Source organism: Marmota monax, unplaced genomic scaffold, assembly GCF_021218885.2.
Source record: "Marmota monax isolate L192 unplaced genomic scaffold, Marmota_monax_Labrador192_F-V1.1 WCK01_AAM20220418_F8-fsc00038, whole genome shotgun sequence".
Classification (NCBI taxonomy): domain Eukaryota; kingdom Metazoa; phylum Chordata; class Mammalia; order Rodentia; family Sciuridae; genus Marmota; species Marmota monax.
The window spans coordinates 189,050-251,136 of NW_026692498.1; the positions used below are offsets into that span (position 1 = coordinate 189,050).

At 53.9% G+C, this 62,087-nt stretch overlaps 5 protein-coding genes across 8 annotated transcripts; 3 read left to right on the forward strand and 2 right to left on the reverse strand.

Moving 5' to 3' along the window:
* The first annotated feature begins 9,204 nt into the window (after window positions 1–9,204).
* On the forward strand, window positions 9,205–15,503 carry Nlrp6 (NLR family pyrin domain containing 6). 2 transcript variants are annotated; one of them, XM_046444672.2, is made up of 8 exons: window positions 9,205–9,430; window positions 10,052–10,332; window positions 10,544–10,582; window positions 10,773–12,483; window positions 13,229–13,321; window positions 14,018–14,188; window positions 14,262–14,429; window positions 14,844–15,503. In XM_046444672.2, exons 1-8 carry the CDS (start codon window positions 9,402–9,404, stop codon window positions 14,980–14,982), a joined length of 2,631 nt encoding a protein of 876 aa, XP_046300628.1. In that variant the 5' UTR covers window positions 9,205–9,401; the 3' UTR covers window positions 14,983–15,503. The 2 variants fall into 2 exon arrangements, with proteins under 2 accessions (XP_046300628.1, XP_046300629.1); XM_046444673.2 differs by lacking the exon at window positions 10,544–10,582.
* A 1,151-nt stretch (window positions 15,504–16,654) lies between these two features.
* On the forward strand, window positions 16,655–22,458 carry Pgghg (protein-glucosylgalactosylhydroxylysine glucosidase). Of its 3 annotated transcripts, none has more exons than XR_009226809.1 (14): window positions 16,655–16,780; window positions 17,175–17,456; window positions 17,824–18,034; window positions 18,115–18,550; window positions 19,291–19,410; window positions 19,605–19,736; window positions 19,867–19,978; window positions 20,070–20,142; window positions 20,230–20,366; window positions 20,462–20,595; window positions 20,691–20,786; window positions 20,964–21,061; window positions 21,209–21,338; window positions 21,410–22,458. XR_009226809.1 is itself a non-coding variant. In XM_046444669.2 (14 exons), exons 2-14 carry the CDS (start codon window positions 17,198–17,200, stop codon window positions 21,508–21,510), a joined length of 2,121 nt encoding a protein of 706 aa, XP_046300625.1. In that variant the 5' UTR covers window positions 16,656–16,780; window positions 17,175–17,197; the 3' UTR covers window positions 21,511–22,458. The 3 variants fall into 3 exon arrangements, 2 of the variants coding, with proteins under 2 accessions (XP_046300625.1, XP_046300627.1); XM_046444669.2 differs by having other exon boundaries at window positions 16,656–16,780; window positions 21,127–21,338; XM_046444671.2 differs by lacking the exon at window positions 16,655–16,780 and adding an exon at window positions 16,839–16,974 and having other exon boundaries at window positions 21,127–21,338.
* Window positions 22,459–24,291: 1,833 nt separating this feature from the next.
* Window positions 24,292–30,421, reverse strand: Ifitm5 (interferon induced transmembrane protein 5). The gene is made up of 2 exons (XM_046444677.2): window positions 25,657–30,421; window positions 24,292–24,955 (listed from the first exon to the last, which is right to left on the reverse strand). Exons 1-2 carry the CDS (start codon window positions 25,846–25,848, stop codon window positions 24,743–24,745), a joined length of 405 nt encoding a protein of 134 aa, XP_046300633.1. The 5' UTR covers window positions 25,849–30,421; the 3' UTR covers window positions 24,292–24,742.
* Window positions 30,367–31,558, forward strand: LOC124092860 (interferon-induced transmembrane protein 1). Its single transcript, XM_046444676.2, has 2 exons — window positions 30,367–30,757; window positions 31,232–31,558. Exons 1-2 carry the CDS (start codon window positions 30,509–30,511, stop codon window positions 31,391–31,393), a joined length of 411 nt encoding a protein of 136 aa, XP_046300632.1. The 5' UTR covers window positions 30,367–30,508; the 3' UTR covers window positions 31,394–31,558.
* Window positions 31,559–34,473: 2,915 nt separating this feature from the next.
* Window positions 34,474–35,651, reverse strand: LOC124092859 (interferon-induced transmembrane protein 1). Its single transcript, XM_046444675.2, has 2 exons — window positions 35,273–35,651; window positions 34,474–34,800 (listed from the first exon to the last, which is right to left on the reverse strand). The coding sequence occupies exons 1-2, from the start codon at window positions 35,519–35,521 to the stop codon at window positions 34,609–34,611; spliced, it is 441 nt and encodes a 146-aa protein (XP_046300631.1). The 5' UTR covers window positions 35,522–35,651; the 3' UTR covers window positions 34,474–34,608.
* Between the last annotated feature and the right edge of the window lie 26,436 nt (window positions 35,652–62,087).

The following is a 62,087-nucleotide window of genomic DNA, read 5'->3' on the forward strand; positions in this document are numbered from 1 at the left end:
GAATCAATGCAGAACTGTCCATATACAAACAAAACAGACAACCAGAGAGAACTCCCAAACCATGGCCAATAAAACCTTTAAAACAGAACAGAACAGATAGGGGGAAATCCCAAGTTCCCAACTTCTGCTTAACCATGACTCATACACCAATAGCACCATAGATGTCCCCACTAAAAGGGACTAGATGTTCCCACAAAGGGGAACCAGATGTGTAGAATCTAGTGTGCACACCAGGGGAGCTTACCAAATGGCCAGAGTTGTGACTTTCCTGAGTTTGATTCTCTTTTTCTCAAAGTAGAGCAATTGATGGAGCAACATGTGCAGTTCAAGGAGAGAAGACAGGAGTTCCCTGAAGCAAAAGGGGCTTCAGCATTTGCTGGGACAGTCCCTTGGTCCCTCCCTTTACTCACAGAAACAGCTCCTCTGGTTGGACCCAAGACACACACGCTCATCTCCTAACACTCCTGCAGTTGGCTCTAGAAAAGTTTGCCAGAAACATGAATCCTCAGCATGAAAGTGGGGTTCCTTGGAAAGCCAGGCCTGCCCCAGAAAGTTGAAGAAGATGCTGCTGTCAGGTTTCATCTGGGTCACCAAATTTGTTCCCAAAAGCTTGGTCCTGTGTGGGGAGCCACATTGAGTTACCATGCCTTTCAGTCCTGATGCACCATGGCAACATGAAAGGTCACTGTAGTCTGTCAGGTAGTGCCATGAATTGTGACTCAGTCTTTTCCCCAACTCAGATAGCAAGGCCAGCCTTCTGAGTAGGCACACCCCTGGGGTTGAGCTACACTCACCTCTTCTTTTGTAATCTCACCCCTTTGCCCTGTTTGGGATAGAATGTTCCATGGAAACTCCCTTTGTGTGTCCCCTTCTCTTGTTCTGCCTTGGGGCGTGACCTTCATAGATGTCAGTCAACCTGGTGACAGCAGACATCACAAAGCTAAACTCAACCCTCCCCCGAAACCTGACCCCTTGTCTCATTTGAATGGCTTCTCCCCAATAAAAGGGTTCGGCACGTGCACTCTTCTTTCCCTCTTTCCACAGACCCCTAAGGTCAGAGAAGCCATCACAGGACCCAAAGAAAAAGGTGTCTCTGTCTCTGGTGTGATTGTTTCTTGCAGCCCAGTTCCCCTGGAGTGACCTTGAGTGTCAAAGAACATGACAGTCCTTGTCCCCAGTACCAATCCAATAGCGAGGACATGTTTTTGAGAAAAAGGAAAAAGAAGGCTTATGCTTTGCTAGCAAAGGAGAAACAAAGGGGACTCCTGTCCCAAAGGCTGTGATTCTGCCAATCAGCAGGAAGGGGTGGGGGCTTTTAAAGTGGTGATTCATAGAAAATGAGATTAGGGAGGAGAGAACAGAAGGAGAAATTCATGTAAAAAATCAGGGAGGAGAAGGTTAGGGAAAAGAAGATCAGAGAAAAAGATGAAGGAAAAGAAGATCAAGGAAGAGAAGGCCAGGGAGAAGAAGTTTGGAAAAAAGAAAAAAACATGTAAGTTTCAAAGCCACAAGGGATATAGTCAAAGCATCAAATGAACACCTGTTACATCACTATGAATATCATATTTAAGAATTCACTGCAAAATCCAGGGTTCTGAAGATCTTTGCTTATGTATTTTACTAAGAGCTTTACAATTCTGGTATTGGTGAAGGGAAAGCGAGGAACGTGAGACCGACAAGTGAGAAATGAAAGGCAGAGACCAGGCAGAGATACACATGAGAGTTTATTTGTCGGAGCTCTGATAGGCCATCTCTCTATAGGAGAGAGAGGAAAAACAGGCTCGAGTTCTGGGACTTGTGTGGGGGAGGCTCAGGGATCAGCAGAGCAGGTCCTGATGCAGGCCATTAAGGGATGCTGTGAGGGAGTGGTGAGCCTCTCTCAGAAATGCCCTGGACAGGAGAGTGAGACTTTTCCCTTAAATTGGTGGCTGCCACTTAAGATGGCCATCCAGATGATAACCAAGGACCTTATACTTGGTCCACTTCAAGTTGATTTATGTGGTGTGCAGTAGGGGGTCCAAGTTCATTCAGGCACAGCCTTAAGTATCCCAGTATTACATCCTCCAAGCTCACAGCCACTGGGGGAAACATGAGCTATCCACACACAGATGAAGAGACTCAGGCTCAGGGAGGCCATAAGCCTGTCCTGGTCAAAGTGGTCAGTGAGTGGCAGAGCCAGGACCCAGACCCCAGCACCCATTCAGCAGCTGCTAAGAGGAGGGTCACAGGTCGTGGGCAGGTGCCAGAGACCTCTGAAGAGGTCAAGTGTGAACAGAGGAGGGGGCACTGCAGCTGGGGACTGGCCACCCATGCCTGCCCAGAGCTGGAGGACCTACAGGTGGGTGCACTGAGTGTGGAGTGCCCACAGGCAAGGGCAGCTGCTCTCCACTGCTGGATGGGGGCTGCTGGGCCCAGGGGGAGGTGGGTCTGAGGAGGGAGCAGCAAGGGCCTGGCCTCAGGCTTTTGTGGGCAAAGAAGGCTGGAGCCAGGCCCAGGCAGGGCCCTGAGCACGGCACGAATGTCCCAGCCTCTAGCATCTAGCACTCTCCCCACAGTCTCAGCAGCAGGCAGAGCTCCCACCTGCAGGACAACAGGGAGGGCTGCATGTGCCCCAAAGGCCACTCTGCCTCAGGTGCCACCTGGCTCTTTACTCCTACTTTGTCCTGGGCTGTGAAGGGGACCAATCTGGGCTTCTTCAGGGGGATCCATTCCCTGAGGCTTCAGGTCAGACCCTCTCAGGAAATCCCTACTCATAACCCTCCACTGAGCCCCACCCAGGAGGCCACACAGGGTCCAGGGCAGGAGGCCAAGGGCTGGCAGATGGTGCCCCACTGGGGGAATGACTAATTCACCCTTGAGCAGGTTTCAGGGTTCTGGCCACCTAGCTCTGAGAGCAAGATGGGCGTGGGGCAGGCCCTTGCTCTCTGAGGGTAGCAAGGGTTAGTGGTATCGTGATCCTGATAACACTTTATGGGTCCTGATCTCCTAGGAGAGCCAGGTGATTGCTGCCTGCAAGGTCCTGCCAAGGCCTTCCTGGAGAAGTGGGCAGAGGCTTTGGGGAGGAACTAGGGCTAATGATTAATCAGACCATGGACACATTGCTTCCTTTGTCTAACTCATTCCCATGCTGGGAATCAGACTCGGTGCTGTGCCTTGTGGAGTAGCCCACTCTCCACCCCTAGGCCTGACCCTTTCTGTTTCTCAGTTGTGATATAATGCATATGACATAAGATGTCCCATCTCAACCATGCTCAGGGCACAGGGACATGGGGCAGGTTCCCCTGCTCTGTAGCCTCACCACCTCCATACCCAGGACCACACTAGGCAAGGTTCCACTGCTGAGCTGACCCCCAGCTCTAGGTGCCTGACTGTCAAGACCAGTCTGGACTTTTCTCTCTGTAGCACTCACCCAGAGTTTGGGAGAGCAGGCGCCCATCCAGCCGAGCATGAGTGGCTGGCTTCGATGTGGAGGCACTTCCTTCTGGACACACAGGGGATGGGAGAGGAACTCCCTAAGGCTGATGGATCCAGGGCACTGAGTGAGGGTCAGCAGGTTTTAGAGGGGCTGTGGCAGCAGACAGGCTTCATGGGGAGGGTTTCAGACTAGGCCTTTTGCAGATAGCCTCCGAGACCATTGGTGGTAGTTGTTGGGACTGTCCTAGCCCAGGCGACAGACCAGCCCAGTAGTTCTCAGATAATCAGGACTGAGAAAGGCTCCTCTCCTGCCCTGGCCACAATTCCCAGCCTCTTGGCATTGTTCCTGAGCCCCAGGCCTGTGTCCACGTTCAAGCAGGACAGAGACCAGAAAAGCAGATAGCAAGGGGCTGTGCCTGCCTTCTCTGTCAGGCCTACACCCCAGCTTCCTCTCCCTCTCCTTTCCCAGACTGAACAAATATACTTTCTTGTCAGCAGCACATGGCTCCTTCTCTAAAATAGACCATATCTTATGCCACAGAGAAATTATTAGATAATACCTTGCATTTCTATCAGACCTCAATGGAATAAAATTAGAAATCAATGATAAAATAAAAAATGGAAGCTACAGTATCAAATGGAGACTAAATAATACACAATTTAATGATGAATGAATAGTAGATGAAATTTAAAAATTCTTAGACATAAATGAGAACACTGACATAACATATCAAAATTTCTGGGACACTATGAAGGCATTACAAATAGGAAAGTTTACTGCACTTAGCATATTCATTAAAAAAATAAAAAGTCATCAAGTAAATGACCTAACACTCATCTCAAAGCCCTAGAAAAAGAAGAAGAAATCGACACCAAAAGCAGAAGACAGGAAATAATTAAAATCAGAGCTGAAATTAATGAAATTGAAACAAAAGAAACTACTGAAAATATTGACAAAACAAAAATTTGGTTTTTAAAAAATAAATAAATAAAAAAGATAAACCCCTGGCCATGCTAATGAAGAGAAAGAGAGAAAACTCAAATTACTAAAATACAAGATGAAGAATGAAATATCACAATGGATATATCTGAAATACAGAAGATATTTAGAAGCTATTTTGAAAACTTATACTCTAATAAAATAGAAAATCTTGAAGACATCAACAAATTTCTAGAGGTATATGACCTACCCAAACTGAATGAGGAAGTCATACATGACTTAAACACATCAATTTCCAGTAATGAAATAGAAAATGCGGTTGAAAGCCTACCAACCAAGAAAAGCCCAGGACCAGATGGATTCTCAGCCGAGTTCTACAAGACCTTCAAAGAAGAATTAAAAAAATACTCCTCAAAGTATTCCATGAAATAGAAAAGGAGGGAACCCCTCCAAACTCATTCTATGAGGCTAATATCACCCTGATTCCAAAACCAGACAAAGACACATCAAGGAAAGAAAACTTCAGATCAATATCCCTGATGAACATAGATCAAAAATCCTCAATAATATTCTGGCAAATCACATACAAAAACACATTAAAAATGTAGTGCACTACAATCGAGTGGGATTCATCCCAGGGATGCAAAGTTTGTTCAACATGTGGAAATCAATAAACATAATTCATCATATTAATAGACTTAAAGATAAGAATCATATGATCATCTCAATAGACACAGAAAAAGCATTTGACAAAATACAGCAGCACCCCTTCATGTTCAACACACTAGAAAAGCTGCAGAAAGTCGGAACATACCTCAACATTGTAAAAGCTGTATATGCTAAACCCAAGCCCAGCATCATTCTAAATGGAGAAAAAATGAGAACATTCCCTCTAAAAACTGGAACAAGGCAAGGATGTCCTCTTTCAACACTTCTATTCAACTTCATCCTTGAAACTCTAGCTAGAACAATTAGAAGAAAGAAATTAAAGAAATACAAATAGGTAAAAAAGAATTCAAACTATCACCATTTGCTGAGGACGTGATTCTATATCTAGAAGACCTAAAAAATTCCACCAGAAAACTTCTAGAACTAATAGATAAATTCTATATTTCCTCTTTGGAAAGGTGTCTGTTCAGGTCTGTGACCCAGGTCTTGACTGAGTCATTCGCTATCATACTGTTGAGTCCTGCATGTTTCTATTTTGGACAACAGTCTTTCTATCAGGGGGGTGTTTTGCAGATGTTCCCTCCCAGTGTTCAACTCACCTTTGTATCCTCTTGACAGTGTCTCTGCAGAGCACAAGCCTTGGATCTTAACAAGCATTAAACATACTTTTTCTTTCATGCACCATGATTTTGTGCTGCATGAAAAAGTCATTGCCCTACCTAAGGTCTTCTCGATTTTCTAACATTACCTTCTAACAGTTTACCCCTTCACATTTAATATCAGTTCTTTGACCAACATTGATCTGACTGTGTGCGTGTGAGGTCCGTGTCCAGCAGTGTTTGCTGGGAAGTCCTTTCCCATGGAGCCGCTCTGCTCCTCATCAAGTGTGCCTGTTCCTGGGCTCTCTATTCTGTCCCCGGGTCTTCTGTCCAGACTCTTCCCAGCCACACCGCATGCTGCAGGCCCTTTGCCCTAGGTACAAAGAACACCAGGCAGCATCTATTCCCCTTCAGGGTCATGTTGTTCTGAGTGTTCAGATTTCCATAAACTTGAGAATCAGTGGTTTTATACCCACAAATAACTTGTTGGTATTTTTATTTTGATTTCATTAAAGAATCCATAGATCAATTTGGGAAGAACTGACATCGTAATAATGTTGAGTCTTCCTACCCACTACACAGTGTCTCTTTATTTGGACCTCAGATTTCTCTGTCAGGTTTTAGCTTATCTCATACAGATCTTGTGCCTATTTTGTTAGACTTATGCCTATGTATTTCTCTTTTGGGTGCTAACATATATGATGTCATGTTTGAAAGTTCAGATCCAGGGGTTGCTAGTGCCTAGGAGAGCAAGTGGCTTGCACATTAATCTATGTCCTGCTTTTTGTTCTTTGAAATTTTCCACAGAGAAAATCGTGTCATATGCAAACTGAAACAGTTTATTTCTTCCTTCCCAGTGTCCGCTTTATTTCCTGTCTGGTCCTCCTGCATAGGCTGCAACCTCCCGCACAATGCAGCAGGGTGGAGGGCACATCCCTGTCCTGTTCCCAGTCTTCTCACCCCTCCTGCATCCAATCTCAGCTGGAGGTGTTCCTAAGGAAGTTCCACTCTGATCCAGCTCACCAAGCATTTTCTCAAATCACAAATGGCTGTAGGGTTTTGTGGAAGCTTTTCCTGCCTCTCCTGGTGTGACCTTGTCTCCTGGACCTCAGCCTTCTGGTGTGATGGACTCTATTAATTGATTTTTTGATGTCTCCAGATGCCTGGAGCAAATTTCCCCTGGTTCTGATGTGGGATGCATTTCTCACAGGCTGGATCTGACTTGCCCATGTTTTGTTGAGGGTTTTTGCATCTGTATTTGGGAGATACTGGTCTGAATGGATTTATGATAGCTCTGCCTGATTTTGGTGTTCGGTCATTGCTGGCTTCATGGAATAAATTAGGAAGTGTCTCCCCTGCTCCTACTTCAAAGTTATTATGGACAATGTTATCTCTTTAACTGTTTAGAAAAATTCACCACCGCAACCACCTGAGCCTAATGCTATGAGATCTGGAAGGTCTTTAGTCCTGGATCCAGTTTCTTCAACAGACACAAGCCTGTTCAGGGTGTCTAGTGTAAAGACTGTGTCTTTCCCTCAGGGAGTCAGGCCTTTTTTACAACTTCAACCACCCAAGGTTGCTGCTGTTGGGCGTACATCCAGGACCAGATCCCAGGTTTGGTTCTGCACTTTGTCTTAGACAATGAAGGGAAAGAAGCCATTAAGGATAACTGACTTTCCAGAACTGACACAGAAAACTGAATGTGCATGAAGAGCTGCACAGCCGTGCTTATGTGGGCCGGGTCGGCCTCTGGAGGAGGGTGAGGGTCCTGGACTCAGAGTCAGCTCCACGAGGGGCCAGCAAGGGCACAGGGGTATCCAGGAGTAGGCCACTCCCTAGGGGCCCTGTGCTGCCTGCCATGCTGTGTGGGGCCCCAGACTCTCCCCAGTCAGGCCAGGAGGCTGTTGCTTTGTCTTGTGATGTTCCCTCTGCAAAATCCCAGGCTGTCAGAGGAGCTAGTCAGGGCTCAGCCTACCAAGGGGGCTGGAATCCCAAATGGACAGCACCTCCCTGAGCCCAAGTACTCATGGAGGTCGCTCCCTCTGCCAAGGCCAGGACACAGATCCTAAGGCAAGCCTGGCATCTCACACCATGTCTGCCGAGGGCTCATACCAAACCCTGGCACAAAGGAGACCTTCTTCTTCCTTGCTGCCTGCTGCCCAGCTGGCTCCTGAAATGAGGGCTTGCCTGCCATGTACCTGAACACACCAGCCCACGGGGACTCAGGGCCCTGTGACAAGTGATTGGTTCGTGCTCATGAAAGACCTTCACAAAGCACAGCCCACCCCAGAATGTGTGCTGTCAGCTCCCTCTCTGTCCCTCCAGGCCACGTCCTCTGAACCTGTGGACATCCTGTGAGTATTCTACCACCAGGGACCCTCCCAGACACAGGGAAGCCCCTGGGATTGAAAAAACGGGCAGGGCCTTAGGGAAGAAGTCCAAGGGGCAGGTGGGGTGGGACCTCGGGCAGTGCTGGGGCAAACTGTCCACTCCCAGGCTCTGGCTCTCCTTCCCCAAGGGTAGCTAGCAGGGCTCCAGAGGGAAGCAAGGTTGAGCACGACCTGTGGCCAGGTGCGTGGCCACAGCAGAAGGCTCTCCTCACACAGGGCCATGCAGAGTCTGAATTCACTTCCTGCAGCTGCGGTAACAAACCATGAAACTTAGTGCTCAAAATGACACGCACTTCTTCTCTTCGTTCTACAGGTCAAAGTCCAAAATCAGTTTCACTGGGCTGAGAGCCAGGTGTTGGCTCTACAGTGCTCCATCTGAGGCTCCAGAGAGGAGACCCATGGACGTCTCCAGCTTCCAGAGTGGTGCTCCCGGAACCCTTGGTTCCTGGCCCCTTCCTCCATCTTCAGAGCTAGCTCCTGTTCTCTGTCCCAAAGCACCTCTGTGCCAAATCCTATGACACTGAGATGATACCCTCTGCATACATCTTATGACACTAAGATGACATTTGGAGCCCATTTGGATAACCAAAGATATACTCCCCTCTCAGATCCTGAATTTAGTCCCATCTACAAGGTCCCTTTAGGATATAAGGGGACACTCATATGTCCCAGGGATTGTTTGAGGAGCATTGTGTAACCCACCACAGACACATTAACACAAACATGCACTCACTTCTTACACCCCCCACACACCCATTCCACGCAGGCAGTGGGGTCGCTGGTGGTCCCAGAGGTCACAAGGACTACTCATGTCCAAACCTCTCATCAGCCCACTCAGGACAGTGGGAAGCTGCAGAGCCCACCCCGTGGCACGCTGCCTCATGCCCAGGAGAGAATGGGCCCTTCCCCAAGGTCCCCCAGCACAGCCCTCCCTCACTATCATGTTCCCTCTGCCTGGATGCCCCTCTTCACCCCGCCTGCAGAATTCACCATCTCCAGCCTGAGCTGGAGGACTGGTTCTGAGCTGGCCACCTCTTCCATGCAGATGGTCTGCTTCTGTAAGCAGCAGCTCACTGCTATGGCTGGATGCCACACCCCATGTAAGGAATGCTAAAAGAACAGAAGAGCAGTGGGAATCAAAGGTCACCAAGAACAGCACTTAAAGGGTGACAGTACAGCCTGTGCCACAGAGCCTACATGTAGGAGCTTTGCTGCAGATCAGATGGACACCTCAGTGCCTACTGAGCACCGGAGATGCCCAGACCTGGGGAATGGACAGCGCAGAACAGCTTCCCACCCCCAGGACTTGGCTTGAGCTCTCCCTGGGTAGGGGTCATCTCTCTGGTCCTTGACTCCGCCTCTGAGTGCTAGATCCAGAGACAAGCCGCCATGGATGAGGCAGGGACCTCCTGCTCCAGGTGAGTGCTGGATCCCAGAAGGGTCTCCAGAGAGAGGTCCCTCTAGGGCCTCACTATGCTGACTCCCTTGTCCCAGCCCTTTCTCCACCAGGCCAGGCTCAGAGTTCTAGAGCCTACATTGCCACAGAGGGCTACAAGGTCTGCTCCCCACCCAGGAATCAGGCTAGCCCTGCTGTAAGAGCCCAGAGTGTGTGTGTGCAGTGAGCCAAGTAGAAATGCAGGGACACAATCTGAGAACAGGTGACAGCTGCTGCTGAGGCCAGTCCTCCCCTGGCTCTGCAGAGAGGGCGAGAAAGGACAGAGGACAGCCCAGGTACACACCTCATTTGGCCTTTCACCCGGCCTGGCAGGGTGTGTGGAAGGGAGACAACAAGAAGTGGGGGGAGGGGTATGGAGCAGGAAGGCTGGTACGTGAGTCCTCCTCACCAGTGAGGAGGTTGGAGCACAGGCCTTGCTTGGCGGCAGAGGTGGTCTGGAGCTCTCCCTCTGCCCCTGTGGATCTCTACAATGCGTTAGCCCAGATCCCCTGGGTAGGGCCCCTGCCCACTGTGGACACCCAGAACTCCCTGTGTGTGTGGCAGAGGTCACCTGGCAACATACATAAATCCTGCTCGCCTCCAGCTTGGAGCCCCGCGCTGCGGCGGCCCGCGAGCTGCTCCTGGCCGCGCTGGAGGACCTGAGCCAGGAGCAGCTGAAGCGCTTCCGCCACAAGCTGCGGGATGCTCCCATGGACGGGCGCAGCATCCCTTGGGGGAGACTGGAGCGTGCGGACGCTATGGACCTAGCAGAGCAGCTGACCCATTTTTATGGGCCAGAGCCAGCGCTGGATGTGGCCCGCAAGACCCTGAAGAGAGCCGACGTGCGCGACGTGGCGGCCCGGCTCAAGGCGCAGCGGCAGCAGCGTGAGCTCTGGTTGGGGGTTCCCCAGGGTCCCCGGTTCAGGGTCTTTGCCGCCCGCTGCCTTCCTTCCAGCTTCCCCTATAGAACCCTGGCGCTTTACCCACAAATTTGCAAATCCTATGACTCAGATCCTGGATGCTCTCGAGGGAGACCTCGACCCCCTATTGCGTCCCGCACACGGCGGCGCAGTCTCACTTCAGGTTTCCGTTTCAGGGCTCGGCCCCAGCTCCTCGGCGCTGCTCTCCGTGGCCGGTAGGTCTTCTGTGGGAGGCACAGGCTCAGAGCGCTAAGTCCCGCTGCCACTGCTGGCCCTAGGAAGGCTGGCGCGGGAAGGCGCCAGGACGCGCTAGAGGAAACCGAGGCCTGACTGGCAGGGAGGGCACCGGCCCCAGGGTGCCGGAAAGCCAGCCCATTCTCGCCCCGCTCCCTGTCGCTTCCCCAGAGTACAAGAAGAAATACCGCGAGCACGTGCTGAGGCAACACGCCAAAGTGAAGGAGAGGAACGCCCGCTCGGTGAAAATCAACAAGCGCTTCACGAAGCTACTCATCGCGCCCGAGACCGCCGCCCTGGAGGAGGCACCGCTGGGGCTGGCGGAGGAGCCAGAGCCGGAGCGCGCACGGCGCTCGGACACACACACGTTCAACCGACTGTTCCAGCGGGACCAGGAAGGCCAGCGGCCGCTGACCGTGGTACTGCAGGGCCCGGCGGGCATTGGCAAGACCATGGCGGCCAAGAAAATCCTGTATGACTGGGCGGCGGGCAAGTTGTACCAAGGCCAAGTGGATTTCGCCTTCTTCATGCCATGCCACGAGCTGCTGGAGCTGTCGGGCACACGCAGCTTGGCTGACCTGATCCTGGACCAGTGCCCCGATCGGGGCGCACCCGTGCGACAGATGCTAGCGCAGCCTCAGCGGCTGCTCTTCATACTAGATGGCGCAGACGAGCTGCCGGCAACCGGGACCGCCGAGGCCGCGCCCTGCACAGACCCCTTTGAGGCCACTAGCGGTACACGGGTGCTGGGCGGGCTGCTGAGCAAAGCGCTGCTGCCCTCCGCCCGCCTGCTGGTGACCACGCGCACGGCCGCCCCTGGGAGGCTGCAGGGCCGCCTGTGTTCACCACAGTGCGCAGAGGTGCGAGGTTTCTCCGATAAGGACAAGAAGAAGTACTTCTACAAGTTCTTCCAGGATGAGTGGAGGGCCGAGCGTGCCTATCGCTTCGTGAAAGAGAATGAGACGCTGTACGGCTTGTGTTTCGTGCCCTTCGTGTGTTGGATCGTGTGCACCGTGCTGCGCCAGCAGTTGGATTTGGGCCAGGACCTGTCGCGCACCTCCAAGACCACCACTTCAGTGTACCTTCTCTTCATCGCCAGCGTGCTGAGCTCCACTGGTGCCGACGGTTCCTGGGTGCAGAGAGAGCTGCGCAAGCTGTGCCTTCTGGCCCGTGAGGGCGTCCTGCGGCGTAAGGCGCAGTTCACCGAAAAAGACCTGGAGAAACTGGAGCTTCGCGGCTCCAAAGTGCAGACACTATTTCTCTGCAAGAAGGAGATGCCAGGCGTGCTGCAGACAGAGGTCATCTTCCGATTCATTGACCAGAGTTTCCAGGAGTTCTTCGCAGCACTGTCCTACATGCTTCAGGAGGAGGGGGCTCCTGGGGCACCGACGGGTAGCGTGGGGTCACTCCTGCGCACAGACACGGAGCTAAGTGGACACCTGGCGCTCACCACCCGCTTCCTCTTCGGGCTGCTGAGCACAGAGCGGATCCGAGACATCGAGCATCACTTTGGTTGTGTGGTTCCAGAGCGTGTGAAGGAGGATGCCCTGCGGTGGGTGCAGGGACAGGGCTGCCCCAGGACTGCATCAGAGGGGACGGAGGACACAGAGGAACTAGAGGAGGACATAGAGGAGCCCAACATCCCCCTAGAGCTGTTGTACTGCCTGTATGAGACACAGGAGGATGCTTTTGTGCGGCAGGCCCTTAGCAGCCTCCCAGAGCTGGCACTGGAGCGAGTGCGACTGAGTCGCATGGATCTGGAGGTTCTGAGCTACTGTGTGCGATGCTGCCCGGCTGGACAGGCACTGCGGCTGGTTAACATTGGACTGGCGGCTGCACAAGAGAAGAAAAAGAAGAAGAGCCTGGTGAAGCGGCTGCAGGGGTGAGTCTCCAGGCTAGGGCTGCTCCTTTGGCAGGCCCTGGTAGGCATGAAGCTTGAGTGCAGTGAAGGCCCGTGCACCTAGGCCTATCTGGACTGAGGAAGCATGTCCAAACCTGAGGCCTGTTCCCCCAGAGGCAGGGAGGACCTCAGGGCTGCTTTTGTTCACCCCCTTGCAAGGCAGCGGCCCCGTGCCCCTCTTCTTCACTAGGTGTCCTCACCATGTTCCAGCACACCGCCACCCAGCTCTAGCTAGAGTTCTAGAGTCCACCATGCCCTCGGCACCCTGAGCCGTGCACCTGCTGTCCCTCCCCTCAACACTTTGCTTGCTGCCTATCCTGAAAGCCTGCCCTGGCTGCTTCAGCTGGCCTGGGATTCCACTAGCCCCAGAAGTGCCCTGGCGACCACTCTATACCATGACATTCCCCATGCCTGCTTCTTACACCAGACTTCCAGCTCCTCTGTGACAAAGCTTGTGCAAGAGTTACTTTGAACTTAGCTCCACTCAGCACCTGTCCTGGGTGTTCAGCATCTTTCAGAGGATGAATGTCAGGACATGGGCAGGGCTGGCCCTAGGGACCTGCAGATCCCCTCCTGGGTTTCACTCTAGTTCAGGGTAGAGGGGTCCTAGCTCAACACGAGGGGATGGCAGAGGAAGCACCAAGGCCTGAGGACTACAGAGAAGAAAGGGCCCTGTCTAGGAGGCGCTGAAGCAATGCAGCAGCCTCAACTTCCTCTCTTCTTGCAGTTCTCGAGCCTCCACAAAACAACTCCTGGGTTCCCCACTGCGTCCACTTTGTGAGGCCATGACTGACCAACAGTGCGGCCTAAGCAGCCTGACGTGAGTAACCATGCCCCAGCCCCTCCCAGGGGGCAGGATGCCCTCCAGAGACAAGAGTATGGGGGGGGGGAGAAAGCTGACAGGGGCCCACCCCATCAGAGAGTGAGGTGCTAGTAGGAAAGGTGTGGTGCTGGCGGAAAAAGAGGGGGCTCAGCACCTGGGGGTGGGAGGATGGCAGAGTTTTTTTGTTTTGTTTTGTTTTGTTTTCCAAGGAGGCTGCTAGGTGCCATTGGAGACTCCTGGGCCAACCCTCTAGAGGAAGGCATCAGGTGCCCCCTCTGAGGTCAGGCTGCCCGTGAATCCTGGCCTCTGTGTGCCCTTGGACAAGCCAGTCTGTCTGGGCTTATGCTTCCTCTCTGTGAAATGCAACCAGCGTCCTCTACCTTGGAGGGTTGATGTGAGACTTCGTGAGGCATGAACAGTACTGAGAATGAGATAGCTGTTCAATTCCTGTCCATCAGGAATGCCCACTCACCAGATGGTGAAATGACCAGAGGCCCATGAATCAGTGGCGACATGGCCAAGTAGTCCAGTGGGTGGGGGGGCGGGTACAGCAATCTGGAAATACATATAAGGAACCAGAAGGATGCCCACATTTGGCCCAGCTGGTGGGGTCTGGCCCACCTTGGTTTGTGCAGTTGATGTAGAGAAGTGGCCGGGGGCTGGCCCACAGACCCACGAGCTTCTTGACCACAGGCTGTCCTACTGCAAACTCCCCGATGTCATCTGCCGAGACCTCTCTGAGGCCCTAAAGGTGGCACCAGCCCTGACGGACCTAGGCCTCCTCCACAACAGGGTCAGTGAGGCAGGCCTGCGTATGCTGAGTGAAGGCCTGGCTTGGCCCCAGTGCCGGGTGCAGACACTCAGGTGAGGCTTGGCCTGGGAGAGACAGAGGGATGGGACCCTCCCCCAGCAGCTCCTGAGCCAGCCCTCCTCTCAGGGTGCAGCTGTCTGGCCTCCCGGGAGCACTCCAGTACCTGGTAGGCATGCTCCGGCAGAGCCCTGCCCTGACCACCCTGGACCTCAGTGGCTGCCAGCTGTCTGACCCCACAGTGACCTACATGTGTGCAGTCCTGCAGCACCCATCATGCAGCCTACAGACGCTCAGGTAGATTCAGGTGGACAAAGTGTGGGGACACAGCCGGTAACCCCAGGAAGGGTGGATGCTGGGACTCCCTGACCCTCAAGAGGAGCCTCTCCAGATACCTCCCAAGTGACCAGGCTCAGACACAGATCTGGGAGCCCAGCCTAGAACCCACCCCTGAAGCCCTGGCCCCCACCCTGGCCCTGATCACTATACTGACCAAATATGCACATCCTGTGGTCAGTGATCCCAACACCCTTTGACTCCCCTGAAGGACAAAGGCCCTGAGAGACAGCCTCGGTCACTTGGGCCTTGGGCACAGCCTAGACCAGCAGCCCCTTCGTCACCCACTCCTACTGTGCCCCAGTCTTGTCCCCCAGCCCTGGAGTTCTCTCCCTCAGCTGACCCATACCCTCTGTCCTCTGCATGTGGCTGCAGTCTGGCCTCTGTGGAGCTGAGTGAGCTGGCCCAGCAGGAGCTGCAGGCCGTGAAGACAGCAAAGCCAGATCTGGTCATCATACACTCAGAGCTGGACAGCCACCCGGAGCCTCCCAGGGGATTCAACAGTGTCCTCTGAGGCCCTGAAGCCAGAGCGGGGTAGAAGGCACTGTGGTCAGAGCCCCCGTGGAGAGGTAGTCCTAGTCCCCAAGGCAGGAGGATGCTGCCTTCAGACTCTGGGCAACTTTTCTGAGCAGAGAGGCCCTGGACAGGGGTCTGCTCCTGGTCAGGCCTGGGATCTATACCTCAGCCTACAGCCACTGCCACTGCAAAAGCCCCTGAAATAGTAATACCGATGAAGCCCCTGTGAATTGAGCACCTAGTGGTTGATAGAGTGACCCTTTCTCTGACCTGGCCTCCACCTGAAGTGGAGTCTCAGCCCCCACTCTGGCCCTGTAGGCAGAAGGTGGTGGGGCCCTCCCTGGGAATTTGGGAGGACTGAGGCCATCCTTGAGGTAGTGTAGCCTGAGCCCAGAGGCGTCCCCTAGCTGCCTGAGATCTATGGAAGGGGAGACCAGGGCGGGTGGAGATAGCCAATGTCTGGCTCAGGTGGGAGCCGCAACAGCACCATCACTGGTAATAAACTCTCCTTCAGATTCACTTCCACTGGTTTCTGTTACTTTTCACCAGGGCCCCAGTAGGGTCTTTCCTCCAACTCGCCTGCCTGGGAGGACAGGGTTTAGGCCTCAGAGGAAAGAGGCTCAGAAAGCTTGGAGGCAAGAGCTGACCTTGCCAGCCAGTGCCAATAGTGGACGTCCCAAGAAACTCTGAGTCTTTTCTGCTCAGCACAGCTGGGCTCTGCCAGCTCTTGAGACTCCATCCAAATGGAGGGCACCCTGGAATCAGCCCCTTCACTTCCCAGGGGAAATTCCCTCCATAATCACTTTATGAATCCATTCCTTCATGCCACAAAGCAGACAAAACCCCTGTCCCCTGGGAACTGCTATTCTAGGCAGAAAGACAGACAATAAATAAGTATGCTATACAAGAACAAGACCCGGTAAAAACGTGGTGTGTGAATGCACAATTCAGTGGACTCACAGATGATTCACAAACATGGTACAGCAAACACAACGTGTGAGCCAGGCACAGGGGCGCAGGCCGGTCATGCCAGCAACTCAGAAAGCTGAGGCAAGTTTGAGACCCTCAGGCTCTGAGCAACTCTTGTGAGCAGAGAGACCCTGGACAGGCAAGTGAAGCCCACACAGACGCAGGCCCTTGCCTGGTCCTGGACAGGCCTGGAACATGCCCCTTGCCCCACATCCTGGATTCCTCCTCCCTAGCCTGGGCAACTCAGTGAGCTTCTGTTGCAGGTTTCAGGACCCACTGAACCTGGGCAGGGTGGACAGACACAGATATGTATGTCCGGCCAGGGAGCCTGAACCAGAGGACCTACAGGCCCAGGGACGTGCCCAGAGCCATCAGTGGGCAGGTGGAAAGGGGGAGACCAACTGTGCCACAAGCTGAGAGAGCTGGAGGATGCGGTCTCCGAGCTCGGGGCACCGTGGAGAGGGCGAGATCTGGAGAAGGGGAAGACACCACATCCAGAGCCCACAGAGGTCCCCTAAATCCACCGTTGCGGACCGGCATCTCAGGGGTCAAGGGACTCCTCACTCAGGTCTCTGGCTGGCCACAGCCACGACCCACGGGACCACAACAGGTCCTGAAGACACAGCCTCGCCGCCCAGGGGAGAGGGGGCCTCGGCCCGAGCCCTCTGCGCCTCGGGCCCCGCCCCGTGGGCGGCTCGGGCCGGGCCGCAGGCCTTCCTGGTCACGTGTCAGTGGTGAGGCTCGCCTCCCCCGGGCAGGCCCGGGGCAGCCGGACCCAGGGGAACCGAGGGACGCAGATCGCAGATCGGGGCTGAGCAAGAGCCGCGGTAAGTCTCAGAGTCCCCCCGCGCGCCCTCCCCAGCTCCGGCTCCTTCCGCACCACCCGCTGCGTCCCGGGCCGGCCCCTTCCGCCCTCCCCTCCCAGGGGGGCTTGCCCCTGGGCTGAGCTTCCTCGGTCCACCGTCAGGGCTTCCGAACTCAGGAAGGGGCGGCTTGAGCAGCAGACCGGAGACCCGCCAAGGTTAGAATCTGGGCTCTAAAGCCCGAGTTTGAGGGGCAAGTTTAGAGACTGAATTGAGTCCCTGGAGGTCCGTGGTGCGGTGTTTTCCTGGGTGGCCCTTAGATCCCACCACATCTAGGGGGTCGGCCAAGTCCTGAGGAGGACTTTACAGTCTGAAGAGGGAGCCCACCCAGTCACGGCCTCTTGACCCCCTTCGCCAGGTCACCCCCTAAGTGAGCCTTCCATGGAGGATGCCTGGGAAGACCCGACCACATTTACTGCCCAGTCTCTGCCCAGTGATCCCCGGCTCTTGGCCACTGTGACCAATGCATACCTGGGCACACGTGTGTATCATGACACACTGCATGTGAGTGGCTTGTACAATGGGGCTGGGGGTGGCACACACCGAGCAATTCTGCCCAGCCCCCTCAACGTCAAACTGGAGGCCCCTGCAGAGACAGAAAAGCAGATGGAGGAGACCTTTGCCCTGGACACCAACACAGGTAGCTGCACTGTCTGGCTCCCTCTCAGCCACTGTGGAGCACAGCTCCCTCCAGCTTCACCTCACTTTCAGTAGGCAGTCTTTAAGGAAAAGAGGCCACGAGAGACCCCGTCTTGGGTTCTCCCCTTTCCCTCCCTCTGGGTGGGCCTCCTGGGGTCCTGGGCAGAGCCTGGGTCCTGTACAGCGGGGCCTGGAGGACGCATTCACCCTCACTGTGGGGAGAAGCCACCAGAAACCTGAGGGACACCACTGCCAGCCCAGGGAGGCCCCAGTGCTGTATGGCCCAAGGCACTGGGAGGCCACAGCTTTGCAGCCTGCCTGGGGGGGGCCCTGCTTCCCCAGTGACTGAAGCTTCTCACCCTCCCCAGGCTCCTTTCTGCACACCCTGGGGAGCTCCAGCTTCCAGGCCTGCCAGCGCATCTATGCCCACCGCACGCTGCCCCACATTCTGGCCTTCAGTGTGTCTATTGCCCGCTTGGATGCAGGGAGCTCGCCTGTCACGGTGCTGCTGCGTTCATCCTTCTCCCTAGAAAGCCCAGACCTGGACTTGCATCTGGGGCCCGACTTCCAGGGATTCCGGTGAGGAGGGGGCTCTGTCCCAAGTCCCAGCAGGGTAACCTAAAGAGGGAGCCACCCCTGAGGTGGCTGCCCTCTTGCAGGTACCTGTACGGCCACACACTCACCCCTGAACAACCCGGGGGGCCACGACAGGAGGTGCACATGCTGTGGACACCAGTGCCCCTGACATTGACCCTTGGGGAACACGAGAAGAACAGGACCTGGGACTTCCTGACTGTCGTGGGCAGCAGCCAGGCAGAGGCCCAGGCCTACCTCCAGGAGGCCCTGCAGCTGCAGGCCAGAGGCTCTCTATACCCAGCCCATGCACAGTCCTGGGCCCAGCTGTGGGCAGGCTGTGGCCTGGATGTGGTAGGACCACTGCCCCTGCGCCAGGCCCTTCGTGGCTCCCTCTACTACCTGCTCAGTGCCCTGCCCCAACCCGGGGCTTTAGGGTATGTCTGTCATGGCCTCAGCCCCGGGGGCCTCTCCAATGGGAGCCAGGAGGAGTGCTACTGGGGCCACGTCTTCTGGGATCAGGTACACGTCCTCCCACACCACCACCGCACTAAGGGTGGCACGGGGATCGGGGTTGGGATGGGCCAGCACAGGGCTGTGCCGAGGGGAGGGCTTCCTGAGGAGGTGGTATCTCGGCAGTGCGGGGATCCGTTGGAGAGCGAGCCAGGCAGGAGCACCAGAAGATGCACATGGCAGCGCCTGTGGTACTTGCAGCAGGGGCTCCACTAGATGGGAGGAGCAGTAGGGCACAGGGCCGAGAGTTTACCTGAGGGCAAGGAAACCAGGGACATTTAATCAGGGAGTGACACAGAGGCCCATTCTGGGAAGACCCCAGGAGGAGAAGAGCAAGGGGTGGGGTCAGAATAAGCTGAGGGTGCGGGCGTGAGGAGGCTGATTGGCACCGGGCAAGGAGGTGCGCAGAGTGCTTCCTCCTGTGCCTCCCAAGTCAGCCCTGACTCTCATTTTATGGGCGAGGCTAGGGAGGCTGAGGTCAGGCAAGCAGCAGGCAGAGAGCAGGCTCCTCCTGTGGGGGCCTGTGCCTAGATTCGGGCCTGGGAACTCACCTGCTGGCTAGGGAGGGGAAGTGGAAGGCTGGGGAGGGGCTGGTAGATCTGGATGGTCATCAGGAAGAACCCGGAAGGAGGCAGCAGGCCTCCAAGAGGCCGAGAGGGTGCAGCAATGGCCCAGCCAGGGCAGGATGTGGAAGGAGGGGGAGGAGAAGGTGTAAGCCCTTCCAGCTCCAGAACAAGGACTGTCCTCAGGATCTCTGGATGTTCCCAAATATCCTGATATTCCACCCAGAGGCTGCCAGGGCCATCCTGGAGTACCGCATCAGGACACTGAGTGGGGCCCTGGAAAACGCCCGGAACCTGGGCTACCAGGTGAGGAAGCCTGGGCACCACCCGGTGGGGCCCACCGTAGGGTCCACACACAGAAAGAACTGGGCAAGAGCCTCCTGGCCCACGGAGGAACGTGCAGTGGCTCCAGAGCCCCCACCTCCTCCTCTTTTTGCCCTTCCACAAGGTCCCATGGGGTAAAGGCTAAGGTTGGGTAGCGTCTGCCCTCTCCCCCACAGGGAGCCAAGTTTGCTTGGGAGAGTGCAGGCTCTGGCCTGGAGGTCTGCCCTGAGGACATTTATGGGGCTCAGGAGATCCACATCAACGGGGCCGTCCTGTTGGCCTTCCAGCTGTACTACGACACCACCCAGGTGAGGTGTTCCATCCACCAGCCCTGCCACCCTAGGCCTGCTGTCACAAGAGAGCATCTGGGAGCCAGGCCTTCCTTTCTGGGCCCTGGATGGGTGGGCACTCAGCACACATAGGACCCTTGGCCCCCAGGATCTGCAGCTTTTCCGGGAGGCTGGTGGCTGGGATGTGGTCAGTGCTGTCGCTGAGTTCTGGTGCAGCCGTGTAGAGTGGAGCTCCAGGGAGAAGCAGTACCACCTGAGAGGTGAGGTGACCCCTGGGAGAAATGGTCAGGAGGAGGGACTGCTGGGGGGCAGGCAGCCTGTGCCGAGCACTGTCCGGACCTGTGTGCCCAGGAGTCATGCCCCCTGATGAGTTCCATTCAGGAGTCAACAACTCCACCTACACCAACGTCCTGGTCCAGACCAGGTCAGCCTCTAGACCGTGCCCCAGCCCCACCCCGGCAAGCAGGGCCAGCCAGAAGCACTGAGGCTGCAGCCTGTCCTCTCTCTACAGTCTGCACTTTGCAGCTGGTCTGGCCGAGGACCTGGGTCTGCCTGTCCCTAACCAGTGGCTGGTGGTGGCTGATAAGATCAAGGTGCCCTTTGACCCGGAGCGGAACTTCCACCCTGAATTTGATGGGTATGAGCCTGGTGAGTGGACCCTGACTTCTGCCAAGGGCCCTTCTGCCTGGCCGGAGACCCGTGCATCCACCCTGATGTGCCCTCAACAGCAGCATCTTCCCCAGGAGAGGAAGTGAAGCAGGCTGATGTCGTGCTCCTGGGGTACCCGGTCCCCTTCCCCCTGAGTCCTGACGTCCGCAGGAAGAACCTGGAGATGTACGAGGCTGTGACATCCCCCCAGGGCCCAGCCATGACCTGGGTGAGAAGCCTGGGGAGTGGCCCCACCTTACCAGCCTCGGTCTTTCTCTCCATAAGCTGGGTTTCACCCCACTGAACTCTGAACTCTGACCCCAGAGCATGTTTGCAGTGGGCTGGATGGAGTTGAAGGACCCATTGAGGGCACGAAGGCTTCTGGACAGGAGTTTGACCAATGTCACTGAGCCCTTCAAGGTCAGCCTGGCTCCCGTCCAGGGCCCTCTTACTGACCACTCTGCTGCCAGTGTCCATGGGGGGAGGTATGGTCACAGAGGAATCATTGCCCTGGCAGTTCCTGCCTGACCTTGGGATGGCAGCCCCAGGAGGTCCAGTGTCCTGGGGTCCCTGGCACTGACGGCCCGTGACCTCCAGGTGTGGACGGAGAATGCAGACGGGTCGGGTGCAGTGAACTTCCTGACAGGCATGGGGGGCTTCCTGCAGGCGGTACTCTTCGGAACCACAGGCCTCAGGTGAGTGCCGGGTGGCACCGAGGGTGGGCCCCTGCCCCTCCCTTCTCACACAGCTCTCCCTGCAGGGTCACCCGGGCAGGCATGACCTTTGACCCCCTGTGTCCAGCGGGGGTCTCCGGAGTGTGTGTCTCTGGCATCTCCTACCAGGGGAACAAGCTCAACTTTATCATCTCCGAGGACTCCATGACAGTTGAGGTCACGGCCCAGGCTGGGCCCTGGGCCCCTCTGTTGGAGGCTGAGCTCTGGCCATCACAGGTTCGGCTGCCTCTGCTGCCAGGTAGGTAGAGGTCTGAGTGATGAGACCGGGATGCCAGTGTGTACCTACAGGGCGCCCCTCTCTCCCTGCAGGACACAAGGCCTCCTTTCCCCACTCAGCTGGCCGCATACAAAGATCACTCCCAGAGCTGCCTGCAGCTCTGACTCCAAGAATTTCCCAGGAGAAGCTCTGAAGACAGAGACCTCTGCTACAGAGCCTCTGGGACATCCTGCAGCCCTCAGCCCCCAGGCCCTCCCCCGGAACCCTGCCCCTGAATGGCCAGGGCTGCTGGCTTCAGAAATGTCTCCTGAACCCCGCTTTTCATCACTGCCCCTGCTCCTCGCCCAGCTCTCCCCCAGTCCCAGGCGGTCTGCCTGGCTTGAGCCCCTCCCCAGCCTCGACTCCACGGGCAGGCAGTTTTCCACACCTCATCTGACCTGGCACCCCGTCTCTCAGTGCCCCATCTTGCTCCCCAGGCACTTTCCAGGGCCCCTGCAGCCAGGGCCTGAGTGTCCACACTCACACCCACCTAGACTCTGGTCACGGGGCCCGTGAGGGGAGTTACTGGCAGGGTGAGGGTGAGGAGGAAGGGGCTCCACCCCGGCGCAGTTGCCCAGGACTGTCGGCTACCGCTTTACCAGAATTGAGCTTTCCCCTCAGTGCAGCTGTGGTCAGGCAGGGCTGGACCAGGGGCGCACGGGTGTCATCACTGACTCCTCTTGACTCCATGTCAGATGGCCTCTGGCACTGTGGGGTGGGGTGGGCAGCCCGTCCTCAACCCCATGGCCTATGAGAAGGGAAGGGGGTGCCATTGCTGGAGGATAGGACTGGGGTGCTAGAGCAAGACCCTCAACTCCCCACTGGCCACCAGAGGGACTAGACTCAAATGTGCTTGGGTTCCAGGCCTTGATCCCAGGCCAGGCTGTGACAGGCGGCTGTTCAAAGACAGAGACTCTGCCTGGCAGCAGCTCCCACGTCCTCAAGCCTGGGGTGGCTCACAGTGACTTCCCTAGAACGAGCTGAGAAGGCATCTGGAGCTGAGACACTGGTGAGGTCCAGACCCGGCACCAGACAACCTGCAGAGTCCACTCAGTGCTGGGCAGAGCTTTGCTCCTATAAAGGCCTATACCTTCTTCTGAAAGTGGGGTTGTGTGATGTCGAGTTTCCACCTCACCTGCAGGCAAGTGCAGCAGCTTGGGAGCCGGGTGGTCCCATCGCGCCTGCCTCCGCTCCTTGCTGTGTCCTGCCACTGCCCCCTGGTCGCAGTTGAGAGTCAGTCTCTTCACCCAGCAGACACCAGGCAGAGCCCTCCTGGGCTTCAGGCAGCCCTAGATGTGGGAATCCCAGGGCCTGTCTCCTGTCTCCCGTCCTCAGCCCCTCCGGCTGGGACACTCATGGCCTTAGCCAGCTGCCTCCACACCCAGGAGATTTGAAAGGAGGGTTCTCACGGCCACCCCAAGAGAAAGTGTGGAGTGCAGAGGCAGGGATCCCTGGACACCAGGCCTCCAGGACACAGTGAGCCAGCAGCATGCTTGCTGGAGCTCAGAGCCAAGGTGGGCAGGGGCTGAGGGTCAAGTTGCAGACTACATGCAGGCCAGTGCATGGCTTGAAGCCAAGGGTGCCTACAGGCTTTTCACTAAAGGCCCTATAAACACTATGGCTGGGTGACAAGGCAGATCTGCTGAGGACCGGGGGCCCCTTCTCTCTGCTGTGGGCCAGGGATTGTCCTAATGGGAGTGGACATTCATTTTTTGCAGCCTCAAAGTCAGGATTGGGCAAAGACATCACAATGGGGTGGCAGGTGGCCCTGAACCCATAGGATTTTGTGGCCTGGTACTTGCTCTGTCTGAGCGTGATTTTATACAGTCACCTCTGTGCATGTGATGGGCCCATGGGGTGAGAGTATGTGTGCCCACAGGCCTGGCCAGCATCCATCAACCTGCCAAGATGAGCCTGGGGAGAGAGGGCGCTGGTAACACTTCCCCAAGTGACTTGGCCACACGTCCTCAGTGGCTGGTCACCGACTAGACAACCTCCTCATTGTTGACGAGATCGTGGGGACTGGTAAAATATCCCACCTTTAGGGATATGTTCCCAGCCACACAGAGGTTGATGCCTGCCCCCAGCCTCTTCATCCAGCATAGGCTGACCCCTACTTGAACCAAACCCAGAGCTTAGGGTCAGCATATTGTCTCTATTCCAGTTCAAGCAGAGGTCTCACACTTCCCTTGACCCTAATTCACGGTGGGACTTTCTCCAGGGCCCAACATGGGCCTGTGCGTCTCCACCCCCAGGTCCCAGCACAGGGCCACACACCCTATCTTCAGCAAGGGTCTCAGGCATGTCACAGGTTGGGGACTGTGTGGGGTCTCCAAGTAGAGCAATAGACAAGAGACCCCTGCCTCTATCCCTGGAAGAGCTGGCAGGCAAAGGGGTCTTCCTGGGGAGGGAGCCCGAGTGGAGTCTTCAAATCCCTGAGCGTCCTTCTGGCTAAGACCCCAGTGACGTGCTGGGGCCGCACCCCAGCCTCAGCCTCATGTGTGTTTGGGTGTGTGTCCCCAGGTGCTGGGCCCTGCCAGTTTTGCTGTGTGGGGGTGTTGGGGTGCCATGTGGTACGTAGGGAGGTGAGGTAGTACAGGAACATGTACCCAGCACAGGGGCTCCGACGGGGTTTCCCACATCTACATCCCCATGACTGCTTCTGCACAGCTGGGTGGAGGACAGAGGGACGGAGGGGGAGCCAGGGGCCTTGCCTGCGCTTGTGTACATGCGTGGATGGTGGAAACAGTGTCCAGCTGCACCCAGGAAGATGGGGGACAGGAGGGAGGGAGACCGCCACCATGCTGAAACCACTGGGATTTGAAGGCACACACAGACCAGGAGGGGCAGCACACAGCCGGGCGGGGCCCGTTCGGAACACAAGCCACCAAACCACAGGCAGCTGGGATCAGAGGCCTGTGTCCCCGACTTCAGGCTGAAACACTCGGGCGCCTCCACCCCGTCGCCACAGGCCACCCTGTGGCACAGTGAAGGGGGACAGTCGGGAACAGCTGAGCAGAGCAGGGTGAGGGAGGGTGGGCCTGGGGGAGTCCCCACAGCAGCCACCCCCGCAGCACCCCCCCACACTGAAGCCAGGAAGGAGGCCCTGGAGGCATGTCAGGGACCTGGCACTTTTAATTGTGATGGAGGTTGGAGCCTGGTGAGTAAGAGGAAAGGGTCAGAGGTAGGAGTTAGGGACCCTCAGGGTTAGGGCCAGGTCCCTGGGGTCTGAATGGTCAGCACTGGGTAGCCAGGTTGGGCCAGGGGCCGCCAGGGGCCTCCAGGGTCAGGGGACGGCACAGCTCAAGGCCCTATGAGAGCCAGCATCCAGCTCAAGGCCTTCAAGGGTTGGGGTCCAGGGACAGGAGAGGACAGGACCCAGCCTGTCAGTCATAGTCTGTGTCTTCAAACTTGGTGCTGAAGAAGGCCGCAGAGTCCTTGGCCAAGCGGGAGAGGTGCAGGGCACCAGTCACCACCAGCCCCAGCAGCAGCAGCGGAGGCACCAGCGTCCACATCGCAGCCAGGATGTTGTAACACTTGGCTTTGGAGCCGTATCGCCGTGCTGCCTCCAGATCCCCAGCCACCTTCTGGTCTCGGGCCTGCAGGGCAGCCGAAGGGCCAGATCAACACCTGCCTGGAGGCCTGGCCACAGATGCACCCAGAGCACCTGGAGGGTCTGCACCAGACCCAGGATCGAGGTGGAGGGGTGTGGCCTGAGGGGACACTCTCTGGGCTAGACCCACTTCCTCCATGGTCCCCAGCTTGACACACTGCTTGACACTTGGTGGGCCTTGGGTCATGATGGCCACCCACCCCAATGGGTGCTGCAAGGGGCGCCTGGCTCCTTGTGTCCAAGATATGGACCCAGTGGCCATCGCAGGTCAGCATCAGCTCCCAAGATCCCTCTGCAGGCAGGGAGTCCTCTGGGGAGCTGAGACCACAAACCCACATAGGAACGGAAGCCACGGGTCTCACTAAAGAGCCACAGCAGATGAGAGTCCCCCTCTGGGGAAAGGGAATCTGCAGGTGGCCCCATGGACGCTGTCATCATCAAGGGACCGTCTCCACCTTTAGGAGCAGGGCTTTGCTATAGATAGCACCCCCTTAGTGGAGAAGCAGAGGTTCTCTCACCTTGGAGAGAAACTGTGGCCACACTAACACAGCCCCCTTCACAAGCTGCCCCCTTCGAGCCCCCAGCCACTCTGGCAGACCCTGACCTCTCCGCACAGCCCCCAGCCCCTCCTCACAACCCTGAGTCTCCCTGAAGCCCCCAGCCCCTCCCGCCACCTCTTCCGCCCACCTTGATGGAGTGCACCAGCGCCAGGAAGCCGAGGCAGCACAGGTTCAGGTAGAGTGTGCTGAAGGCTGACCAGATCAAGTGGTCGCGAGGCGGGGGGCTTGGCGGTCCCAGCACCAGGGCTGTGTGGGCAGCACCGTCAACCTTGCGGGGAGTGGAGGCCCGGGGGCCCTCACGGGGGTAGGACGTGTCCATGGGTTCCAGCGCCGTCTCTTCCTTGCTGGGACTTGCACTTCCAGGGTGGGCACCAAGTCTGCTTATAGCCCTGCGGCCTGCCTCCCTGCCCACCAGCTCTGCTTGCTAAATATAGCACAAATTACAGCCTGGAGCCTGGGAGCAAGGCGGGTCCTCTTGCCCCAGTGTCCCCACCCTCACCCCAGGGACCCAGAAAGACCACTGTCAGACCACCGACCAGAGCCCCCCCCATGTCCTGGCCACCCACCCCAGGAAGACCCCAAGTCAGACGGCTGAGAGGCAGTGGCTGCCCACTGCCTTCCAGGTCCAACTCAGGACTGTGGGTGGCCATGATGCCTCAGTCACAGGCAAGAGGCAGAGCCCTCCAGGCTTGGACAAAGCCTCCTCCTCCCGACCAGAACTGCTGACAGCCAGCCCTCATGCACCAGGACTCAGCCTCCCAGTGCTGTGTGAGGCGGGTAGGGTGGGGGCCAGATGCATCGGTCAGAGAGGGAAGTCTGAGGAGAAAGCTCCAGGGGAGAGGGACCATGAGGCAGCCATCTGGGACTGGCCACACCCCAGCAGTGCTGCCCGGACTGCCAGGAGCCACCTGGCCTTCCAAGGGGTTGGCGTAGACATGCCCCTGGGCCATCCTCGACCTCCTAGGCAGGCAGGTCCTCCGCCGTCCTGAAACGCTAGTGGGTGGGGTGGTCCCTTTGGGGCTCAGGGCTTCCTCCTGCTGTCCTCCTCTTGAGATGGCTCCCCAGCCTCAGGCTGTAGATGCCTCTTGGCCAGCGTCCCACATGTAGTGCCAGGAGGGACTTTTCTCCAGCTCCAAGCTCACAGGGCCCAGTGCCGCTCAGCTGAGGGACCATGTTGCCCCTGCCTGCTCTTGAGCAGGATGCCTCTGAATTCCCCCGACACCTGCGCTGCCCAAAGCCCAACCAGATGCTTAGGCCAAACGCTTACTCCTGCCAAACCCTAGGGCCCACACCCCCACGGGGACCCCCAGAGACCAAGATGCCCAGGCCTCCTCCTGGGGCTCCCTGCTGCTGAGCTAGAGCCCCGTGCCCATAGTTGTCCTGTTGAAACACCCCTCCCTCACCTGCGTAGAGCACAGCGAAGGCCCCCCTCACGCCCATGACCACAACACTGACCAGCAAGAAACTGGGACGCCCTTCCCACCCACATCCTGTGAAATGCAAACTCCGGGGAAGTGCTGGGTAGGACGTGTATCAGGGAAGATCCGAGCCCTGTGGAAGGAGGGAAAGAACGGAGGAAGAGTGGCCACTAGGCCAGCAAGGACCCAAGGTGACCACAGAGGAGCTCTGGGCCAGGGAAAACCATTAGAGACGTCCAGAGTAGGGAGTCCAGGAGATCACTCTGTGTTGGCCACACATTAGAAGCTGGATGTGACCTGGGAAGGAAAGACTTCAAGTGTCACCAACAATGGCAGCAGAAGTGGATGTGCACGCACAGAACTCATGAAAAGCCCACCACGTCCAGCGCCCGCACACCCAGATCCGAGACCTCCCCACCTGGCTTTCTGCTATTCCTGGGCTCCCTGGGGCGGGTCTGCAGCAGTCCACGCTCCTCCACCAGAGCCTTCTCTCCTGCAGGACCAGACTGGCAAAGGGGCGGAGGGCAGATGGCCAGTGCCTGACCCAGGAGGCTCTGTTCATGGCTCTACCAGGGTGAGTATTCTCTGGCTGGGGGTAGCTAGAGGGGAGCACCCGGGCCCTTTCACCTGGCTGACCACACTCTGCTGACTCCTGCACAGCAGGCCACCCACCCAGCGTGGCTTCTGCCAACCTCTGTTGCTCCTGTTCCAGTCACTCATTTGAGGAATGGAAAGTGCCTGCTGGAAGGGTCTGTGGCCTGAAGCCCACTGTGAGTGGACTTTGGATCTGGACCCTGCTGACCCCTTGGTGCCCCCGCACCCAGTGGACAAGGAGTCATGTTGACACTCTGGGTGTCGAGACCCTCACCTGCTCCTATATGTCCACTGTGCCCAGCACCTCTGGAGTCCCCTGTCCTTGGGTCCATTGCCCAAGCAATGTCCACATGGTCTGTGGGAAGGACTCGGGTGTAAGGGTGTGTCCACAGCCATCGCATGGCACTGTCTTTTGTCCTGGGGACTCTGCCCTCCTAGTCATGAGGCTGTGTCTGAAGTTGAGTGAAGGCTCAGGGTCTGACCCTAGGGGAGCATTGCCCTGGGTCCTACCTCGACACCTTTTCCTATCATCTCTAATGATAGACACCAAGGGTGGCAGTGATGCAGACACTGGGAACTGTGACTCAGTGATGATGGAGACGAGATGGAGTTGCATGAGCACAAATTCACAGCTGAGCCTTGGCTGGGCCTCTGCCTGGGCAGGAAGCCCCAGCTCCACAGGGAAGTCCAGGCCCACTCCTGGAGCCCAGGAAGCAGCTGCTCAATGGCTGCTGGGGTGAATTAGGGAGGCATGACGCAGGCGGACCTCAGCTGGTGCAGGCCCTTTAACCCAGGTGTCTTGACCTGCGGGAAGGAGGAGCCAGTGAGGCACCTGGCTCTGAGGACACCCTGTGCAGTGTGAGGCAGGTAAACCAGGCACCTTTGGTATCTGACAAAGTGTGGGTTAGGGTGGGACCTTTCCAGGGCCACCAGGGAGGAGTCAGAACAGGAGGGTGTCTTCCCTTTGTCCCCATGAAGAGCCTTGGCTGTCTCAACAGAACTGCTCACCACAAACACAGCTGTGTTAGAACCAGCTGGCCAGAATGCCCAAAGGGCAGCACGACAGGCAGGGGCGGAAGTGGAGCAGGAGGCTCTTCCTGGACTGCTTCCCAGGGCCTGTCCCTCTGCTCACCCCTGGGGCAGCAGAGGCTGCATTTGGGACCAGATGATGGAGAGAGCAGAGCTCAGCCTCCTCTTGAGGGGGCAGCTCCTGTGAGGGGCAGGTGCATAGGGTAGGGGCCTCTCTCTAGCCCAGTCAGGGCAGCTTGAGGACCCTGGCAGGGCAGCCTCCCCATGGGCAGAGCTGGATGCAGGCCCTGGGCAGCCTGCGTGTGAGGGGAGACAGGGTCCACGGGACCTGGAGCCCCAGACATGGCAAAGTCCTAGCAGCTCACCACGGCCAACAGGAGAAGGAGGTGGATGGGGCCCCAGGTCCTGAGGAGGGCTGCCTGGAAGTGGCCATAGAGTGTGGGATTCAGGAGACGTTTCATTCTCAGAAATAACTTCCCTGGGCCAGACTGGGTGAGCGCCCAGAGTAGGGATGCTGACCTCAGCAATGTCATGAGCCCAGGGTGCACACAGCCACTGTGGGGACTGAACCTGAGACGGATTCAAGGAGAGGGCACTGGGTGAGCTGCCAATCAAACGGGGACCTAGTGGGTGCAGTCCTATCACGACTCTCCTCTGTGCCTTGGGGTCATTCTGCACCTCACCTCTTGCCCCAGGCCCCCCGGGAGGCTGAGCTGCTGCCACCTCTTTCAACTTCATCCTTAGGGACAGCCCAGGGGCAGCCTGGAGAGGGCCTGGCTGTCAGGGTTTCCCCTCAGAGAGGCGAACGCTGTCAGGGTTCAAGCCAGAAGCGGCACACAGGGGCCTAGGCCACAACTCAGCCCCTCAGGGGCAGGCAGCAGGAACACCTGACCCTTCAGGCTGACCTGGAGCTGTAGCCCTGACCACAGATGGACCTCACCATCCCTGAGCAGGGGCACTGGGCTCATCCTGCATGACCAAGGTCACCCGGTGGCCAGCTCCACACCTGAGATGCATACAAGGGAATGTGGCTCTGTGCTGGGAAGCAGCTGGCAAATGCACTGAGCCCCTCTGCCCCAGCCACATGCCCTGGCATGGAAGGCACCCAGGGCAGGAGGCACGGCAGGGCTCAAGTCTCCCCAGACTCCACCTTCATCAGAGGCTTCAGCACAGGAGGCCCAGGACAGTGATGCAGGTCTGGTGGAGATGGGGTCCTTGTTCCCCACAGTCAAAGACTGAACACCAGACAAGAGACAAGGCAAGCCCAGCAAGCAAGTTTCATCTAAGAAAGTGATGGAGACAGACTTCTCCAAAAAGAAGGCTCCCCAGAGCTGAGTGTCCACGAGACAGGGTGGACTTGCCTTTTTTGTAGTCTTCAGAACTCTTCTCCTTTATTAATCAATGTCTTCTATTTCTTCTGGTGTACTAGGTGCACCTTTGTTCTCCCTTTGATAACCACTCCCCACACTCTCGACCCCCACCATGGATTGTCTCCATTGACGGCCTGACCTTTACTGCTATGTCAACCATGGGCTGTGGGCTTCCAGAACACCCTTAGGGAGCTGGGAGTAGAGGGACCCAATGGGACTGGCCCAGCCCTCAATGTGGACCTTGAGCTCCTGCTGCTGTTGACCAGACTGTGGAGTCTCCCAGGCCTGGGAAAAGACCCCAGGACCCCCACAGCCCGAACAGGAGGGATCAGCTGAGAGGTACTGATTTGGGTTCCTGGACAGAAAGCACCGCCCACCTGGTCCTTCCTCCCACTCTGCCCTAGAGAAATTTGATCCTCAGGATTTAGTTCCACCCCTCAACACTCTGCAAATCACCAGCTCACAACAGCCAGGAAAAGGAAACTTCTGGGAAACCGAAAGTACTCGGGAAAGGGTGGGCCAGACAGCAACCCTCCAGCCACTCTGCAGCTGGGCTCCTGTGAGCAGCATGAACCAGGCTCCGCACACCATCTTGATGTACCCCAATGCTGGGCGCCCCACACACTATGAGAAGCTCCAGGAGGAACACGAGGTGGCCGTGCTGGGGGCACCCCAGGGCTCAGCTCCCATGACAACCACCGTGATCAACATGCCCAGAGACATCTCTGTGCCCGACCATGTGGTCTGGTCCCTGTTCAACACGCTCTTCATGAACTTCTGCTGCCTGGGCTTCATAGCCTTCGCCTACTCCGTGAAGGTGTGTGTGCTGTGGGGGGGGCTGGGCAGTGGGAGGGGCGGGGGGGGGGAAGTGCATGGGAGGCTGACACTCCACCTGCACCTGGGGTGTGTGGGTCTGTGTGTGCTGGGGAGCTGCTGTGGATCACCCCTAGGGCTGGTGTCCATTGACCCTGTGTGCCCTCCTCTTTCTGGGTAAGTGTGGGGGCATTAGGGGATCTCCCAGGGCAGGCACAGGAGGGAACAGCCTGGGAATCTGGGGTCACTCTTGTCCCCATCCCCAACCCAGAGGACTTCTCCCTATGCCCAATGGCAGAAATACCCACTGCACACTGCAGAGTGTGGCACCCCAGGCTGTCTCCCAAGCTGGGGTGAGCAGCCAGCACTGGGGCCTGCTGCACAGTCTGAGTGTGTGAAAGGCAAGGGCAGAGAGGACCCTGGGGGCCTAGGCCTAGCACCTGCCTCTCCCCTGACCCTCTGCATCTGGTCTCCCCAGTCTAGGGACAGGAAGATGGTGGGTGACATAACTGGGGCCCAGGCCTTCGCCTCCACTGCCAAGTGCCTGAACATCTGGGCCCTGATCTTCAACATCATCCTGATCATCGGCGCCATCGTGATTCTCATCATCTTCTCAGCAGCGATTGTCCAGGCTATTTGACAGATGATAAACCATCCGGGAGCTTCTAGTCTTGCCATGTCCTGACCCTCCTAGCTGGCCCTGCACCCTGGGCTGAGGCCCTGCCCCTGCACCCCTCGCTTTCTGAAATATTTACACGCACCCATCTGTCCACCGTGGGATTCAATAAAGTGCACTGTACGCGGGTGTGCTGTGATCTCGCCTGGGGAGGGGTCTGCTGGCAGTCCCTGCCTGGTGCAGGATCTGAACCCCTCTCCCTCTGCTGTCGCATGCATGTCCCAGGTTCTGCAAGTTCCTGACTTCTTGCTGTGGGTGCTCAGTGCCAGGTGGCATCTGGCTTTCCCCGTATTTGGTGGCTGCAGGCAGAAGGAGACTGAACTTCCTGTGGCCCCAGGCCTCCAGGAAGTCCCTAGGAACAGAAATCAGGGAGCCCACACAGCCCAGAGGTGGGACAGTAGCTCAGGGTCTCTGGCCTTCAGGAGAAAACAAAACTCTGCCCAGTCACACCTGAGACCTGGGTTTGAGTTTAGTTTTGTGTCTGGCCTTGAGTGGTGGTGACCTTAGGGGCACCCCTGGGCTGACCTTGCCCTGGAGACTGCTGAGGTGGGAGCTGGACGGCCTGCCTCCCCTAAGAGCACTGGCTGATCGGCCCCCCAAAGAGGCCCAGAGCTCTTGGCTGCCTACTGCTCTTTCCCCTGCACAGCCCAGACAGGCTGGGCCTGAGCCCTCCAGTCCCTCAGCAGCACTCCTACTCCAGGGGACCCAGGGACGCAGACCAAGGGGACTCTGGTGCACAGGAACACGAGATGCTACCCCAGCGGCTCGCCCAGGACCGGTCCCTGCCGCCGCCGACCTCAGCACCGCGGTCAAGTGACCGGAGACTGAGGAGGCGGTGGTCCTTCCACGCACCCCTCGCTCGCCAAACCCAGTCCCTGGCGCTTCCGCCCGCCGGCGCTAGTGACCCTCCTAATGCACGTGGACACAGCCTCCGATCTCCGCCTCCGCTCTGGCGACCACCCCTTGCAAGTCTCCGGGAGCCCCAGGGTCGGGGTGATGACTTCTCCACGTGTCCCCCCAGGGTATCCTTGGGAGTCCCTGGAGGTCATTGTACTGAGTCACCCTAGCCCCGTCGCTCAAATCCACGCCGTGTCGTGGGACTGAGACACGTCCTGCAGCTCTTTGCTGCCTAAACCGCCCAAGTGGGTTTGAAATGCACCCCAAAATCCCTGGGGAAGGCAAGTTGGGTTCTGGGAGTGCGGTGTGCTGGCGGGGGAGACCAGGGCTGGCTCTGACTAGGAAGGGGCCCTCGGCTCTTCTGCAGGCTCCAGGGCTTGGTATGTGGTCGGGGTGGCAGCACCTCTGTCCATGTGTGAGGCCCCCGTCTTTTCCTCCCACCTGGATTCTGGCCAGAAGAGCTGCCTGGGTTGGGACTTCCGCCGATAAGACTGCTCGAAGACCCCTTCTAGCGGTGACTCAGCTTACCACCACGCGCGGTCCACCTGTGCCTCCCTGTGAGGTCAGACGGTGCCCCATTTGATTTTCAGGATTGGGGCTGAGACATACGCCAGCGTGGGCAAATCTTGTGTGTACCGCTCCCAGCGAGGATGCCCCCATGGCCCTCACCCCAGGGTGACCAGCAATTCTGCACCCACCCGCCTGCGAGTCCTAGGGCCGTTTCCCCACTCCATAGCCCCTCCGCAAGGCAAAGAGGCCTAGACCTCATCAGTCCTGCCCATGCCCAGGCACCCCCAGAACACGCCATGCCCAGTGGACCCTGCTGACCTTCTTTGGGCCGGCCTATCAGCCACTGCTCCTGGCGGGAGCACATTCCGTTCTCCGCATGAACAGCCCCGGACAAGTTCCCTTCCAGGGAAAGTCTTCTTAGCTGGCTACTCACTCTGCCCCGCGGAGGAGGACACTTCCAAGTTCACTTTGGGCCTTGCAGTGCCGGCTGCCTACAGGGACCTGAGGAGTGCGCACCCACGAGCGGCCAGACCACCCTCAGTCCAAGACCAGCTGGGTCTTCCCCTCTGCCCTCCTATGGGGACCCCACCCCAAATCTGGGCTGGGAAACGTTCTGGGTCTTGCCAGTCCATCTTTATTCATCCCTGCGGGTTGTGCCCGTGGCCGGCAGGGGGCGCCGCTGGGCTTCAGCCTGCAGAAGGTGCTCTCTGCTCAGGAGCTTCCATCCACCCAGGTGACCCTCTCAGGCTCCTCTGGCTCCAACACCTGGCACCCAGGGACAGCGAGAGCACTCTGTCTGCGGACCAGGCACAAGTACAGCGATTCGCTTGAGAGACTCCAGATCTGGGGCACTGGTGGGCACAGGCCGGGGGGCCTAGGAACTTGGCAGGTGGATCTGCAGGTGACCCTCAGGACAGAGCAGACAGGCTTCAGCTTGAAGGGTCACTGCTCCAAGGTTCTGAGCAGAAGGAACTGTCCTCCCAGGCCCTGGCAGGACCCTGTGGAGCCACGTGGGAGGAAGGCCCAGCTCCATAGTGTGTGGGCAACTCTAGAACTAGAGCTAGAACTCACACCCAGGGCCCTGGGTCCCCATCTTGCAGAGACATATTCCTGAGCCAGCACAGCAGGGGTTCAGGCAATTGGACTGGAGCTCTCAGAGTCTGCCCCAACATCCCTGGGAGGTCACCAGGTTTGACACTTCCTTCTGCAGTGAGCCCACAACTGAGGTCTCTGCCCCTCTGCCAGCCACTGGCGGCTCCCCATGAAACAGGAGAATGGATAGTGCCCAGTGGACAGGAGGAAGCAGCAGCCAGGATGGAGCCAGACGTGGCTGGGTCAGGAGGCCCTGGCAGGGTCTCTCTCTGTCACCACTCTCTAGAGACACAGGAGCCCCCATCCATGCAACAAGGCCAGGGCTACACACATCCACCCCAGAACCCAAAGAGGTGATAGAGGGCAAGGGGACTCAGGACACAGTGCTCCCTTGGTCAGGGCTCAGAGGTTGTAGAGAGCCACACCCAGGATCCTGGTCAGCTGCTGCCCACAGCAGGAGGCCAGACAGCAGAGGGAGAGGGGTTCAGATCCTGCACCAGGCTGTGACTGCCAGCAGACCCCTCCCCAGGCGAGATCACAGCACACCCGAGTACAATGCACTTTATTGAATCCCACTGTGGACAGATGGGTGCGTGATAATGCTTCAGAAAGCGTGGAGTGCAGGGGCAGGGCCTCTGCCCAGGGTGCAGGGCCAGCTAGGGGGTCAGGACATGGCAAGACTAGAAGCCCCCAGGATGGTTTATCATCTGTGAAATAGCCTGGACAATCGCTGCCGAGAAGATGATGAGAATCACGATGGCGCCGATGGTCAGGATGATGTTGAAGATCAGGGCCCAGATGTTCAGGCACTTGGCAGTGGAGGCGAAGGCCTGGGCCCCAGTTATGTCACCCACCATCTTCCTGTCCCTAGACTGGGGAGACCAGATGCAGAGGGTCAGGGGAGAGGCAGGTGCTAGGCCCAGGCCCCCAGGGTCCTCTCTGCCCTTGCCTTTCACACACTCAGACTGTGCAGCAGGCCCCAGTGCTGGCTGCTCACCCCAGCTTGGGAGACAGCCTGGGGTGCCACACTCTGCAGTGTGCAGTGGGTATTTCTGCCATTGGGCATAGGGAGAAGTCCTCTGGGTTGGGGATGGGGACAAGAGTGACCCCAGATTCCCAGGCTGCTCCCTCCTGTGCCTGCCCTGGGAGATCCCCTAATGCCCCCACACTTACCCAGAAAGAGGAGGGCACACAGGGTCAATGGACACCAGCCCTAGGGGTGATCCACAGCAGCTCCCCAGCACACACAGACCCACACACCCCAGGTGCAGGTGGAGTGTCAGCCTCCCATGCACTTCCCCCCCCCGCCCCTCCCACTGCCCAGCCCCCCCACAGCACACACACCTTCACGGAGTAGGCGAAGGCTATGAAGCCCAGGCAGCAGAAGTTCATGAAGAGCGTGTTGAACAGGGACCAGACCACATGGTCGGGCACAGAGATGTCTCTGGGCATGTTGATCACGGTGGTTGTCATGGGAGCTGAGCCCTGGGGTGCCCCCAGCACGGCCACCTCTTGTTCCTCCTGGAACTTCTCATAGTGTGTGGGGCGCCCAGCATTGGGGTACATCAAGACGGTGTGGGGAGCCTGGTTCATGCTGCTCACAGGAGCCCAGCTGCAGAGTGGCTGGAGGGTTGCTGTCTGGCCCACCCTTTCCCGAGTACTTTCAGTTTCTCAGAAGTTTCGTTTCCTGGCTGTTGTGAGCTGGTGATTTGCAGAGTGTTGAGGGGTGGAACTAAATCCTGAGGATCAAATTTCTCCAGGGCAGAGTGGGAGGAAGGACCAGGTGGGCGGTGCTTTCTGTCCAGGAACCCAAATCAGTACCTCTCAGCTGATCCCTCCTGTTCGGGCTGTGGGGGTCCTGGGGTCTTTTCCCAGGCCTGGGAGACTCCACAGTCTGGTCAACAGCAGCAGGAGCTCAGGTCCACATTCAGGGCCCAGCCAGTCCACCACAGCCCCTGAACTCTCCAGAGCCACCAGGTGGTGGCGCATCACAGCCATGTTCCTGGAATGAAGTTCTGAAGGAAAATGGGAGATAGCAAAACAACCTGGCACAAACTGTCAGCCCCAGGGCAGGGCTTGCTGTGGCATCGTTGCTGACCAAGCATTTGCCCTGTTCCCTTGCTGGAGTATTCAGTGTGTGATGTCCCAGAAGTCTGATTTCCAACATGGCAGTTTGTAGTGAACCGATGAATAAAAGGGCTCATGGGAGGGACTCCTCTCCCTTTCAGGCCTTGGCCTTAGCTGCAAGACCCTGGAGAGCTGAGTCCCTTGTCTGTTCTGCTCCTGGCCATCTGCGTGAGAGAGGTGCGTGCTCTACCTTGGGTGCAGAATTGGTGTGGGGTAGCTTTGCAAGCCCAAGGGTGGAAACATGTTCAAGCTCAGGCCAGGCTGTAGCTGGGATGGAGATGTTCCCAGGGTGTAGACACCGGAGCTCAGCAGAGCACACGGTTGAGTGCACAGGAGGGTATCTTCACACTTGGTGCACAGAGGGCTGTGTCAGTGGCTGTTCACAGCCCGAGCTGCTGGCTGCTTGGGAAGACAGGTCGGATGTGCCTGGGTGGCAGAGGTGACCGGAAGCCTCTGTTCTCCAAGTGTTACTGTCCCCCTCAGGGGCTGTCGTCCTAGTGAGGGCCTTCAAAAGAGGGCTGACTGCAGCCTGGTCTCCTCACCTCCCTCTGACCCTGGTCACTGCCTACAAACACCATGACACAGCACCCTCCCAGCTCACCGATGCCCATGTGGGCTCCCATGGCCACACTCAGCTCTGGTTCCTGGCACGGCAGTCCAGGTGAGGGGCAGCAACAAGACAAGAGCCCAAGTGGTTGTGTGGCATCTGGGTCCCTCTTATGCTTGTCCCCTGGGCCTCTGCCTGGGCCCATGTTGGTCCTGCCTAAGCCTTGGAGGGTCTTTCCCACCCCTGCCCCCAGCAGCTGTGCCAGAAGACCTCGTCACTGGCCACTCCTCCCTGCAGCCCCAGGGACCCAGCTGCCCTCCTACCCCAGTGAGGTCACAGAAGCTCTTCCCAGATGAACACTGGGGTGTGGGAAGGGGAAGAACCACCCAAACCATCACCTCGGCCCAAAGGGCTGTGCTGTCAGCTGTCCTTAGCAGGACTTCTCTGTCCCCTACGTTTGGCTGACCACCAACCGCGCATCTGGAAAGCAATCTCTCATCAACACGACCAGCAGGGTTCCTCCTCTGCTGCCTGTGCAGCCACCTGGAGGTCTGTGCAGCTACGCGACAGCCCTCAGGGACCCAGGACACCTGCAGTGGCTCTGGCTGGCACTGGGGACCCACAGGAGGTTGGCCAGGAGTCTCAGATGACACCAGCTCTAGGGAGAATGTGCGGCCAGGAGCAATTCAATTCTGGAGAAAGAAAATGTCAGGCACAGGAGAAGGACCAGAGCCAGAGAAGACAGGCGAGCAGACACAGAGCTGCTGGGTGATGAGCACCTGCACCCACTGCCTGAAGGGTCACAGCGTGCGGGAGGCCGCGGCCGGGCACACCCTCTGGAAACGGGAACCACTGGGAATGTCAAGTGCTTGGTTGATGGTACTCGTGATGTGGAGAACAGGGCAGACGTCCATCGATGACAAAAGTCTGTATGGCCTGAGGCTGTAGGAGAATTCCCAGAATGAGCCTAAGGATACACCTGAGGCAGGGCATGAGGTGCATTTCAATCTCTCTCAGGACACAAACAAGACTGTTATTCCTCCAACCTAAGCCACGAGTGATATTTATCCCACGGGTAACAATTTACATTAGCCACCCCCCCCCCATCCTAAAGCCACAACTTGTACAACAGCCTAGCTACAGAAAGACAATTGCTGTGCCAACAGTACAAGGACCACAGTATGTAGCTTATGGTGTCCCCCTTGAGGACAAGAGGCTAATAAAAATACATTCCCCCACCAACAGACCCTCCTTTGCCTTACACAGGAATTCATGATGAGAATGGAAAACACACAGTTGATAATGTCCAGTTTAGAGATCACTTACAGATTTTCTTAAGTGATCCCTAACGTTCCACTCTCAGCTGCACTGAGGACCAGACTCAGGACCTGCAGGGCAGGCAAGCCCTCTGACAGTGAGCCGCCTCACAGCCCAGCAGAGCCGCTTTTATAGGAGCCTCTGGGGTCCATCACTTTTACTGCATTTTATGCAAATAATCAGGCAAGTTCAGTGAGACTAAATTTATTTGACAAATACCATGTTTCACTGCATAATCGTTGCACATTTTATGGCAATTTTTTTGGAAAACAGTGGGGTGCATCCATTATGTGAAGCTTTTTTTAAAAAATTGTGCTGACATTACTTAAAAATTGTTTATTACTAAACTGTCTTTGGTGAGAAAGAAGAATGCATGGAATATACATTACATATACTTTCATGAATATGCATTAAAATAGTCCAAATTGGTGACTCCATTTCTTTGTGACAGGTTGTAAACACTTTTCCAGTCTGAAAAGTGAACACATTAGTTGTTGATCTGGGCATTATAGATGAAGTATTACGCTTGAGAAAACTGACTAGTTTTGCATCTGGGCACAGTGGCATATGTGTGTAATCCCAGCGGCTCAGGAGGCTGAGGCAGGAGGATCTCAAGTTCAAAGCCAGCCTCAGCAAAAGTGAGGCACTGAGCAACTCAGTGAGACCCTGTCTCTAAATAAAATACAAAATAGGACTGGGAATGTGGCTTAGTGGTTGAATGCCCCTGAGTTCAAATCCCAGTACCAAAAAAAAAAAAAAAAAAAAACTGGTTTTGCCAAGTACAGACTTACACGATTTAATCTTCTGTCCTTGAATGTCCTGCTCCCGTTGCTGGTTTTGTTACCTGACACACCATCCTCAGTGCCACTCATGCAAGCTGGTCACTATTAGTACTGAAACGCTCCAACCAAAGCACAGAGTTGGCTTTGGAAATGACAGTGATGGTGTCTGTGACCTGAGCATTCCAGGCTGGGGCTCCCAGTGTGCAAGAGGGCAAAGGCCATCAGCACTGGTGGATGCGTTGCTGCCCGTTCTTGCCTTTCAAGCGCAGGATGAACAGCTTCCTACCATGCTGCGTATTCGCAATGAAAGGTTACAAACTGGGCTGGGGCTGAGTGGTGGAGCGCTTGCCTGGCATGTATAAAGCCCTGATTCTCAGCACCACACGTAAATAAATAAAATAAAGGTTCACTGACAACTAAAAAAATATATTAAAAGAAAACGACTTTTTTTTTTAAAGAAAGGCTATAAACAACTTTTTGGACTAAAAAAACAGGATGAGAAGATTGCACAGTGGTGATGATTATGTGATGAAATGTGGTAAATTGGTTTCTCTATGATTTTCTTTTGTAAAATTGGGGGGTCTGGAGAGAAAATTTACATTTCAGAGAAAGCCATAGTGCACCTGCTACTGGATTCTGGTGCAGATCTTTATTATTTTTATTTTTTGGGGATTTTGCTATTTACCTGTGACTTGGGCAGCATCTTCAAACCTTTCTTATCTGCAAGCTTACTGTTTCCAAATTCCCACCCAGTGTTCTAATGTGGATGCAGTGAAATTAGAAATGTCCTGTTTTGAAGCTGCAGGCTGAGGCCGATCAAGCTACAGACCCTGGGGAATCCCCACCAGCTGCAGTCCAGGGCAGCAGGCCTGCCCCCCACACACACACACCAGCCTCCGCTCCAGAGAAAGGGCTCTGGGTCCAGATCACAGGTCTTCTCAGCTGACTGCCCTCTAGAGGAGGCCTGGCTGTAGCATATTTAGAGCTGCACAGGCCCCCAGCAGCAGTCTTGATCATCCACACTGGCAGCCGCAGGTGTGAGCACAGGCTTCTCTGCCCAACAGCCTCCCATCTGCTGGGAGGGACCCTCCCACGAGGACAGCCGGGGTTAGAGTCAGACCCAACAGCAGTGGCTGGGACCTAGCACTGCTCCCCAGCCTACACAGCCTCCCTTCCTTGAGGAGGCCCTGTCCTCTGCTGAGCTCTCTACAAGGCCACTTGCTTCTCTCCGAGTCTCACCCTGAATCTGTATGGCTCCCATGCTCAGGCACAAATAAGATTTGTGGGTTGTTATTCCTATTATCTGGCTATTGTCTGTTTATTTTATAATCTAAAATGATTGAATCTTCAGAGGGAAAAGAGTAACTTGAACCTTCCCTGCACAACCAAGTCCCTGTCCTGGGGTTAACCAGGGACTTCCCATTAACATAAGTATCAGCCCATTAACAAACACCCAGGTGTGGTGGGAAGGCTTGCTGTGAGGAGCAGGCAGTCTTCAACCTGCCTGGAAACCACAGGCCCACAGGAAACCAAAGCCTGCGTCAGCACGTCACAGCGGGGAAGGGAGCAGAAGGGACCCAGGGCATGGCTGCCAGGCATGTATGTCACTGTGTCACTGTGGAGCACAAGGAGCCCAGGATGTGGCTTCTGGGTGTGTATGTCACTGTGGAGCAGAAGGGACCCAGGGCCCAGGATGTGACTGCTGGGCATGTTCATCACTATGTCACTGTGGAAGGTCCCTGGGCTCTTGTCTTGCACTTCTCCTACCCGGTGTGGAGGGGTGGTCTGTAGGAGGTAGGCAGCCCCCTCCCACACACTGAGCATCAAGGGTGCTCAGTGAGGTTTCCCACGGCTTCCTGCACCCACGCTGTCTTTGTGTTGTTGGGAAATTTCCCAGAAGTCTCTAAGCAAAGCCCCTGGCAGTCAGAACTTGAGATGAGCAAGCCTGTCACCGACCTTGAGCCAAGTCATCTGGTGTCTCTCCTCAACATCAGGGTTCACTGAGGAGTAATAATTCACCAGTGACACTACTGTCACCACTGGCAGCTCACCGAGAGTCATAAGTCAGAAAATCACAGCTTCTTTGATTCCAATCTCAGTTTCTATGTCAGTAAGACTCCAGTCACACACCACACTTGACACAATCATGCACTCAGGAAACAGGAAGTCTGAGACAGTGCTGGGCGACCACAGGGTGCAGAGGCTGGACTGAGGGCACAGGTAGACAGTGGATGGGGTGCAAGGTCAGCATAGGTGGCCAGAGAAAACAAGACTACAAACAACCAGAGAGCTCCTTCAGGGCACAGAGCTGCCGAGAGCACAGGCACATAAGGCCACAGTTCAGCCTCAGCGTGGGCCGGCAGCTCCCGGGGCAGCTAGGAGGGGGCCGGGGTGGTTGTCACAGTCAGGAGAGGCCATCTGCGGGTGAAGCGCACAGACAGGGATCTGAAGGTTCATTGCTATGGAGATTTTCCTGGGCAAGTCTTGTGACAAGTGATCAGACGACAGTGTCAGGGTGCGCCATGTCCAGTCTCGAGAGGCTCCTCCTTTTGGGGGCTTTACGGGAGGAGATTGCTTCATGCAGTGGTCTGGTGTGTTCAACAAGTATGGGCCTGGATTCTCTGATGAGTGTGATAAGCCCGTTCAATCATGTGTTTCCAATTAATTTGGTAAGTAAACAGGTGGTCATTTTTTTGGGGGGGGAGGGTACTGGGGATTGAACCCAGGGGTGCTTACCCACTGAGCCACATCCCCAAACTTTTTGGTATTTTATTTAGAGACAGGGTCACTCAGTTGCTTAGGGTCTTGCTAAGTTGCTGAGGCTGGCTTTGAATTAGCCTTCTGAGCTGCGGAATAAAGGTGACCATTTTTATTAGCACAATTAATTATTTGTCAGTTTGTACCTTATGGTTGTGCCAGGCAGAGGGTGGTCGTACACTTGACCAATAAGTTGTAGAGTCACTGCACTTCAGAACTCAGACTCAAAATGGAGACGCTCATGGCAAACTACAGCTTTATAAGATGAGTCACTCAGGGCAGGCACAGCCTGAGAGCTGCTGTCCTACACACCAGGAGTCACTAAGGGCAGGTACAGACTGAGAGCTACTGTCCTAAACACCATGGAGTCACCAGGGCAGGCACAGCCTGAGGACTGCTGTCCTACACACCAGGAGTCACTAGGGCAGGCACAGACTGAGGACTGCTGTTCTATACACCATGGAGTCACTCAGGGCAGGCACAGCCTGAGGACTGCTGTCCTACACACCATGGAGTCACTCAGGGCAGGCACAGCCTGAGGACTGCTGTTCCACACACCATGGAGTCACTAGGGCAGGCACAGCCTGAGGACTGCTGTTCTACACACCATGGAGTCACTCAGGGCAGGCACAGCCTGAGGACTGCTGTTCTATACACCATGGAGTCACTCAGGGCAGGCACAGCCTGAGGACTGCTGTTCTACACACCATGGAGTCACTCAGGGCAGGTGCAGCCTGAGAACTGCTGTTCTACAGACCATGGAGTCACTAGGGCAGGCGCAGCCTGAGGACTGCTGTTCTACACACCATGGAGTCATCAGGTCAGGCACAGCCTGAGGACTGCTGTTCTACACACCATGGAGTCACTCAGGGCAGGTGCAGCCTGAGGACTGCTGTTCTACACACCATGGAGTCACTCAGGGCAGGCGCAGCCTGAGGACTTCTGTTCTACACACCATGGAGTCGCTAGGGCAGGCACAGCCTGAGGACTTCTGTTCTACACACCATGGAGTCACTAGGGCAGGTGCAGCCTGAGGACTGCTGTTCTACACACCATGGAGTCACTCAGGGCAGGCACAGCCTGAGGACTGCTGTTCTACACACCATGGAGTCACTAGGGCAGGCACAGCCTGAGGACTGCTGTTCTACACACCATGGAGTCACTCAGGGCAGGCACAGCCTGAGGACTGCTGTCATACACACCATGGAGTCACTAGGGCAGGTGCAGCCTGAGGACTGCTGTTCTACACACCATGGAGTCACCAGGGCAGGCACAGCCTGAGGACTGCTGTTCTACACACCATGGAGTCACTCAGGGCAGGCGCAGCCTGAGAACTGCTGTTCTACAGACCATGGAGTCACCAGGGCAGGTGCAGCCTGAGGACTGCTGTTCTACACACCATGGAGTCACCAGGGCAGGCACAGCCTGAGGACTGCTGTTCTACACACCATGGAGTCACTCAGGGCAGGCACAGCCTGAGGACTGCTGTTCTACACACCATGGAGTCACTAGGGCAGGTGCAGCCTGAGGACTGCTGTTCTACACACCATGGAGTCACTCAGGGCAGGCACAGCCTGAGGACTGCTGTCCTACACACCATGGAGTCACTAGGGCAGGCACAGCCTGAGGACTGCTGTTCTACACACCATGGAGTCACTCAGGACAGGCACAGCCTGAGGACTGCTGTTCTACACACCATGGAGTCACCAGGGCAGGCACAGCCTGAGGACTGCTGTTCTACACACCATGGAGTCACTAGGGCAGGCACAGCCTGAGGACTGCTGTTCTACACACCATGGAGTCACTCAGGGCAGGCACAGCCTGAGGACTGATGTTCTGCCACAGTCTGGCTGGGCACAATCAGGAGCCACTTGTCAAAAGAAACTAACATTATTTTTAGAACCACACACGACAAACAAAACAGCCTCTCAGGAAAAACCCTCAGAGCCTCAACTGCCACCACCGGCTTCCCACAAGCCTCTCTCTCCCACACAAGCTTTTCTCCACCTCCCACAATCCTCCTGCTCTTGAGGCCGATTGGCTGGGTCACGTGGGAGGAGCCAAAAAAGTCCCCCAATGAGCAGCTCCGTGGTCTGAAAGGGCAGGGAAACAGCCCAATGAGCATCACCGCAGAGGAGCCAATCAGCTAGATGTTGCTGGGGCCACTGTGAGCCAATCATCAGCCGGCAGCTGGAAGTTTGCTGGAAGCTGGAAGTTTGCTGGGGCCCTTTCGGCTGTGGCTCTCAACACTGTTCTACACACCATAGAGTCACTAGGGCAGGCACAGCCTGAGGACTGCTGTTCTACACACCATGGAGTCACCAGGGCAAGCACAGCCTGAGGACTGCTGTCCTACACACCATGGAGTCACTCAGGGCAGGCACAGCCTGAGGACTTCTGTTCTACACACCATGGAGTCACTAGGGCAGGCACAGCCTGAGAACTGCTGTTCTACAGACCATGGAGTCATTAGGGCAGGTGCAGCCTGAGGACTGCTGTTCTACACACCATGGAGTCACTCAGGGCAGGCACAGCCTGAGGACTGCTGTTCTACACACCATGGAGTCACTAGGGAAGGCACAGCCTGAGAACTGCTGTTCTACACACCATGGAGTCACTAGGGCAGGTGCAGCCTGAGGACTGCTGTTCTACACACCATGGAGTCACTCAGGGCAGGTACAGCCTGAGGACTGCTGTTCTACACACCATGGAGACACTCAGGGCAGGCGCAGCCTGAGGACTGCTGTTCTACACACCATGGAGTCACTCAGGGCAGGTGCAGCCTGAGGACTGCTGTCATACACACCATGGAGTCACTAGGGCAGGCACAGCCTGAGGACTGCTGTCATACACACCATGGAGTCACTCAGGGCAGGCACAGCCTGAGGACTGCTGTTCCACACACCATGGAGTCACTAGGGCAGGTGCAGCCTGAGGACTGCTTTTCTACACACCATGGAGTCACTCAAGATAGGCACAGCCTGAGGACTGCTGTTCTACACACCATGGAGTCACTCAGGGCAGGTGCAGCCTGAGGACTGCTGTTGTACACACCATGGAGTCACTAGGGTAGGCACAGCCTGAGGACTGCTGTCCTACACACCATGGAGTCACTAGGGCAGGTGCAGCCTGAGGACTGCTGTCCTACACACCATGGAGTCACTAGGGCAGGCACAGCCTGAGGACTGCTGTTCCACACACCATGGAGTCACTAGGGCAGGCACAGCCTGAGGACTGCTGTCATACACACCATGGAGTCACTCAGGGCAGGTGCAGCCTGAGGACTGCTGTTCTACACACCATGGAGTCACTCAGGATAGGCACAGCCTGAGGACTGCTGTTCTACACACCATGGAGTCACTCAGGGCAGGCACAGCCTGAGGACTGCTGTTCTGCCGCAGTCTGGCTGGGCACAATCAGGAGCCACTTGTCAAAAGAAACTAACTTTATTTTTAGAACCACACACGCCAAACAAAACAGCCTCTCAGGAAAAACCCTCAGAGCCTCAACTGCCACCACCGGCTTCCCACAAGCCTCTCTCTCCCACACAAGCTTTTCTCCACCTCCCACAATCCTCCTGCTCTTGAGGCCGATTGGCTGGGTCACGTGGGAGGAGCCAAAAAAGTCCCCCAATGAGCAGCTCCGTGGTCTGAAAGGGCAGGGAAACAGCCCAATGAGCATCACCGCAGAGGAGCCAATCAGCTAGATCTTGCTGGGGCCGCTGTGAGCCAATCATCAGCTGGCAGCTGGAAGTTTGCTGGAAGTTTGCTGGGGCCCCTTCGGCTGTGGCTCTCAACATCTCCCCCTCTCTGTTTAAACAACAAGCATGTGTCTTAGGGACCGTGCCTGCCTTAGGTTGTCCATTAGTACATATGGTCCTTACCTGTTAGGTTGGTACCATTACAATTGGATCTTACCCATCACTGACTACCGGTCCAGTATACAGCCACACCTGTGGAGAGGTCTTTGTACCAGCGGAGGTTGAGGTTCTTTGCCTCACCTCTGTTGGCCCCCAAATTTTAGCTGGACGATCATGACAAGCAGAAGGGAGGAAGATACACCAAGCCAATTGATGGCTCCTTTTGGAAAAATTGTACCACTGATGACATCATCAGCAAAAATACCCCAACACTACCACAAGTCGCTGCACTAACAGATAGTTCACAATGCATACAGATGAGCTCACAATGTGTCCAGGCAAGTTCTGCAAGCAGTTCAGCGATGGCTATTGCAGAAGCTGTAGATTGGTTTTATCTTTGACTTCACCAGCATTGGGATGAAGATAGGAATTCTGGCAATAATGGCTAAAGAAAAAATTATGTAACATTACAGAAGGCACTAAAAGAAAACAATTTTCTTAACAATTTACATTGTCTTTAAGAGAATTATTAAATATAATGAAAAGGAAAGGTGAAAGTAAACAAACAGATCTGTTAACCTTCTTTTTTGTTTACATATTAAAACAATCCTCAACAGTTGTTTACCCAATTTAAATTAAACCATATAAATCACGTGAAAAAAAAATATTTGGATCCATTTTATCATGAGCACTCATCATATATGATATATGGACATACGTACGTTCAAACATATAACACAAAACACAAGTGTGCACACATAATATAATACATACAACACATAACATTATAGTAAAGGCCTTATAACTTTTTACAGGTGAAATCTCCATTGAAATGTTTAAAAACTATATAGTCAAAAAAAAAAATAGAACTGATCAGCAAAACATTAACCTAGGTTTGTAAGAGCTCAAAAAACAAAATAGAACTTCATGATATGGCAAAGGGCAATAATAAAATAGATATTGAAAAAAGCATCCTGGTTCTGTTGCAGATGTAAGAATAGCCAAACTGGAGTTTTGGATATCAGTTGTTAAGGATTTGAGCCAAATCATCTTCTTTTTGGTCTGTAGAAATCGCTTTAGTTAATCTTTCTGGAATCCAAATCGGCTGCTGTTCTCCCTGTGGAAACACATAAACAGACCCCCGACTCCAGACAATCACTGGGTCAGGACCTTGGTTAATCTCTCTTTGAGCTGATTGTTTGGGTACTAAAAATGTAAAAGTTTGATCAGGTGTAACTATTGCTGCTGTACCATTATTTGATTCATCATTGAATATATTTGGAGCATTCATGATAGGTGTTTTTCTTGTCATTTTTGGAAAAATTACAGGATGCGATGACCAAAAAGACAATAAAGGATTAGATGGTAAGTGGTTATCAAATGAAACATTATATTTGCACATGATTATTGCCCAAGTATTTAACTCATTAGCTAACTCATCAATTTGATTCATAGTATATGGAGTAATAATTTTATTGGGAGAAATTCCAAACACTCCCTTTGCTGCTTTTATTCCTTTGAGTATTAATTGTCCTACAGCCTCAGGATACCTAGTAAGAATAGTGTTAGGAGAATAAGATAAATGTATCCATAATAATGGACCTTCTTGCCAAAATACTCCTGTAGGAATATTTTTTGTTGGTAGTACAATAAATAATAAAGGCAAACTTATATCAATTCTATCCAAATGCATATTTTCCATATATGTTTCAATGATTTTTAATGCCTTTCTTGCTTCAGGCGTTAACATTCGGGGTGAATTTGGATCTGATGGACCTTTTAGGATATCAAATAAAGGTCCCAACTCTCCTGTTGGTATACCTAGATAAGGCCTTATCCAATTTATGTCTCCTAATAACTTTTGAAAGTCATTAAGTGATTTGAGTTGATCTACTCGTATTTGAATTTTTGGTGGACGGACCATGGTTGAGGATAATATAACTCCTAAATAATTAATTGGAAAATTTAATTGTACTTGATCTATTGCTATCTCTAGATTATAATTTTTTAATAAGTTTGTAAGTGTGGCATAACATTCTAGCAATGTGTTTTTATCTTTGTGTGCTAATAATAAATCATCCATATAGTGAAATATTTGTAGTTCAGGATTTTGATTTCTAAGTGGCTGGATTGCTTTGTTAACATAAATTTGACACACAGTTGGGCTGTTAGCCATCCCTTGAGGGAGTACTTTCCATTCATATCTCTGATCAGGACCTTCATGATTCAGTGCAGGGATAGTAAATGCAAAATGTGGACTATCCTCAGGATGAATTGGAATTGAAAAAAAACAATCTTTAATATCTATAACGAAAACATACCAGGTTTTTGGCAAAGCAGACAATTGAGGAATCCCTGATTGAGCAGGTCCCATAATAACCATCTCATTATTAATGGCTCTTAAATCTTGCAATAATCTCCATTTACCAGATTTCTTTTTGATGACAAAAATGGGAGTATTATGGGGAGATACAGAAGGTTGTATATGTCCTTCCGCTAATTGTTGTTTGACCAGGTCATGGGCTGCTTGTATCTTTTCTTTAGTCAGGGGCCACTGAGGAACCCATACTGGGCTTTCTGATTTCCAAGTAATTTTTATTGTTTCAGTGGCCCTTTCTGAAAATCCAACCCATGTCTGTCTGTTCCTTGATCTATTTGTATTGGTGCTGCTATACCTTGTTCTTGTTTTTCTAATCTTTTTCCTTTCCTAAAATCTTGTCTAGCCATAATAGTGGGTGCATTTTGATTGATGTTATTTGTTAATGTCAAACCTAATTGATCTAGGACATCTTGTCCCCATAAATTTACGGAAAGATGATCCAATACATATGGCTGTATAGTTCCTTCACATCCTTCAGGATCCTTCCAATCTAATACCATTGCACTTCTATGGGGATTAGTCGCCACTCCTAGGCCTCGAAGTGTTTGAGTGGCTTGTTGTAATGGCCAATGTTTTGGCCACTCTTGACGAGAGATGATGCTAAGGTCTGCGCCTGTATCCAGTATCCCATTAAATTCATGTCCTTGAATATTTAGTTTTAGCATGGGGCGAGAATCTAAATTTAAAGAAAGCATAGCCCAATCTACACCTGTGGAGCCTAATCCCTTGGAACCTCTTTCTACAGTACGACTGGAAAATTTATCATGTAGGCTGGGTATTATTAGTAACTGTGCTATTCTATCTCCTGGTGAAATTACTGATATACCCTTTGGAGAACTGGCTATAATATTTATTTCACCTTCATAATCGGGATCAATTACCCCAGGACTTATCATAAGTCCTTTTAGAGTAGAAGAGCTGCGTCCCAATAATAAGCCTACTGTTCCTTTGGGAAGAGGTCCTTTTACCCCTGTGGGAATGATTTGAACTCCCATTTCTGGAGTTAGTACTGCTCTGGTGGAGGCGCAGATGTCCAACCCTCCGCTCCCTCTGGTTTGTCTGATGAGGGATCTGATGGACAATGTGTCCTGGGCATTACCCTGACGGGGTTGCTGGGTTCCTCCAGTGCTCCGTATATTTGTGGTTTTGGGCCCCAGAGCATTGGGCCCCCCTGTCCATTTTTTGGCAATGGAGCCTGATGCCTTTCTCCATGATATCGTGGATAAACACCTGGTCCTTGTTCGTTTTTTGATAATGGAGTACCCTCTATGGTGGTTTGAGAACGGCATTCATTAGCCCAATATCTCCCTCTACGGCATTGTGAGCAAATACCTGGTATTCTACTCCTTTGATACCTAGTTTTGTTAAACCCTCCTCCTATGGGGCAATTCCTTTTAAAATGTCCTGTTTGTTCACAATTGTAGCATGTTCTTGGCCTGGCATCTAAAGCCTGTTTTACTGCAGCTGCCACAATTTGCCCTTGTTCATTAATGTCTCTGGCATCTAAAGCCTGTTTTACTGCAGCTGCCACGACTTGCTCTTGTTCATTAATGTCTCTACATAATTTAATATATGTGTTTAAATCTTCATGTTTCCATGGTCTAATGATATCTCTGCACCAACGATTCGCTTGCTCATAAGCCAGGTGTTTTAGTAATGGCATTGCTTGTTCTGTATTTCCAAAAACTCTGGTAGCTGTTTGAATAAGCCTATCTACAAATTCAGCATAAGGTTCATTAGCTCCTTGTATTACCTTAGATAATTGACCTTGTAAACCTCCATGTCCTTGTAAAGTCTTCCATGCCCTAACTGCACCTGCAGCAATTTGTGAGTATACGGCAGGATCATATGCAATTTTATTGCTGCTGATCCTCATAAGGTCCCTTTCCTAACAGCATATCTAGATTTCTCTGAGGATAACCAGCTGCTGCATTTTGCCTAGCCGTCTCCTTGCAAAATTCCTCATTGGCAACCTTCCATAACAGGTATTGTCCTCCATTTAGCACAGCTTTACACATATTAGCCCAATCTGCTGGCGTCGTGTTCAAGTTGTTAATGGATTTGACCATGCTTACAGTGAAGGGTGCTTGAGGACCATAGGTTGTTACAGCCTCTTTTAGCTGCTTCACTGTTTTGAAATTTAAAACATGGTAAACTTGCTGCCCTCCTGCCTCAAATACAGGGCATGTTAATATTTGAGATCTTGTCTCAGGATCCCAACTATCAACTGCCGGGTTTGGGGGCCTCCCAGCATATGGAGGTGGCCTTGTTAGTTGGACACTTACGTCCTCTGGTGATAGAAAGGTGTTAGTAGCAGTCTCCTGTAGAGGTGGTGCTGTTGGTTGGACACTTACATCCTCTGGTGATAGAAAGGTGTTAGTAGCAGTCTCCTGTTGTAACTTTCCCCCTGATGGCTTTTTCTGTTTTACACTTTCTTTCTCTGTCTGACTAGCTTGAGAGGCCTTCTCTTTTACTTGAATCTTTTCCTCTGTCTGACTAACTTGAGAGACCTTCTCTTTTACTTGAATCATTTCCTCTTGAATCCATATGTCTTCTCCTTCCTGTACCATTGTCTGAACTGAAGGCTTTGGACTAAGCAAACAAGATACGAACGCCCACAATGGCAATGTGCCAACTGGCAGAGTCCCTGGGCTTTTCTTTTCTATTCTTTTTAAATCTTCACCATGATGGTCCCATTCTGATATATTTAACAACTCCTCCTTAAAAAGCCATGGGCTACATTTTTGTATTGTATCAACGTATGCCCTGACTGTTCTTGATTTTACTGGGATGCCTCCTTCCTCTAAAAATTTACTCAACACTCTTTCGGTTTGTTTTTTTACTAATTTCTGATCCCGTATTTCTACTATAATACAACCCAACAAGATGACGCCAAACAAAACCGAGACAGAATGAAACAAAAAGGGAACAACAAAAAGTCATTATGGCCTTTCTATCCTCCTGACATGTGCATCCGTCCTTTCTCCCTATCTGTTCTTCAGACGTAAATAGTTTTTCCTCAGATGTGAGCGGTTTTTCTTCCGTCTCACTCATCTCCAGAAACAGGCAACTTAAAACAAAAGTGAAGCAAAATAAAAGAGGAATCTTAAAATGGCTACCCATCCTCTCGCCCTGCCCTCAGGGGCAAGCAGTTTCACTTATCCTCAGTCGCTCCCTGTGCGAGCCACCAAATGCCGCAGTCTGGCTGGGCACAATCAGGAGCCACTTGTCAAAAGAAACTAACATTATTTTTAGAACCACACACGACAAACAAAACAGCCTCTCAGGAAAAACCCTCAGAGCCTCAACTGCCACCACCGGCTTCCCACAAGCCTCTCTCTCCCACACAAGCTTTTCTCCACCTCCCACAATCCTCCTGCTCTTGAGGCCGATTGGCTGGGTCACGTGGGAGGAGCCAAAAAAGTCCCCCAATGAGCAGCTCCGTGGTCTGAAAGGGCAGGGAAACAGCCCAATGAGCATCACCGCAGAGGAGCCAATCAGCTAGATGTTGCTGGGGCCACTGTGAGCCAATCATCAGCCGGCAGCTGGAAGTTTGCTGGAAGCTGGAAGTTTGCTGGGGCCCCTTCGGCTGTGGCTCTCAACACTGTTCTACACACCATGGAGTCACTAGGGCAGGCACAGCCTGAGGACTGCTATTCTGCACACCATGGAGTCACCTGGGCAGGCACAGCCTGAGGACTGCTGTTCTACAAACCATGGAGTCACCAGGGCAGGCACAGCCTGAGGACTGCTGTTCAGTAAACATCTACATCAGCCCCTCTTCAAAAACTTTGGGTTAAAGAGGTGAACCCAGAATCTCTTACCCCCAGATACCCAAGCTGCAAATCAAGGTCACGTGTGTCTGTACCCAAGACTCCATACCCCTTCAGGGGCACAGACTCCCTCTACCAACGGGGCCTTCACCTCACTCAGGCCACACAACACCGCTGCTGAAGAAGGTGCTGAAGAGAGGGATCACTCCCTGAGCTTTTTGCCTGAGGCAGCTGTTTAAGCCAAGTAAAAAAAGGCACCTTATAGCCACGTGATCAAGTTTCAGGGGTGACCGAGTTTCAGGGGTGACGCTGTGATGAAGATGCCACTTGTGAGGTTGAGTGCCCCAGCTGTAAGCCCACTCCCTCTCCTTCCCTGCGCTCCCCCTCACAGCAGGCCAGCTGAAGTGAACCTTGGCCTTCCCTTCTGTGCCAAGATGCGAAGTGACATCCCAGCCATAGCCCTTAAGTGACCTTGAAATCTGAAGCCCGTCTCACCCCCTGCCCTCTCCAGCCATCGTGGCTGTGCTGGACAGCAAGCGACATGAGCAATAGGCCTTGCAGGCTGTCATGTGGAGCACGTGTCACAGTCACGCTTGACATCTGGGGGAGGACCATTCAGTGCTGCCGGTGGTCTGATGAGGCTCAACACAAAAAGGCATGTTCTTCTTAGGGACACGTGACATATTTTTCAGAACAAAACACACAGTAGGACATGAAACAAATCTGGATGAATGTAAGAGGGTTGACATCATTCAAAATGTATTATCTGATCAAGATGAAAGAAAACTAGAATTCAAAAACAAAGGAGAAATTGATAAATTCACAGACAGATTTAGATAACAATCCTGAATAACCAGTAGGTCAAGGAAGAAATCATCAGGTAAATTAGAAAACTTGTTGAGATGAATGAAAAGAAAAACCAGTGACATGCATGTATGAGGCCCTGGGTTCAACCCCAGCATGCACACAAATGCAAGCACAGGCACACACACAGACCTATGACGCACCCATGCATGCACATTCATGCACACACAAACACTCACACATGTAAATGTACATGCATGCACACACGCCCACACACACACACCTGAAAAAGGAAAAGAGAAAGGAAGGCAGAAACAGAATATATATATATATATATATATATATATATATATATATATATATAAACGAAAAAAATAACACTATAATTTATAAGATGCAAGGAAGGTAGTTCACAGAGGAAAAATCACAGTCAGAAATACCTATATTGAAAAAGAAAGCTCCCAAGTCCATACATAACATTCACCTTGAGACACGTGCAAAAGGAGAGTGTATGTACCCAGTCATCCTTATTTTAAAGACCTAACCCCAGAGCCAGACAGCACGTGGTCAGTGCCCCAACTGGACAGCTGGGCACGTGATCACGGAGCAGGCTGCTCTGATTGAATGGAGACACTGCTCTCCCTAAAAGTCAACAGCCAGTAGAGTTAAAGGTCACCTGTGGGAAGCCACTCTGAATGCCCACGCCTTCCAGTCCTGAAGCACTAGGCTCTGACCAATCACTACAGTTGGTGGTGACTTGGGCCTTGTCCCAGCTTGATAGCAACGCCAGCCTTCTGAGTGGGCACACCCCTGGGGTGAGCAACACTCACCTGTTCTTTTGTAATCCTACCCTTTGCCCTGTTTGGGATAGAATGTTCCATGGAATTCCCTGTGTGTGTCCCCTTCTCTTGCTCTGCCTTTGGGTGTGGCCTTCCTTGATGTCAGTCAAGCTGACAGCAGATGTCAAGAAGCTAGACTCAACCCCCTGAAACCTGACCCCTTGCCTCATTTAAATGGCTTCTCCTCAACCTCTCTCTCTCTCTCTCTCTCTCTCTCTCTCTCTCTCTCTCTCTTTCTGGGGACCCTTAAGTTCACAGGAGCCATCACAGGATCCAGAGAAAAAGTTAACTCTGCTCTGTGTGATTATTTTGTGCAGCCCAGTTCACCTGAGTGACCCTGAGTGTTTAGTCATGAGAAACACGACAATCACCTCCAACAACATCTATAAGTAAACCCTACATAGTAGCTACCAGCGGAACACCACCCCTCCCTTGTCTGTGGGTCTCATTTTTCAGATGGAGGGACACAGGACCTACTCCTCGCCGGGCATCCCATTGCTACGCTGGAAAACCTCCCACCAAAGATTCCCAGCACAGGGGTCAGCTCCACGCACTGCCCCTAGCACTGTGCAAGGATCTAGCCAAGGCTCAACTCTGCATGGGGCTGGGGTATGGCTCAGCAGCACTGCATCTGCCTGGCTTGTGCGAGGCCCTTGGTTCCTCACCAGCACCATGAAGAAAAGTAAAATTCAATTTGCAGGTGATGCAGAACATCTTGCGGAGTTCACACATGAATGGTAGGCTAGTATGAGACCAGCAAAGTGTGGGACCCAGATAGACGCATGAGAGACCATCTCATTTCTGTACACTAGCACTGAACAGTCCATGTCACGTTAGAAAACAATTTCATTCCATCACCATTCAGAAGAATAAGATACTTAGGAAGAAATGTAACAAAGAAACCCAAGGTGTACAACTGTATTCCAAGAAATAGCAGAAGGCCTAAAAGACCAAAATGTCCTACGCTCCTCTCACAGTGATTCACACCTGGATGTTGGACTCAGCTGGTAACTCCCAGCCCCAGTGTCCTCCGCTCCTCATTTTGGTCTCCCTCCTCCTTTCTTTTTTTTTTTTTAACTGCAGAAATTGATGAACTGATTCTAAAAAGTATAATAGCATGGAAACGCAAAAGACTCTGAATAGCCAAACAGGTATGAAAAACTAGATCAGACTTGAAGGACTTACACTTCCTAATCTCAAAAGCTACTTCAGGCGTGGAGCAGGGGCACACACCTACAATCCCAGCAGCTCCAGATGCTGAAGCAGGAGGATCACAAATTCAAGGCCAGTAGCAGCAATTTAATGAGGCCCCAAGCAACTTAGCAAGACCTATTTCAAAATAAAAATGGTTTGGGGTGTGGCTCGGTGGTTAAGCACACCTGGGTTTAATTTCCAGTACAAAAAAAAAAAAAACTGCTTCAAAGCTATACTTCCCAAGACCACGAGGCACCCAGCAAAGGTGCAGGCCCAATGGAACACATTGGAAGGCCAGAAAAAAGCCTGCTGTCTGTGCCATACTGATTTGTGACCGGAATTCACAGGCCAATCCTGAAAACAGGACAGTCTTTGCAGAACATGGTGGTGTGCAGGTGCATACCCACAGGCTGGAGAGACTTGTACCCATCACAGATGGAAGTCACTCAAAATGCACCAAAGGCCTCAATGTGAGGCCAAAGTCCACATTTTTCATAGTAAAAGATAAGGGTGAAGTGTGACTGCTCTGGTGATGTGTCTGTCACTTCAGGCAATGATTCTTAAATAAGACACTAAAAGTACAAGCAGTGGAAGAGACACACATGGAGTGGACACATGGAAAGAGACCCAAGATGGCCAGACGGGCAAAGGATTGGAGCAGGCATTTCTCCAGAGCAAATGCACAAATGACAGCCCATGGAAGGAGGCTCTGCCCCGTAAGCCCTGGGGACATGCAATCCATGTCTAGCCAGGTAAGTGATTGACATTCTCTGACTAGGGCTAGTCCCCTTCTGTTGCTGTGGGAAAGTACCCAAGAAAAACAACTTAAAAGGAGAAAAGATTTGTTTTGGCTCATGGATTCAGAGGCTTTGCTGCAAGGTCACCTGACTCCTTTGTTTCTGGGCTGGTGTGAGACATGACATCATGGTGTGGGGGCTGAGGTAGAGCAGAGCTGCTCACTTGTAGCCACAGGAAGCAGAGGGAGAGAACCTGAGGCAGGACCAGGGATGGATACCCCACAAGGCACGCCCCATGACCTATGTCCTGCAACCAGGCCCCCCTCCCGACGTTCCCAGGGAACCCTCAGGGCCTGTGAACCCACTAGTGGATGAATCTGCCGAAGTGGTCAGAGCTCTCATGATCCATCGCCTCCCTCTCCTGGACAGTGCTGCACAGGGGACCAGGCCTTCACCACATGACCTGTAGGGGTCATTCCAGATCAGACCACAACAGGGACAGTGATGTATCTAGGTGTGCATCTCTTTGGGGTTTCCTGCCTGGAGTCAGTTGAGCTTCTGGGACTGGGGATCAATGTGGATGCTCCATCTGATTTTGGAAGTTCCCAGCCCCCATTTCTTTAACATTCAGTCTGTCCCTCTCTTCCTCACCTCCTCTTCAAACCCCCACTCTACATGCACTGGCCTGCCTGGTGGCCCCCGTGGTGGTCTCTGGGGACGGGTCCCTCCCCTTCGCCCTCTTGCTTCCTGCTCTTCAGGCACGCGTGTGCCCTGGCACCAGCTCGGGTGTGCTCTCGAGTCCTGTTGAGGCCAGCCTTCGTCTCAGCTGCTCAGCCTCAGCCTTTCTGGTTGTTTTCAATGCTCTCCGTATTTTTCTGTCGGATATCATCCTGTTCTGGTACCATCCTTTGGTGTGTCAGACATGTGCTCCTTTGTCTGTTGGAAGATATTTAAAAGAGATCCTTTGAAATCTTCATCTAGTAGGTGTGACGCCAGCAGTTCCTCAGCAGTTTCTGCAGAATGCAGTGGCCATCTGGGTGTGGCCATCCACACACGATTCTCTGAGTGTCTCGTGAACAGAGTTTGAAATAACATAATGCAGCAACTCTGGAAGTAGCCTTCCCAGGCAGGGTCCTGTGATGCCGTTTGCTCAGTCACTGTGCCTGCCTGCATGCGGTGACTTCCCACGCTGGCCTGGGAGTTCTCGTGCTTTGCCGTGTGCAGCCATTGTGGTTCCTGCTCTGTATTTCAGTGCTCGGCTGGAGGCACCAGACCACCCAGTTCTTGCCGTCAGGTTTTATACCTTAATTCTGCAGAACTTGATAGCCTTGCCCAAGTGGCACTTCCTGCTTCTGCCGGGATTCAGGGGAGAGATTGGTGATTATATATACCTAGTCGGAAATATTCTATGTTAACATATGTGCATACATTTATACAATTTTTATAAGTTGCGTAGAAAAGATGTCCTGAGTGGGCTTGGTGGCACATACCTGTCATCCCAGCCACTTGGGAGGCTGAGATAGGAGGATGGCAAGTTCCAAGCCGGCCTGGACAACTCAGTGAGACTCAGTCTCAAAATAATTTAAGAAAGGTCTGGGAGTGTTGCTTGGGCACAGGGCCCTTGCCTAGCATGCGCAAGGCCTGGGTTCCATTCCCTGCACTCCACACTCTCTCTAGATAGAGATAGAGATACCCTGAGAGAGACACTAAGCTAGTTTGTAAAAATTCCAAAACAGTGATTAGAAATGACTTTAAAAGTTCAAGTCTTTGGTAAGAAACCCCCCCCCCAGCCTCCCTCTGCACCTGCCCTGGGCCTGTGCTGGTGGTCCTGAGTGCCACTGGCAGCCTGGCCTGCACCTGGCCACCTATGCAGGGCCATGGACTCTGCCTTCCCTTCACTGTGCAGCCCATACGGCTGTCGATGATGGAGGCTCAGCAGCAACAGAGCTCAGCAGCAGAGCCCCTGGGTCCTAGGTGGGCCCCGGGGGTGGGGCTGCGGCCCAGGAGGGGTGCCTCAGTGGCCCTAGTCCAGGTGCATGCCCTGCCATGAAGCTCCTCCTCTGAGGAAGGAGCTCACAGGGGAACCACGTCCACAACAGGAGCATCTGCAGGAAGCTTGGGGTAAGTCCTCCTTCCTGGAGAAGCCAGCCCACGGTTCGGAGGTTCCCAGTGGACTAACCCAGGGCCTGGTACATGAGAGGGCCACAGAGAGTAGCCAAGACTGCTGCCCTGTCTCAGAGCTTCTCCCCCAGGGTGGCCCTGCCTTTGCTCCCTCCCAGAAAGCCCAGGAGCCCAGAGCCTCAGGCAGAGAAGCCATCATCTGAGTCCCTCAATGGTGCTGTCTCCATTCCCAGCAGAGGGACTCCTGTGGGCACACGAGGAGCGTCTGGATCCCCGTGGGAGGGTTATTGAAGACACCTGCAAAGGTCTCAGGAAGACCAGTCTCGGAACTGATGGAGGTCCTGGCACTTGACCACTGCTTCCTGTCCAGCTGACTTCACTGTCTCCTATTGGGTTATTTAAAGAGATGAACCATAGGTTTTCCCCACCTCCTTGTTCCCTTGCAGCTGGTGGGGGAAGTCCCCTGGTTTGAGTGCCTTTGGGCACATACTGGTCTACCTCTGTTGGTCGGGTTGGGCCCCTTCTCGGGAGGTCTCCCCACCTGTGGAGGGCTGTGAATCTTGACACTCCCACGTTACCTGCTTGGACCTTTCCACCCTGCTCTCCCCTCCAGCTGCCTTTCCCACAGCCCAAGTCATTTTACATTGAAAGCTAACAATTCTATTTTGGGAATGGACCATAGGGATTTTCTATTTCTCATACTAAAAATATTTGGAAAGAAAGGGGAGCAGATGGGGCTGGGGTTGTGGCTCAGTGGTAGAGCGCTTGCCTAGCATGTGTGAGACACTGGGTTCTATTCTCAGCACCACGTATAAAGAAGCAAATAAAATAAAGATCCATCTACAACTAATGAAAATATTAAAAAAGAAAGAAAGAAAGAAAGAAAGGGGAGCAGAGGAGACCGCTCCTTCTCCCCTCCCAGACTCGGGCAGACAGAACCCATGTGTGTGAACCAGGCGCAGCTATCAGTGACGGCCAGTGCTCGAGGATGTGGGCTGCTGGGCCGTCAGGTTTGTCTCAGGCCTGCATCGTCCTGAAGCCTCCACCTCGGACTCACGGGCCCAGGAGAGTTCAATGTGGGCTCCTCCGCCAGGCCCACCCTGGATCCTGAGAGTCAGGCTGTCCCTCCTCCAGCTCATGAACTCTTTCTGTCCTTTGCTGAGATAGTGGCCAAGAGGAGCCAAGCTGAGCTCGGCTCCTGCAGGGAGAGCGTCCCGAGAGGGACCTGGCCCCAATGCCGTGGCTCCAGCACACCTGGCCCATGGATTTGGATCAGTTGGTGTCAGGAAAAATAAAAAGGGAGACACAGAGACAAGGTGCAGAGGCAGGCAAGTGGCTCCTTGTCCAAGCAGCCACGTTTATTTATACCAATAGGTTACCTTAGGTCATTTGTACCATAACTACATTACTGCTTACAGTATCCGTAAAGTTGCTTATTTTGTAGTTGCATTTTACAGTTACAATAAAGGATGTTAGGAGCTTGGTGCAGCTCTCAAGAAAGTCCATTATATAAAGTTACTGTTATGTGGACAGATTTAGGTTCAGTGAAACATTGTGATTTTCTAACCAGAGAGTCCCCAAACTCCATTCCCAGGAGCCAAGTGCCTAAGATGAAGGTCGAGGCTGATAAGACTGTAACACAGACTTTCCTCTTGAAGGACATTGCTATAGCAGCCAGGCATCCTGTGTCTTTGCACAGGAGTTTCCCAGCAGCCAGGCATTCCATGCTTTGCACAGAAACTTCCTAGCCACCAAGCCTGCCACAATCATGAAGTTCATCAGACACCCCAATCTCAAACACAAAACAATTGGTAGAGCAATTTATGCACCCAATCACTGCTGAAGAGATAGAGGTGAGAGAGGAAAGGCCAGGTAGTCACTGCAGGTCAGAATAGGTAATGAGGATACCAGCTGTGAGCAGGAATGATGAGTCTGTCCAGGGGCTTCGAGGAAGGCTGCCCACAACTGCTTTTGAAGTTCAAGTACGCGGGTGTTCAGCCAGGGAGGGAGGAGGTGAAGAGATGGTGGAGAAGGGGAAACTGACTGATGTTTGAATTCTTTTAGATGAAAATTAGAGGACTGCTGACGATGATTTTGTACAGAAAAATAAAAAGCTTTGGTGCTTTTGCTCTCAGACATGGGGAAGGACTAAAGCCAATGATTAATGACAGCGGTTAAAAATGGCCCATTGTGCTTTTTCTAAGGGTATGAAAGTCCCTCCTCTCTGGGGAGTCCATCATCTATCACTTTCTTAAATGAATCTTGTTGCTATGCTCACACAGCTGGCTGTTTGCAGTTTCATTCTTCCACTCCGTGGAACAAAAACTCAGTACCAATCAACCATAAGACCAATATCAGAAGAATCAGTCAGCAATGGGCAGAACTTACTGGCTGGTTGTGCACAGACAGTCCCCATCAATGCTACCACCACCGTGCCAGGATGATGGTGGCCTTTCACAAAGCTTAGCCTGTGTGAGCCCACATGTGAGTGGAGGTGAATGAAAGTATCGAGATTCTCGTTAACCGAATAAAGAAGCCTAAATGGGGGTGCTGGCAGCCAGACTTGCTACAGTATATGGTGTAAAATGTGCAGGTGAAACAGGGAAAACCTGGACAGACCTGCAGCTCGGCTGCGTGGACCGCAGATCTCAGAGGTTGTGTTTCCAAGCAGTACACTCCACCAGCTGCGCAGACACCCCTTCTGGCTGGTGGGCCCCGGTGGCAACACTGCCCAAGTGGTTCCTCAGAAGCTTAAGGGCCACTTTTGTCTATCCCAAACCTGCTGAAACCACCGACCCCTCATGTGGGCACTGGTGGCCTTCTGACCTCAGATGGCCCAAACTCCACTCCTGGAGCAGCCACGTACACGCTCTGAATGTGTGTCCTGAGGGAGCCACAGAGTTTGATTCTGCAGATGCAGACCACAGTGACCCCTTTCCCTTACTGCCCACCACCCTTCCCCATGCCCTAGCCCACCCTGTCTTTATCCCACCCATGCCCCCAGGCCCCATCCTTGGGGAGGTGGATTTGAAGGCTGCTCTTCCTATTACTAGAGTATTAGATCAGAGGTTTGACTCTGGGGTCCCAACAAATCAGCTCCACTCAGTCACCCCAAAGTGGGAAAAGAACTTTAATCAGTGTGGCAATATTGGGAAGACCAGCGTATACAGCCTGCCCATGTTCATATGTTTCAGATCAAATAGACAGGGGCCAGAAGAATACGGCTGGGGGTCTTGGCCAAACTGGGGTCTGGCTGGTCAGGTAAGCCCAGGCAAGAAAGTCGTGCTGCTGGGGTAGATGTGCTCCTCCCAAGATGCTGCTGCCCCAGGCCTGTGTTCCTGGAGGCCACGGTGGCTGACTTGTACCAAGGAGACAGATGCAAACGGAGGCAGAGACGCCCCATTTCCTGCTCTGAGGCCTGAGTGAGCAGCCTCTTGGTCCTCGTCACATGCTGTCTGCAGGTGCTAGCTATTGGACATGCTTTCCCTTTCCCAAAACCTGTCCCTTCCGTAGTAGGCGCACCCTGCATGGCAGGCAGAACCAGCGTGGCTTGGTAACATCTTCCAACAAAAAAAAATCACAAAAGCCCTACAAAGAAATACGGAGGTAGGACCAGACCCTGGGGAGAGTGAGTGGTGAACTGCTGCAGGAACAGCTGGTGCTGGCTTTAGCAGAAAAAGACTGCAAAACAGCCATGACAGACCCTCCACAGAACTGAAGAAAGCTAGCTAGCTTGTAAAAAGCAAAGGAAAGCCAGATAGTGTCATGTGCAAAGCAGATCGATAAAAGGACAGCGACTGTAACGTGACCGAGTGGGAATTCTGGAGCTGGAAAGCGCAGTAACTGGAATCTGGAACTGGATGCAGACTCCAGGTGTCCCTCCAGCACATGAGCGTGTAGAAGCCACCCACCTCCACTGCTACCAGAAAAAGTTGAAGAAACCAAATCCAACGACTCCCGGATCTGTCAGAAAACTAAAGCTGCATTGCAACTGCCACGTCCCATTCTGGGGAGACAGCGCTGAGCGGTCGCTGCACTTAAGGAGAAGCCACTGCGGGAGCCAGGAGCCCGAGAGCTCTCAGCATCCGGGGCAGCAGCTGTCCTGCACCAACAGCTGCCCTCTGAGCAGCCTTGTGCTCCGCTCCATGCTGCCCTCCTTCCCACTGAGGAGGAAAGGAGAAACTGAGAAGCACTAGCAAGGCCGCAGCCTGGAGCTGGCTCAGGGTGAGGAACTGATGGGGCTCCATTCTTAAAAATAAACAACAGCAGCTTCTCCCTCAAGGCCTGTCCAAGGAAGGGGGCGTGACCTTGTCCTGGGAAAGACCCACAGAGCACTCCTAGGCACATACCCCCCTGCTGAGTTGTTTGACTGTAAATAACAGGAGAGGTCTGCGGCCAGGTGTCCCTGACTCAGTCAGCCTAGGTGGGGACCCATAGCAACCCCCTAGCAACCTCCAATCAGCATGAGACAGGGAAATACCCAGGATGCCAGATGACCCCCCAGTAGTTTATGGTGGTTGATAACGTGTTGGGAAACCATGTAGTTCAGCACGTACGCCCCTCGTGGCCTAAACCAGTCAGTTCAAAGGAATCCCGCTCTCATCCCTACCCAACTTGTTCCCGCCAGTGAATGTGCTAATCAATGTTAAGAGTTGTTGTTTGACTTTCCCGCGGTATGGAATGATTTGCTGTGTGATGTTGTGATGCATAGAGTATCCCCCCAAAACCTATAAAATCTCACTGAACAAAGGACCAGGATTCACTCCCTGGCACTGCTGCATCGGGAATAGTTGTGAGTCCAGGCTCGAGCTTGCAGTAAAGACTCTTGTGTGATTGCATCGGATTCGGCTCCTGGAGGTCTACTGGGGTCCCACGAATCTGGCATCACAGGTGCTGGGATGCAGCCCTCACAGTTCTTCTCA

What these genes read in the sequence shown, in the direction of transcription:
- Nlrp6 (XM_046444672.2), top strand. Translation starts at nt 9,402, where the DNA reads ATGGATGAGGCAGGGACCTCCTGCTCCAG. An exon ending in GCAGGGACCTCCTGCTCCAG is followed by an intron (nt 9,431 to 10,051) that starts GTGAGTGCTGGA and finishes GCTCGCCTCCAG; the next exon opens with CTTGGAGCCCCGCGCTGCGG. An exon ending in TGCAGCCTACAGACGCTCAG is followed by an intron (nt 14,430 to 14,843) that starts GTAGATTCAGGT and finishes ATGTGGCTGCAG; the next exon opens with TCTGGCCTCTGTGGAGCTGA.
- Pgghg (XM_046444669.2), top strand. Translation starts at nt 17,198, where the DNA reads ATGGAGGATGCCTGGGAAGACCCGACCACATTTACTGCCCAGTCTCTG. An exon ending in CCCGGAACCTGGGCTACCAG is followed by an intron (nt 19,411 to 19,604) that starts GTGAGGAAGCCT and finishes TCTCCCCCACAG; the next exon opens with GGAGCCAAGTTTGCTTGGGA. An exon ending in ATGTCACTGAGCCCTTCAAG is followed by an intron (nt 20,787 to 20,963) that starts GTCAGCCTGGCT and finishes CGTGACCTCCAG; the next exon opens with GTGTGGACGGAGAATGCAGA.
- Ifitm5 (XM_046444677.2), bottom strand. Translation starts at nt 25,848, where the DNA reads ATGGACACGTCCTACCCCCGTGAGGGCCCCCGGGCCTCCACTCCCCGC. An exon ending in CGCTGGTGCACTCCATCAAG is followed by an intron (nt 24,956 to 25,656) that starts GTGGGCGGAAGA and finishes GCTGCCCTGCAG; the next exon opens with GCCCGAGACCAGAAGGTGGC.
- LOC124092860 (XM_046444676.2), top strand. Translation starts at nt 30,509, where the DNA reads ATGAACCAGGCTCCGCACACCATCTTGATGTACCCCAATGCTGGGCGC. An exon ending in CCTTCGCCTACTCCGTGAAG is followed by an intron (nt 30,758 to 31,231) that starts GTGTGTGTGCTG and finishes TGGTCTCCCCAG; the next exon opens with TCTAGGGACAGGAAGATGGT.
- LOC124092859 (XM_046444675.2), bottom strand. Translation starts at nt 35,521, where the DNA reads ATGAACCAGGCTCCCCACACCGTCTTGATGTACCCCAATGCTGGGCGC. An exon ending in CCTTCGCCTACTCCGTGAAG is followed by an intron (nt 34,801 to 35,272) that starts GTGTGTGTGCTG and finishes TGGTCTCCCCAG; the next exon opens with TCTAGGGACAGGAAGATGGT.